Source organism: Coregonus clupeaformis, chromosome 18 (assembly GCF_020615455.1).
Source record: "Coregonus clupeaformis isolate EN_2021a chromosome 18, ASM2061545v1, whole genome shotgun sequence".
NCBI lineage: Eukaryota > Metazoa > Chordata > Actinopteri > Salmoniformes > Salmonidae > Coregonus > Coregonus clupeaformis.
The window spans coordinates 3,320,502-3,392,590 of NC_059209.1; the positions used below are offsets into that span (position 1 = coordinate 3,320,502).

The following is a 72,089-nucleotide window of genomic DNA, read 5'->3' on the forward strand; positions in this document are numbered from 1 at the left end:
CATCTCATGCCACGGCATGAGTCACGACTCATAACTATTTAAAACGACTTATGACAGGTTATGTCAAATGTTGTAATGTGTTATATAGTTAACATAAAGGCTTTATGAGTACATGTATAAGGACACCTACAGTAATGTGTTACCAAGTCCTCTAATAAATTACTGGGAGTAATATAGTGTATGAGACTTTTTGTGTTGTTATAAAAACAATGGTCCCTATTTAAATTGGAATCCATTGCGGTGAAATTGCCACGTCCGTTTGTGATATTACAACAACATAGACATTACTTCATTTAACAAACACTCTTTTATTACCTCGGACATCAATGCACATCATTGATCAACCTCGAGAACACGATGGTTTTGCAGGTTGTCTTCTTTGCAGTTGCACTATGCATCTCAGAAGATTGCTATCACATGAATGTAGTTCCTGGGATGTTTTACACTTTTCCAGACATTGTGAGATCTGATCATTTGCAAAACTGCAAAAAGGATGATCTGTAAGGCCACCTCTATCTTTGGAGCTGTCGCACAAGAGGCCATACTGTTTCATTTGAAATGACCTTACACAGAGGTGACATTCAACCGCCCCCCCACCCTCCTTTGTGGACTACACTCACCTACTCCGTCTTCCACATTTCAGGGATCTCTTTAACTGCACAGCACCGCTTCCTCCCTCTTTTCCCTTTCCTCCTTAGCCTACCAACTATTGGAGTTCAGCATCAATATAGCCTTTGTTGGGCCTCGGCGAGAGTATGGGAGAAATCCCTTATTGTCAGAGCACGACGCCAAGCCGGCCAGTGCTTGTTTATCCACGTGTCAGTGAGGCGGGCGTCAGAGTAACGGCCCACAGCCACAAGACATACCTGGTGGGACGAGGGAGAGGAGAGAGGGGTGAGAGACGCGGGGGAGAAGGGGAGAGGGGGCCGTGAGGTGAGACGAGCATAAGCAGCAGCCTTGTACTGTATGACCAGGGACTGTCTGGCGGGACAATCCATCATCTGAATGTGGAGAGTCAGCTGGTCTGACACGAGGAGAGGAAAATAAAAAATTAGGTGAGAGATGAGGGAGAGACGAGGGAGAGATGAGCGAGAGATGAGGGAGAGATGAGGGAGAGACTACGGAGAGACGAGAGAGAGATGAGGAAGAAACGAGGGTGAGATGAGAGAGAGACGAGAGAGAGACGAGGAAGAGACGAGGGAGAGACGAGAGAGAGAGCAGAGAGAGAGAGAAGAGAGAGAGCAGAGAGAGAGCAGAGATAGAGCAGAGAGAGAGCTGAGAGAGAGCTGAGAAGAGAGAGATGAGGGAAAATGAGACAGAGATGAGAGAGAGATGAGAGAGAGATGAGGGAGAGATGAGGGAGAGATGAGAGGAAGAAACGAGGGAGAGACGAGCGAGAGACGAGCGAGAGACGAGCGAGAGACGAGCGAGAGACGAGCGAGAGACGAGCGAGAGACGAGCGAGAGACGAGAGAGACGAGCGAGAGACGAGAGAGACGAGAGAGATGAGAGAGAGACGAGCGAGAGACAAACGAGAGACGAGAGACGAGAGAGACGAGAGAGAGACGAGAGAGATAGATGAGAGAGAGATTAGAGAGAGATGAGAAAGAGAGATGAGAGTGATGAGAGAGAGATGAGAGAGAGATGAGAGAGATATGAGGGAGAGATAAAACAGAGAGAGACGAGGGAGAGACGAGAGAAAGATGAAAAAGAGACGAGGGAGAGCTGAGAGAGAGATGAGGGAGAGATGAGGGAGAGATGAGGGAGAGATGAGGGAGAGATGAGAGATGAGAGAGATGAGAGAGAGATGAACGAGAGCTGAGGGAGAGATGAGCGAGAGATGAGCGAGAGACGAGCGATAGACGAGCGCGAGACGAGCGAGAGACGAGGGAGAAACGAGGGAGAGACGAGGGAAAGACGAGGGAGAGATGAGAGAGATGATAGAGAGATGAGGGTGAGATGAGCGAGAGATGAGCGAGAGATAAGGGAGAGATGAGGGAGAGATGAGAGAGATGAGAGAGAGATGAAGGAGAGCTGAGAGAGCTGAGAGAGAGCTGAGGGAGAGATGAGGGAGAGATCAGGGAGAGATGAGAGAGATGAGGGAGAGATAAGGGAGAGCTGAGGGAGAGATGAGGGTGAGACGAGAGAGACGAGGGAGAGATGAGAGAAAGATGAGGGAGAGATGAGGGAGAGATGAGAGAGAGATGAGAGAGAGATGAGAGAGAGATGAGAGAGAGATGAGGGAGAGATGAGGGAGACATGAGAGAGAGATGAGGGAGAGAGATGAGGGAGAGATGAGTGAGAGCTGAGAGAGACGAAGGAGAGACGAGGGAGAGATGAGCGAGAGACGAGCAAGAGCTGAGAGAGGACAAGGATACACATCTCAACTCTCTATATCCCTCAGGCCTTTCACTGCATAATGGTCTATCTCACTCTGTGTCAGGTTGCCAGCCACTCACCCTTGTCTGTAATAACAACTATTTTGTCTGTGCAGTATACTGCTTCTGCTTAGACATTCTCTTAGGACGTTTTTGTATTTACTGGCCCAAAATCAGCTTTTATTAAGTCAGCATTTCACGATATGGTATAGTATATTATTGTACACTCACTCTCTTTCTCTGTGTAAACATGAATTAAAGCATGGTCATGTGTTCGTTGGTCTTACCTGTAGGTCTAGAGGTGTGATCAATTACTGTATATTTATTTATTGTAATACCTTTAAAGGAAAATTCAGCCGAATATTTGTTCTCCTAATCGTCAAAAAAATAACAAGCTATTTCTGCAAATCATGAAGGGACAGATGAGAGATGAGAGAGATGAGAGAGAGATGAACGAGAGCTGAGGGAGAGATGAGCGAGAGATGAGCGAGAGACGAGCGAGAGACGAGCGAGAGACGAGCGAGAGACGAGCGAGAGACGAGCGAGAGACGAGCGAGAGACGAGGAAGAAACAAGGGAGAAACGAGGGAGAGACGAGGGAGAGATGAGAGAGATGAGAGAGAGATGAGGGTGAGATGAGCGAGAGATGAGCGAGAGATAAGGGAGAGATGAGGGAGAGATGAGGAAGAGATGAGGGAGAGATGAGAGAGATGAGAGAGAGATGATGGAGAGATGAGAGAGAGAGACGAGGGAGAGACGAGAAAGAGACGAGGGAGAAATGAGGGAGAGACAAGAGAGAGACAAGAGAGAGAAAAGGAGCGACGAGGGAGAGATGAGAGAGAGACGAGAGAGAGACGAGGGAGCGACGAGGGAGAGACGAGGGAGAGACGAGGGAGAGACGACGGAGAAACGAGGGAGAGACGAGGGAGAGAAGAGGGAGAAACGAGGGAGAGACGAGGGAGCGACAGGGAGAGACGAGGGAGAGACGAGAGAGAGACGAGGGAGAGACGAGGTAGAGACGAGGGAGAGATGAGAGAGATGAGAGAGAGATGAGGGTGAGATGAGCGAGAGATGAGCGAGAGATAAGGGAGAGCTGAGGGAGAGATGAGGAAGAGTTGAGGGAGAGATGAGAGAGATGAGATAGAGATGAATGAGAGATGAGAGAGAGAGACGAGGGAGAGAAGAGAGAGACGAGGGAGAAACGAGGGAGAGATGAGAAAGAGACAAGAGAGAATAAAGGGAACGACGAGGGAGAGATGAGAGAGAGACGTGAGAGAGACGAGGGAGCGACGAGGGAGAGACGAGGGAGAGACGAGAGAGAGACGAGGGAGAGATGAGGGAGAGACGAGGGAGAGATGAGGGAGAGATGAGGGAGACATGAGAGAGAGATGAGGGAGAGAGATGAGGGAGAGATGAGTGAGAGCTGAGAGAGACGAAGGAGAGACGAGGGAGAGATGAGCGAGAGACGAGCAAGAGCTGAGAGAGGACAAGGATACACATCTCAACTCTCTATATCCCTCAGGCCTTTCACTGCATAATGGTCTATCTCACTCTGTGTCAGGTTGCCAGCCACTCACCCTTGTCTGTAATAACAACTATTTTGTCTGTGCAGTATACTGCTTCTGCTTAGACATTCTCTTAGGACGTTTTGTATTTACTGGCCCAAAATCAGCTTTTATTAAGTCAGCATTTCACGATATGGTATAGTATATTATTGTACACTCACTCTCTTTCTCTGTGTAAACATGAATTAAAGCATGGTCATGTGTTCGTTGGTCTTACCTGTAGGTCTAGAGGTGTGATCAATTACTGTATATTTATTTATTGTAATACCTTTAAAGGAAAATTCAGCCGAATATTTGTTCTCCTAATCGTCAAAAAATAACAAGCTATTTCTGCAAATCATGAAGGGACAGATGAGAGATGAGAGAGATGAGAGAGAGATGAACGAGAGCTGAGGGAGAGATGAGCGAGAGATGAGCGAGAGACGAGCGAGAGACGAGCGAGAGACGAGCGAGAGACGAGCGAGAGACGAGCGAGAGACGAGCGAGAGACGAGGAAGAAACAAGGGAGAAACGAGGGAGAGACGAGGGAGAGATGAGAGAGATGAGAGAGAGATGAGGGTGAGATGAGCGAGAGATGAGCGAGAGATAAGGGAGAGATGAGGGAGAGATGAGGAAGAGATGAGGGAGAGATGAGAGAGATGAGAGAGAGATGATGGAGAGATGAGAGAGAGAGACGAGGGAGAGACGAGAAAGAGACGAGGGAGAAATGAGGGAGAGACAAGAGAGAGACAAGAGAGAGAAAAGGGAGCGACGAGGGAGAGATGAGAGAGAGACGAGAGAGAGACGAGGGAGCGACGAGGGAGAGACGAGGGAGAGACGAGGGAGAGACGACGGAGAAACGAGGGAGAGACGAGGGAGAGAAGAGGGAGAAACGAGGGAGAGACGAGGGAGCGACAGGGAGAGACGAGGGAGAGACGAGAGAGAGACGAGGGAGAGACGAGGTAGAGACGAGGGAGAGATGAGAGAGATGAGAGAGAGATGAGGGTGAGATGAGCGAGAGATGAGCGAGAGATGAGCGAGAGATAAGGGAGAGCTGAGGGAGAGATGAGGAAGAGTTGAGGGAGAGATGAGAGAGATGAGATAGAGATGAATGAGAGATGAGAGAGAGAGACGAGGGAGAGAAGAGAGAGACGAGGGAGAAACGAGGGAGAGATGAGAAAGAGACAAGAGAGAGAAAAGGGAACGACGAGGGAGAGATGAGAGAGAGACGTGAGAGAGACGAGGGAGCGACGAGGGAGAGACGAGGGAGAGACGAGAGAGAGACGAGGGGGAGATGAGGGAGAGACGAGGGAGAGATGAGGGAGAGACGAGGGAGAGACGAGGGAGCGACGAGGGAGAGACGAGGGAGGGATGAGAGAAAGATGAGGGAGAGATGAGGGAGAGATGAGAGAGAGATGAGAGAGAGATGAGAGAGAGATGAGGGAGAGATGAGGGAGAGATGAGAGAGAGATGAGGGAGAGAGATGAGGGAGAGATGAGTGAGAGCTGAGAGAGACGAAGGAGAGACGAGGGAGAGACGAGCGAGAGACGAGCAAGAGCTGAGAGAGCTGAGAGAGAGCTGAGGGAGAGATGAGGGAGAGATGAAGGAGAGATGAGGGAGCTGAGAGAGAGACGAGAGAGAGAGGAGAGAGACGAGAGAGAGACGAGAGAGAGACGAGGGAGAGACGAGGGGGAGACGAGAGAGACGAGGGAGAGATGAGAGAAAGATGAGGGAGAGATGATGGAGAGATGAGGGAGAGAGATGAGGGAGAGAGATGATGGAGAGACGAGGGAGAGACGAGGGAGAGACGAGGTTGACACGAGGGAGACACGAGGGAGAGACGAGGCAGAGAAGAGGGAGAGACGAGAGAGAGACGAGGGAGAGACGAGGGTGAGACGAGAGAGACGAGGGAGAGATGAGAGAAAGATGAGGGAGAGATGATGGAGAGATGAGGGAGAGAGATGAGGGAGAGAGATGATCGAGAGACGAGGGAGAGACGAGGGAGAGAAGAGGGAGAGACGAGGGAGAGATGAGAGAAAGATGAGTGAGAGATGAGAGAGATGATAGAGAGATGAGGCAGAGATGAGTGAGAGCTGAGAGAGTTGAGGCAGAGATGAGAGAGTTGAGGGAGAGATGAGAGAGATGAGAGAGATGTGAGGGAGAGATGAGAGAGACGAGGGATAGACAAGAGAGAGACGAGGGAGAGACGAGGGAGAGATGAGAGAGACGAGAGAGAGATGAGGGAGAGTTGATGGAGAGATGAGGGAGAGATGAGGGAGAGATGAGAGGGAGAGATGAGTTAGAGACGAGAGAGAGACGAGAGAGAGACGAGAGAGAGGTGAGGGAGAGATGAGGGAGAGATGAGAGAGAGATGAGAGAGAGACGAGGGAGAGACGAGGGAGAGACGAGGGAGACACGAGGGAGACACGAGGGAGAGACGAGTGAGAGACGAGGGAGACACGAGGGAGAGACGAGGGAGAGACGAGCGAGAGACGAGCAAGAGCTGAGAGAGAGCTGAGAGAGAGGTGAGTTAGAAATGAGGGAGAGAGATCAGGGAGAGATGAGGGAGAGACGAGGGAGAGACGAGGGAGAGACGAGAGAGAGACAAGAGAGAGAAAAGGGAGCGACGAGGGAGAGATGAGAGAGAGACGAGGAGAGACGAGGGAGCGACGAGGGAGAGACGAGGGAGAGACGAGAGAGAGACGAGGGAGAGATGACGGAGAGATGAGAGAGAGACGAGGAGAGAAGAGGGAGGGACGAGGGAGAGACGAGAGAGAGCTGAGGGAGAGCTGAGGAAGAGATGAGAGAGAGATGAGGGAGAAATGAGGGAGAGATGAGACAGTAATGAGAAAGAGATGAGAGAGTAATGAGAAAGAGATGAGAGAGATGATGAGAGATGAGGGAGAGATCAGAGAGATGGGAGAGACGAGAGAGAGACGAGGGAAAGACGAGAGAGAGAGAAGAGAGACGAGGGAGAGACAAGAGAGAGACGAGGGAGCGACGAGGGAGAGATGAGAGAGAGATGAGGGAGAGAGGAGAGAGAGATGAGGGAGAGATGAGAGAGATGAGGGAGAGATGAGAGAGACGAGAGAGAGATGAGAGAGAGACGAGAGAGAGACGAGGGAGAGAAAAAAGAGAGACGAGGGAGAGACGAGGGAGAGACGAGAGACAGACGAGAGAGAGATGAGAGAGAGACGAGGGAGAGATGAGAGAGAGATGAGGGAGAGATGAGAGAGACGAGAGAGAGAAGAGAGAGAGATGAGTTAGAGATGAGAGAGATGAGGGAGAGATAAGGGAGAGATGAGGGAGAGATGAGAGAGACGAGAGAGAGATGAGAGAGAGTTGAGAGAGAGATGAGGGAGAGATGAGGGAGAGATGAGAGAGAGCTGAGGGAGAGAAGAGGAAGAGATGAGAGAGATGAGGGAGAGATGAGGAAGAGATGAGAGAGATGAGAGAGATGAGGGAGAGATGAGAAAGAGATGAGAGAGATGAGAGAGAGATGAGAGAGATATGAGGGAGAGATGAGGGAGAGATGAGAGAGAGTTGAGAGAGGGATGAGGGAGAGTTGAGAGTGAGATGAGGGAGAGATGAGGGAGAGATGAGAGAGAGCTGACGGAGAGATGAGGAAGAGATGAGAGAGATGAGGGAGAGATGAGAAAGAGATGAGAGAGATGAGAGAGATGAGGGAGAGATGAGAGAGAGATGAGAGAGAGATGTGAGAGATATGAGGGAGAGATGAGGGAGAGATGAGAGAGATGGGAGAGACGAGGGAGAGACGAGGGAGAGACGAGGGAGAGACGAGGGAGAGATGAGCAAGAGCTGAGAGATGAGAGAGAGAGATGAGGGAGAGATGAGTGAGAGCTGAGAGAGATGAGGGAGGATGAGAGTGAGTTGAGAGAGAGTTGAGAGAGAGATGAAAGAGAGACGAGAGACGAGGTAGAGACAAGAGAGAGAGAAGAGAGACGAGGGAGAGACAAAAGAGAGACGAGGGAGCGACGAGGGAGCGACGAGGAAGAGACGAGGGAGAGACGAGGGAGAGACGAGAGAGAGACGAGGGAGAGACGAGAGAGTGACGAGGGAGAGATGAGAGAGAGACGAGGGAGAGATCAGGGAGAGATGAGAGAGAGATGAGCGAGAGATGATGGAGGGTTGACAGAGAGATGAGAGATATGAGAGAGAGATGAAGGAGAGAGAAGAGAGAGAGAAGAGGGCGAGATGAGGGAGAGACGAGAGAGAGACGAGGGAGAGACCAGGTGGAGACGAGGGAGAGACGAGAGAGTGACGAGGGAGAGATGAGAGAGAGACGAGGGAGAGATCAGGGAGAGATGAGAGAGATGAGGGAGAGATGAGGAAGAGATGAGAGAGATGAGAGAGATGAGGGAGAGATGAGAAAGAGATGAGAGAGATGAGAGAGAGATGAGAGAGATATGAGGGAGAGATGAGGGAGAGATGAGAGAGAGTTGAGAGAGAGATGAGGGAGAGTTGAGAGTGAGATGAGGGAGAGATGAGGGAGAGATGAGAGAGAGCTGACGGAGAGATGAGGAAGAGATGAGAGAGATGAGGGAGAGATGAGAAAGAGATGAGAGAGATGAGAGAGATGAGGGAGAGATGAGAGAGAGATGAGAGAGAGATTTGAGAGATATGAGGGAGAGATGAGGGAGAGATGAGAGAGATGGGAGAGACGAGGGAGAGACGAGGGAGAGACGAGGGAGAGACGAGGGAGAGATGAGCAAGAGCTGAGAGATGAGAGAGAGAGATGAGGGAGAGATGAGTGAGAGCTGAGAGAGATGAGGGAGGATGAGAGTGAGTTGAGAGAGAGTTGAGAGAGAGATGAAAGAGAGACGAGAGACGAGGTAGAGACAAGAGAGAGAGAAGAGAGACGAGGGAGAGACAAAAGAGAGACGAGGGAGCGACGAGGGAGAGACGAGGAAGAGACGAGGGAGAGACGAGGGAGAGACGAGAGAGAGACGAGGGAGAGACGAGAGAGTGACGAGGGAGAGATGAGAGAGAGACGAGGGAGAGATCAGGGAGAGATGAGAGAGAGATGAGCGAGAGATGATGGAGGGTTGACAGAGAGATGAGAGATATGAGAGAGAGATGAAGGAGAGAGAAGAGAGAGAGAAGAGGGCGAGATGAGGGAGAGACGAGAGAGAGACGAGGGAGAGACCAGGTGGAGACGAGGGAGAGACGAGAGAGTGACGAGGGAGAGATGAGAGAGAGACGAGGGAGAGATCAGGGAGAGATGAGAGAGAGATGAGCGAGAGATGAGATAGAGATGAGGGAGAGATGAGGGAGTGCTGAGAGTGAGATGAGGGAGAGATGAGGGAGAGATGAGGGAGAGATGAGGGAGAGATGAGAGAGAGATGAGGGAGAGGTGAGGGAGAGATGAGAGAGAGATCAGGGAGAGTTGAGGGAGAGATGAGGGAGAGATGAGAAAGAAATTAGGGAGAGATGATAGAGAGATGAGGGAGAGGTGAGGGAGAGATGAGGGAGAGGTGATGGAGTAGAGGCAGAATTAGAAGGGGAAACCCTCACTGATTTACCGGGAAAACTTCATCCCATGCAGACATGGGGAGAGCAGACATGAACTGACGTTTAGGTTTTTTTTGTGTGTTTAATTGGAGGGAGTGGGGGCATCTTACTTGGTAGGTTGTCCAGAAATACATAGGTACTCAGAAACCCTCCTTGCGGATAGAGATTTGAGTCCAAAATGAAACACTTTAAAGCAACCATACTGTGTACATAAAGCCCTGTGTAACCTGTGTAACATTTTTAAATGACATTGCGTCACTCATACACTGTAAGACTTTCCTGTAATTTCAACAATAAAACAGTGTAGATACCTTAAATGTGTTTTACAGAATTAATACTGCACGCTCTTAGAAAAAAAGGTGCTAAGTAGAACCATATAAGGTTCTTCAGTTTGTCCCCATAGGGGAACCCTTTTTGGTGCTAGATAGAACTGTTTGCAGAGGGTTCTACCTAGAACCCTTTATGAATGGTTCCACCAGCCTTATTAGCCTTTAAAATTAAACTCTTTATGACAATACATTACATATGTCATAAGTCCTTTCTTTGACGGCCTAGTTATACCCTAATGCATTGGTGTTAGGAAACTCCTGGTTTACAGGCCACATCAGGCCTTCAAGTCACATTATGCTAGCTTGCAAAGTGATGTGTAATTCCTATTAGAATCCAGCCAGAGTGAGAATATCCAACAATTGGAACTTTTAATCACCCACAACCTGCATTCAGAATGGCTGATAGGCTGAAAGGTTGATAAATGAGACTAGCTAAGCCATCTAAACTGGAACAGCCATCTCAGTAACGGGTGCATTAAGTCCAACTACTAACAGATTAGATTAGTTTAGAAAAATGTATGTTATTTATCTTTGTGTAGCATAAAACACAGATATTGAAACAACCAATTAAAAAAATCTACCTGCTATAGAACATGCTGGAAAATATGATAACGATGGGCTTGGTTTTTGAGTGGTTTAACTCTACAGAGAATTTTAATTAGGCCTAACCGGATGATAAGGAGGTTGAAGAGGTTGATTTAATTTAGAAAGACAATAGAGTAATGATGACTTTGTGTTCTGCCTATTTACAGTGTCAGCAGCAAATCATTTGACCATGCGATACAATTCTCTTTTATGTTTTACTTAATGAAAAGAAGCTGTTATGGGACTGTTTTACACTGCTCATAAAAATAAAGGGAACACTAAAATAACACATCCTAGATCTGAATGAATGAAATAATCTTATTAAATACTTTTTTCTTTACATAGTTGAATGTGCTGACAACAAAATCACACAAAAATTATCAATGGAAATCAAATTTATCAACCCATGGAGGTCTGGATTTGGAGTCACCCTCAAAATTAAAGTGGAAAACCACACTATAGGCTGATCCAACTTTGATGTAATGTCCTTAAAACAAGTCAAAATGAGGCTCAGTAGTGTGTGTGGCCTCCACGTGCCTGTATGACCTCCCTACAACGCCTGGGCATGCTCCTGATGAGGTGGTGGATGGTCTCCTGAGGGATCTCCTCCCAGACCTGGACTAAAGCATCCGCCAACTCCTGGACAGTCTGTGGTGCAACGTGGCGTTGGTGGATGGAGCGAGACATGATGTCCCAGAAGTGCTCAATTGGATTCAGGTCTGGGGAACGGGCGGGCCAGTCCATAGCATCAATGCCTTCCTCTTGCAGGAACTGCTGACACACTCCAGCCACATGAGGTCTAGCATTGTCTCGCATTAGGAGGAACCCAGGGCCAACCGCACCAGCATATGGTCTCACAAGGGGTCTGAGGATCTCATCTCGGTACCTAATGGCAGTCAGGCTACCTCTGGCGAGCACATGGAGGGCTGTGCGGCCCCCCAAAGAAATGCCATCCCACACCATGACTGACCCACCGCCAAACCGGTCATGCTGGAGGATGTTGCAGGCAGCAGAACGTTCTCCACGGCGTCTCCAGACTCTGTCACGTCTGTCACATGTGCTCAGTGTGAACCTGCTTTCATCTGTGAAGAGCACAGGGTGCCAGTGGCGAATTTGCCTATCTTGGTGTTCTCTGGCAAATGCCAAACGTCTTGTAAGCACAACCCCCACCTGTGGACGTCGGGCCCTCATACCACCCTCATGGAGTCTGTTTCTGACCGTTTGAGCAGACACATGCACATTTGTGGCCTACTGGAGGTCATTTTGCAGGGCTCTGGCAGTGCTCCTCCTGCTCATCCTTGCACAAAGGCGGAGGTAGCAGTCCTGCTGCTGGGTTGTTGCCCTCCTACGGCCTCCTCCACGTCTCCTGATGTACTGACCTGTCTCCTGGTAGTGCCTCCATGCTCTGGACACTACGCTGACAGACACAGCAAACCTTCTTGCCACAGCTCGCATTGATGTGCCATCCTGGATGAGCTGGACTACCTGAGCCACTTGTGTGGGTTGTAGACTCCGTCTCATGCTACGACTAGAGTGAAAGCACCACCAACATTCAAAAGTGACCAAAACATCAGCCAGGAAGCATAGGAACTGAGAAGTGGTCTGTGGTCACCACCTGCAAAACCAGTCCTTTATTGGGGGTGTCATGCTAATTGCCTATAATTTCCACCTGTTGTCTATTCCATATGCACAACAGCATGTGACATTTATTGTCAATCAGTGTTGCTTCCTAAGTGGACAGTTTGATTTCACAGAAGTGTGATTGACTTGGAGTTACATTGTGTTGTTTAAGTGTTCCCTTTATTTTTTTGAGCAGTGTATTTATTGTAACTCTTTTACAAATCACGTTTATTGTAACGGAAACGAACACAAGCTACGTGTTGCAGTAGGCCTTTAGAATAATGCAAAACATAATCCTTGACTCTATCAAGCGAAGCAAACGATGCAAGCCCACTGAATGAATGACAAATGGATGGAATGGGAAATAACTGTGCAAGTTACTTCACAATCTAATTTAAATTAGGCCTAACTGAATAATGAGGGTGAGGAGGTTGATTTAATTTAGAACAACAATAGTGTAATGATGAGTTTGTGTTATTCCTATTCATCAGCATTGTCACTCATGTTAATAATTTGACCGCGCACCTTGCGGGTTGATACCATTCTCTTTCATGTTTTACTTTGTAAAAATAAGTTGTTACAGGACTGTTTTATTTACTGTAACTCTATTACTAATCACATTTATTGTAAGGGAAACAAAAACATGCTACATGTTGCAGTAGGCCTTTAGAATATTGCAAAACATATCCAAGTTGATGAGCGGGAAACAAATGATGCCAGTCAGCCTGCACAGCCAGCCCATTGAAACTACACCTAAACTATACCAAAACTAATTTCACACAATAATCTGATGAGTGACAATATTATCAGTTATCAAATTGTACATGAAGAGATGGGTGCATCTTGTAATTTACAGATTCAGGTAAAGGAGCATCACTTTATCAAATCCTCCTTCAGAGTCACATGCCCTCAGAGTCACATGCAGGTAAAACATTTTGATTTCTATATAGTATCAGAAACAGCATATTCTGCAGTTTCTATGACACTTACCTTTGTCAAATAACTCTCAAAATTCAAAAGGTGCAGCTCAATTTCACTTTTTCCAAGAATATCCATGCTGTTCATGCATTCAGCACATGACCACTTGCACGGCAGCATTGCTCTGGCAACTAAAAACGAGTAACATAATACAATTAAAATTAAAATATGCTATTCTGTGTCAATGGATGAATGGGCGATAGATACCAGATATAAATTGATAATGGTGCATGTAACTTCAGTGAACTGAATGAAGAGGATGATGAGGGTGATTGAATTTGATTGATCTGAATGATGAGGGTGAAGAGGATGATTGAATTTAGAACAATGATGTCATGATGATGAAGGGCGGTCTAATTCTTTTATTGTGAAAGGCTGGAAATTGTATATAATTTCCTCTCAGAGAATCAAATCAGACACTGAGTACAACATACAAGCCCAACCAAACAAATGTATATGAGGTGGAGTCGGATGGAGGATTGGATATTGACCTTTAAATCGACGTTGCAGATTCTGATGTTGACTTCAAGCCTCTGCCTCCGATGCCTGAGCCTCGCCGCAGAAAAACCAGAACAGATCCAATTGAGATGGTGATCCCATCTACCACTGTGAGACAGGAGTCTGCCAGGGATGGCACGGTTTGGGTAGAAAAGAGTGACGAGAGCACAACACGAAGGCGGCCTTCCCAGAATATTCTCACAGATAGAGCAGGCCCTACACCTCAAAGAGACAAAAAGTTTGTGGGGCTTGCTCAGACAAAGCACCGAAGCTGTGTGCTGACCTGAAGCATAAAGATGAGGCGAGATTGATTCATGCGTAAAGGCAGGGGTACAAGGGCAAAATACAGTGTCCAATACAATCAAAAGATGACTGTTTTTATATATTTTCATGAATATATTTCCACAAATATCTCTTTATGCAATTCATCGGTTGCAATTGTTCATGCAATGGGGCTTCTGTTTAGGAATACGGCAAATCATTTCACCTTCGCACCTGGCTGATTATATTATTATTATCTTATCTTATTATCTATCCTAGCATAAAATAACTCACCAACAGTGAACCGTTCAAACTAGAGACACCAAACCAACTTTCACATGTTCAGACTATCCTAACTTGAAATTCTTAAAAACTTTAATCAACTATAACTGTAAAAATTTGCATACATTTGCATACAATGAATCGCCAATAACAACTCTTGAACCGTTCAAGCTAGAGACACCATGTAGTGTCTATGTTGTATTTTCTATGTTGTTGATCTAGATCGTGTAGATCTATGTTGGCCAGGGTGGTTCCCAATCAGAGGCAGCTGTTTCGCGTTGTCTCTGATTGGGGACCATACTTAGGCAGCATGTTTGGCACTAGTCATTGTGGTATCTTGTTCCGTATGGTTTGTTTTGGTGTTAACCTAGGACTTCACATATCGTTTGGTTTGTTGTTTTTGTTCGTGTGTGTTAAGTACGTTAATTAAATAAAATGTACGCTTACCACGCTGCGCCTTGGTCCGCTTCATCTTATAACGATCGTGACACACCAAAACAACTTTCAAATGTTCAAGCTATCCTAACTTCAAATTCTTAAAAACCTGTATAAACTATAACTGTTCACATTTGCATAAATTAGCATAAAATGACCCACCAACTGTAACTCTTGAACCGTTCAAGTTAGAGACACCAAACCAACTTTCATATGTTCAGGCTGTGCTAACTTCCAATTCTTCCAATTATTTTATCAACTATAACTATATACATCTGCATATATTAGCATAAAATAACCCACCAACAGTAACTCTTGAACCATTCAAGCTAGAGACACTTAACCAACTTTCACGTCTTCAGGCTATCCTATCCTATCAACTAATCAAACCTTCACAAGCTAGCATGCACACCACATTTTCTTAAGGAAATGTACTTTTCTAGTCATTGTGGGGCTTCTACTTATTATTTTTTATTATTCTTTAGTACGCTACTCATCTTATACTGTTTAAGCTGGAAACGCCATTCAAACTTTCAAACGTGCAGAATGGTCTCGCCTGAGTTGCTTGTATAATTAAAAAAAAATACCTTTTAAAATATTACACTTTTTGTCCTCCATCCCCTTGTATGGGATTTCCTCAACATTCTAAAGGCCCCATTGTGATATCACAACTTCCAATATTCCATTCACTGTAAATGAAACCATACAACTTTTGACACAAATCGGCTACTTTGACCACTTTGTTAACAACTTAGACAAAAAGTTAGAGTGTATGAAATCGTACACTACTTCTCTGCTTTCCAAGTCCGGTCGCAGAACAAAACTATCCGGTATGGGTCTAACGATACAGCTGTTTTAGTAACTACATAAACAACATTTTATGTAACTTTTTTGCACACAACTGCCATTTTGACCACTTCCCAACAAGTTAGACAAAATACCAGTCAAAAGTTTGGACACACCCACTCATTCAAGGGTTTTTCTTTATTCTTTTATGAAGACATCAAAACAATGAAATAACACATATGGAATCTTGTAGCAACCAAAAAAGTGTTAAACAAATCAAACAAAGATTCTTCAAATAGCCACCCTTGCCTTGATGACAGCTTTGCACACTCATGGCATTCTCTCAATGAGCTTCATGAGGTAGTCACCTGGAATGCATTTCAATTAACAGGTGTGCCTTCTTAAAAGTTAATTTGTGGAATTTATTTCCTTCTTAATGCGTTTGAGCCAATCAGTTGTGTTGTGACAAGTTAGGGGGGGTATACAGAAGATAGCCCTATTTGGTAAAAGACCAAGTCCATATTATGGCAAGAACAGCTCAAATAAGCAAAGAGAAACGACAGTCCATCATTACTTTAAGACATGAAGGTGTAGTGGGTGATTTTGGACGGAGTCAGGCACAGGAGGGTAAATCACAGAATATATGGTTTATTCAGGAACACAGCGGAACGCAGCTATGCGTAAAACACTCCAGTGTGGTAAATACGGCGCACTGGAGAAAAACAAGGCACACGGGTGAATATCCCGGCGATACAAAATACAAAGTAGCTCCACCGAGCTAGAGTCACCTCCACAATAACTAATCACACACAAAGACAGGGGGGCAGAGGGAACACTTATACAGGTACTAATGAGGGGATATGAACAAGGTGTGTGTAATAAACAAGACAAAACAAATGGAATGATGAGATGAGGAGCGGCAGTGGCTAAAAGGCCAGTGACGACGAACGCCGAAGCCTGCCCGAACAGGGAGATGAGGCAGCTTCGGAGGAAGTCGTGACAGTACCCCCCCTTGAGGTGCAGCTCCAGCAGCGCGCCGACATCGGCCTCGGGGACGACCAGGAGGATGCAGAGCAGGGCGAGCCGGGTGGCGATGGTGGAAATCCTGCAACAGGGAGGTATCGAGGATATCCCTCACCGGGACCCAGCACCGCTCCTCCGGACCGTACCCCTCCCACTCCACGAGGTACTGAAGGCCCCCCACCCGACGCCTCGAATCCAGGATGGAACGGACGGAGTACGCTGGGGCCCCCTCGATGTCCAGAGGGGGTGGAGGGACCTCCCGCACCTCATACTCCTGGAGCGGACCAGCCACCACTGGCCTGAGGAGAGACACATGAAACGAGGGGTTAATACGGTAATCAGGAGGGAGTAGTAACCTATTAGTAACCTTGTTTATTAATTTATTAATATTAGCCACTTTCACTGCAACATACGGAAACAAAACAAACTATGCAAGAGATTTTGTTATAGGCATCGAAGTATGATTCTATTGCATTGACACGCACGACTCAGCCCATACTCTACACAGACCAGTGCAGCATAACCAATAATATATAATAATAATAACCAATAAGAGCTGCAGTAGGCCTATATGCAAATAGACGATTGCCATGTATAGATCTGTGCCATTCACTTTGAACTGGACTGTGTTTACATCATGAGCGATCGTGAGTAGATGCACTTGTTTTGAGATCAAAGCGCGGGCTGCATGTAGCCAGTTATGCACATCGGTTCATATCCTTTACTAGTTAGTGAGTTATTAGCCCAGTTATAGATAATTTGTAGTCAGCAGGGGGTCAGAATTGCTTCCTAAAAGAGCACAAAACGTGTACATTTCTAGACATCTCTGAAAAGGGAGTCAGGTAAAGAGTTTTTTTTTGTCTTATATGGGCAATGTTGTATTTTGAGACGAGCTTGAAAAAGCTAAGTAGCCAATAGGCAGAGGGTAGCACAATTTCACTGATTCTTTGTAATTATGGCATTTTATTTTGTTAAGTGGTTTCTTGCATCAAACAACACAACAACATTTTCAGTCACCTCCTTGTCTGAAGAACAAGTCGATAAACAGGTTAATGTTAAGCCCTGCATGTTTTTTTGTTTGTTTTTTAAGTCTCATGGAATGTAGGCCTACGTTGAACACCACACATTGGCTGCTACTGTAGGTTGAACGATAGAACAGCTATTTCCATGTTAAAATGTTATGGGTTGTATTTTCTCCATTGGTTTTGATGGTAGGCTACTCTGGTAAGTCTACATTATGATCAAATAGCCACAGTAGCCTATTTGACCACTGACTGAAACTATAACTTAAAGCGAGCACAGCCTCAGTGTTCACAGTAAACGTGGAAGTTGCACAGAATATTCACAACGTTGAACTTCGCGCTCAGCAGACCTGAAATTTGCTCAGTGCCGAAAGAAATAAGAGGAAACATTGAATATAACCCACCAACAGTAACTCTTGAACCGCTCAAGCTACATACACCAAACAAACTTTCACATGTTCAGGCAATCCTAGCTTCAAATTATTTCAAACTTGTATCAACTTTATTGTCGTGACGTTACTTTCATTATTGTGATGACTATTATTTATAGAATAATTACCTGCTATGTTTAAATGTTACTAGATTCAATTAATCATGTAACAATTAAATCATTAGGAATTTGGGGCACCACGGGAAAAGTTGTTTGACGAGTTACCGTTTCCCGAAATAACTCTGAAGATATCTAGATATTTCTTATCATTTAACAGTAATTTATTAATCATTTACCTCATATCCGTCTCATTTTGAAAGTCGTAGACTCTTTCAAGTCTGCACGAACGAGGGTCTTACTGATCGTTCCGTACCACACAAATTGATGTAATTATTTATTTACTAATTAATAAAAATTGATAACACAATATACAAACACGTACATGGTATAGGTAGGGATTAGAAACTTAATACAATGAAAACGGGTCCCTAGCGGACTAACACAATATGCCACTACCTACCCTTACCACCTGGGGGCGGCCCGTCAGGAAGTCCAGGATCCAGTTGCTGAGGGAGGTGTTTAGTCCCAGGGTCCTTAGCTTAGTGATGAGCTTTGAGGGCACTATGGTGTTGAACGCTGAGCTGTAGTCAATGAATAGCATTCTCACATAGGTGTTCCTTTTGTCCAGCTGTGAAAGGGCAGTGTGGAGTGCAATAGAGATTGCATCATCTGTGGATCTGTTGGGGCGGTGTGCAAATTGGAATGGGTCTAGGGTTTCTGGGATAATGGTGTTGATGTGAGCCATGACCAGCCTTTCAAAGCACTTCATGGCTACATACGTGAGTGCTACAGGTCGGTAGTCATTTAGGCAGGTTACCTCTGTGTTCTTGGGCACAGGGACTATGATGATCTGCTTGAAACATCTTGGTATTACAGACTCAGACAGGGAGAGGTTGAAAATGTCAGTGAAGACACTTGCCAGTTGGTCAGCGTATGCTCGGAGTACACGTCCTGGTAATCCATCTGGCCCTGCAGCCTTGTGAATGTTGACCTGTTTATAGGTCTTTCTCACATCGGCCACGGAGTCTCCGTGTGTGGACTAAAGGTGGTCTAGAGTTTTTTGCCCTCTGGTTGCACATTTAACATGCTGGTAGAAATGAGGTAAAACGGATTTAAGTTTCACTCCTCTGGATGAGCATTTTCCTGTTTGCTTATGGCCTTATACAGTTCATTGAGTGTGGTCTTGGTGCCAGCATCAGTTTGTGATGGTACAGTGTGGGAAAAAAATATTTGATCCCCTGCTGATTTTGTACGTTTGCCCACTGACAAAACAATGATCAGTCTATAATTTTAATGGTAGGTTTATTTGAACAGTGAGAGACAGAATAACAACAAAAACATCCAGAAGAATGCATGTCAGAAATGTTATGAATTGATTTGCATTTTAATGAGGGAAATAAGAATTTGACCCCCTCTCAATCAGAAAGATTTCTGGCTCCCAGGTGTATTTTATACAGGTAACGAGCTGAGATTAGGAGCACACTTTTAAAGGGACTGATCCTAATCTCAATTTGTTACCTGTATAAAAGACACCTGTCCACAGAAGCAATCAATCAATCAGATTCCAAACTCTCCACCATGGCCAAGACCAAAGAGCTCTCCAAGGATGTCAGGGACAAGATTGTATACCTACACAAGCCTGGAATGGGCTACAAGACCATCGCCAAGCAGCTTGGTGAGAAGTTGGTGCAATTATTCGCAATGGAAGAAACACAAAATAACTGCCAATCTCCCTCGGCCTGGGGCTCCATGCAAGATCTCACCTCGTGGATTGCGACAAAATCCCTCCTGAGATGTGTGCAAACCTGGTGGCCAACTACAAGAAACGTCTGACCTCTGTGATTGCCAACAAGGGTTTTGCCACCAAGTATTAAGTCATGTTTTGCAGAGGGGTCAAATACTTATTTCCCTCATTAAAATACAAATCAATTCATAACATTTCTGACATGCGTTTTTCTGGATTTTGTTGTTGTTATTCTGTCTCTCACTGTTCAAATAAACCTACCATTAAAATTATAGACTGATCATGTCTTTGTCAGTGGGCAAACGTACAAAATCAGCAGGGGATCAAATACTTAATTCCCTTACTGTAAATAGACAGCTATGAAGAATATAGATGAAAACTCTCTTGGTAGATAGTGTGGTCTAAAGCTTATCATGAGATACTCTACCTCAGGCGAGCAAAAGCTTGAGACTTCCTTAGATATTGTGCACCAGCTGTTGTTTACAAATATAAACAGACCGCCACCCCTTGTCTTACCGGAGGCAGCTGTTCTATCCTGCCGATTCAGTGTATAACCCGCCAATTTATGTTATTCTTCTCTTCCTTCAGCCACGACTCTGTGAAACATAATATATTACAGTTTTTAATGTTCCGCTGGTAGGATATAGTAGTTTGCCTGTAGCCTGTAGTTTGTCCACTTTATTATCAAGCGATTGTAAATTGGCCAATAGTATCGATGGCAAAGGCAGATTAGCCACTCGTCGCCGGCTCCTTACCAAGCACCCTTATCTCCTTCCGCGATATCTCATTTTCTTTCTACTGCGAACGATGGGGATGAGGGCCCTGTCGGGTGTCTGGAGCAAATCCCTCTCGTCCGACTCATTAAAGAAAAATTATTTGTCCAGTTCAAGGTGAGTAATCGCTGTTCTGATGTCCAGAAGCTCTTTTCGGTCATAAGAGATGGTAGCAGCAACATTATTACATTTACATTTACATTTACGTCATTTAGCAGATGCTCTTATCCAGAGCGACTTACAAATTGGTGCATTCACCTTATAGCCAGTAGGATAACCACTTTACAATGTTTTTTTTTTTTTTTTTTTTTTTGGTGGGGTAAGGGGGGCGGTAGAAGGATTACTTTATCCTATCCCAGGTATTCCTTAAAGAGGTGGGGTTTCAAATGTCTCCGGAAGGTGGTGAGTGACTCCGCTGTCCTGGCGTCGTGAGGGAGCTCGTTCCACCATTGGGGTGCCAGAGCAGCGAACAGTTTTGACTGGGCTGAGCCGGAACTGTGCTTCCGCAGAGGTAGGGGAGCCAGCAGGCCAGAGGTGGATGAACGCAATGCCCTCGTTTGGGTGTAGGGACTGATCAGAGCCTGAAGGTACGGAGGTGCCGTTCCCCTCACAGCTCCGTAGGCAAGCACCATGGTCTTGTAGCAGATGCGAGCTTCAACTGGAAGCCAGTGGAGTGTGTGGAGGAGCGGGGTGACGTAAGAGAACTTGGGAAGGTTGAACACCAGACGGGCTGCGGCATTCTGGATGAGTTGTAGGGGTTTAATGGCACAGGCAGGGAGCCCAGCCAACAGCGAGTTGCAGTAATCCAGACGGGAGATGACAAGTGCCTGGATTAGGACCTGTGCCGCTTCCTGTGTAAGGCAGGGTCGTACTCTCCGAATGTTGTAGAGCGTGAACCTACAGGATCGGGTCACCGCCTTGATGTTAGCGGAGAATGACAGGGTGTTGTCCAGGGTCACGCCAAGGCTCTTCGCACTCTGGGAGGAGGACACAACGGAGTTGTCAACCGTGATGGCGAGATCATGGAATGGGCAGTCCTTCCCCGGGAGGAAGAGCAGCTCCATCTTGCCAAGGTTCAGCTTGAGGTGGTGATCCGTCATCCATACTGATATGTCTGCCAGACATGCAGAGATGCGATTTGCCACCTGGTTATCAGAAGGGGGAAAGGAGAAGATTAGTTGTGTGTCGTCTGCGTAGCAATGATAGGAGAGGCCATGTGAGGATATGACAGAGCCAAGTGACTTGGTGTATAGCGAGAATAGGAGAGGGCCTAGAACTGAGCCCTGGGGGACACCAGTAGTGAGAGCACGTGGTGCGGAGACAGCTTCTCGCCACGCCACTTGGTAGGAGCGACCGGTCAGGTAGGACGCAATCCAGAGTGAGCCGCGCCGGAGATGCCCAGCTCGGAGAGGGTGGAGAGGAGGATCTGATGGTTCACAGTATCAAAGGCAGCAGACAGGTCTAGAAGGACAAGAGCAGAGGAGAGAGAGTTAGCTTTAGCAGTGCGGAGAGCCTCCGTGACACAGAGAAGAGCAGTCTCAGTTGAATGACCAGTCTTGAAACCTGACTGGTTTGGATCAAGAAGGTCATTCTGAGAGAGATAGCAGGAGAGTTGGCTAGAGATGGCACGCTCAAGAGATTTGGAGAGAAAAGAAAGAAGGGATACTGGTCTGTAGTTGTTGACATCAGAGGGATCGAGTGTTGGTGTTTTGAGAAGGGGTGCAACTCTCGCTCTCTTGAAGACGGAAGGGACATAGCCAGCGGTCAAGGATGAGTTGATCAGCGAGGTGAGGTAAGGGAGAAGGTCACCGGAGATGGTCTGGAGAAGAGAGGAGGGGATAGGGTCAAGCGGGCAGGTTGTTGGGCGGCCGGCCGTCACAAGTCGCAAGATTTTATCTGGAGAGAGAGGGGAGAAAGAAGTCAAAGCATAGGGTAGGGCAGTGTGAGCAGGACCAGCAGTGTTCATTTGACTTAATAAACGAGGATCGGATGTCGTCAACCTTATTTTCAAAATGGTTGACGAAGTCATCCACAGAGAGGGAGGGGGGATTCAGCAGGGAGGAGAAGGTGGCTGTCACGATCGTTCATTAACGAGAAGGACCAAGGCGCAACGTGATATGCATTCATATTTATTGACGTACTGAACACACGACAAAAACAACAAACGAAACGTGAAGTCCAAGGTAGACTAATAACATACCTTTACGGAACAAGATCCCACACAGACTGGTGCCAAACGGCTGCCTAAGTATGGTCCCCAATCAGAGACAACGAGCTACAGCTGCCTCTGATTGGGAACCACCCTGGCCAACATAGATCTAAATGATCTAGAAACTAAACATAGAAATAAACACAACACGAAATATACACACCCTGACACAACAAATAACCGTCCCCTGAGTCAGGGCTTGACAGTGGCAAAGAGCTTCCTAGGGTTAGAGGCAGATGCTTGGAATTTAGAGTGGTAGAAAGTGGCCTTAGCAGCAGAAACAGATGAAGAAAATGTAGAGAGGAGGGAGTGAAAAGATGCCAGGTCCGCAGGGAGTCAAGTTTTCCTCCATTTCCGCTCTGCTGCCCGGAGCCCTGTTCTGTGAGCTCGCAATGAGTCATCAAGCCACAGAGCAGGAGGGGAGGACCGAGCCGGCCGGGAGGATAGGGGACATAGAGAGTCAAAGGATGCAGAAAGGGAGGAGAGGAGGGTTGAGGAGGCAGAATCAGGAGATTGGAGGGAGAAGGATTGAGCAGGGGGAAGAGATGATAGGATGGAAGAGGAGAGAGTAGCGGGAGAGAGAGCGAAGGTTGCGACGGCGCATTACCATCTGAGTAGGGGCAGAGTGAGTAGTGTTGGAGGAGAGCGAGAGAGAAAAGGATACAAAGTAGTGGTCGGAGACATGGAGGGGAGTTGCAGTGAGATTAGTAGAAGAACAGCATCTAGTAAAGATGAGGTCAAGCGTATTGCCTGCCTTGTGAGTAGGGGGGACGGTGAGAGGGTGAGGTGAAAAGAGGAGAGGAGTGGAAAGAAGGAGGCAGAGAGAAATGAGTCAAAGGTAGACGTAGGGAGGTTGAAGTCCCCCAGAACTGTGAGGGGTGAGCCATCCTCAGGAAAGGAATTTATCATGGCGTCAAGCTCATTGATGAACTCTCCAAGGGAACCTGGAGGGCAATAAATGACAAGGATATTAAGCTTAAATGGGCTAGTGACTGTGACAGCATGGAATTCAAATGAGGAGATAGACAGATGGGTCAGGGGAAAAATAGAGAATGTCCACTTGGGAGAGATGAGGATTCCTGTGCCACCACCCCGCTGACCAGATGCTCTCGGGGTATGCGAGAACACATGGTCAGACGAGGAGAGAGTAGTAGGAGTAGCAGTGTTTTCAGTGGTAATCCATGTTTCCGTCAGCGCCAAGAAGTCGAGGGACTGGAGGGTAGCATAGGCTGAGATGAACTCTGCGTTGTTGGCAGCAGAACGGCAGTTCCAGAGGTTGCCTGAGACCTGGAACTCCACGTGGGTGGTGCGTGCAGGTACCACCAGGTTAGAGAGGCAGCAGCCACGCGGTGTGAGGCGTTTGTATAGCCTGTGCGGAGAGGAGAGAACAGGGATAGACAGAGGCATAGTTGACAGGCTGCAGAAAATGGCTACAATAATGCAAAGGAGATCGGAATGAAAAAAACTAAACATCTGGGAAAGGAGAGAGCGGGGCCTCCCTCACCACAACACCCAAATATAACTCTCCCAACTTCCACCTCAGAAACTATAATTGTTGTAAACTACAGCGGTTCAATGCTTTCTAGGAATAGACTAACTTAGTTTATTCAGCTAGCTAACTAGGTACAGTATTCTTCTGTGAAAATCGTCCAGGGCACCTAGTCATAAGACGCCACAGCCAGCTAGCATGCCGGACTCCAACAACACGGTTTAGCACCAATACTCGGCCACAACAAACCACCAGTGTGTCAACACGCCAAGCAGATCGTTCATGTCCGTGTCTAACGTTGTGGGTTAGTCCCGACAGCTTGAGCGAGTCCGTCGTCAACTTATTCAGCCAGTTAGTTAGCTAGAATAGTTAGCATACTAGCTAGCCATTGCTTTCAGACAAAGAAGAAACCCCTCCTTTCACGGCACGAACACACAGAGAGAGCCAAGCTAACGTTAACTAGTCACCCATGTCCCGAATTCCTTGAACGACTCTGGCTACCAATATGTAAAAACAAAACACTAATGTAGGTTATGACTTACCCCTAGCAGCTACTGTTAGCTAGCCAAGTGCAAAGCTAGCCACTGAATTGACTCAGCCAGTTTGCGTCTGTTCGCTAGGTCGTTCCAGCTATTGTTTACTAGTAGCTATCCAGGTAGCAACAAGCTAGCTAAATTTCAAGCACAGTAGCCACTTACTACCTAACGTTAACGGTTCAGACAATGAGGTTAGAAAACAGCTGAATGGTAGGCAATTATTGTATGTAATTATTGTAGGCAGCCAGCTGGCGTAATTACAGGCACTCTCAGGCGTGAAACAACTATACCGTTGCTAATAGTTGCCAGTAGCTACCCGCCAGCTAGTCCAGGTAGTGGGTTAGCTAGCTAGCTTCGCGCTTCTCCGGGCTCAGCCGAATACAATACTAACCTAGAATAATTACATACAACAACCCACGATAACTACCTACAATACCTAACTACAATCTAAATACATAGTTTAAGCCTTACTCGACAAAGCCCAAACTATATATAAAGCCAAGCTTACCCGACGACCTCACCCGACAACCTCCTCCTGCTACGCTCTCTCAAGACTATGGCTACAATAGTCTTGAGAGAGCTACGATATAAGTTACAAACAATGCGAAAAACTCCACAAAATACCACGGTTGGTTAAGAGTCCATAAAACGGCAGCCATTCCCTCCGGTGCCATTACCCCTAGCACCTAGACTCATCCCCTATGGGGTGACGAGAGCAGTGTACTAGACTATGGCTTGAAGAGATTAACAGGATGGTCCCACTTAAATTCACCTTCTTAGATACAATACTTAGAACAGCTACTCAGCCGTAACATTGATTGTTAGTGGAGGCAACCTTGTCGTCTTCACCTCGTGTTGATTTTCAGGGTCGGGACCAATATGGACAAAAGCTGCAGCTTGAGGTCCATCTAGTCTGATCTGATCATTCTTAACACAATCTTTTACGCACTCTGGTAAAGAGGGGCGTTTCCGTCATACTGACACGCTCTCTGAGCTCCCTCGGGCGTGGCTAGTTACGAGGCAAAAGTATTATCATCACGATGATTTTGTTAGAAAGCTGAAATCACATTCCTATCTTCCTCCTTGATATTTTATACACAATGTAAAGGATGTAAATCTGACAGTGTAAAAGCTCTTCAAGTCACAATGTTTTTGTTATAACGCCTATAAACCATTTTTAATGACGTCACAAAATAGACAATAATTTTCCATATTCCATTTCTCATCATTCCCTACATTTGCAGGTTGAAATATATTGTCCCCAATATTCATTGTTGGATGTTGAAGTTTTTGTGCGGCAAAAGGTCTCTGAAACAAAGGTATTCCTTTCACCATACTAGAGTGACAGATATAGATTCTCCTCCTCTCTAATTTATGGCAGTATTAAGGTGTAAAGACCGGCACTATTCTATGCACGTCCATGGTCTTGGCTAAATGACTCTATCATGACATTTGTCTAATGTCATATCTAGGGCGATCCTACTTGAAGGTGTGTAGTTAAGGCACTCTCTAAAAATAATAATATGCCATTTAGCAGACGCTTTTATCCAAAGCGACTTACAGTCATGCGTGCATACATTTTTTTTTTGTGTATGGGTGGTCCCGGGGATCGAACCCACTACCTTAGCGTTACAAGCGCCGTGCTCTACCAGCTGAGCTACAGAGGACCACAAAAAGGCACCCTGAATGACAAAGATTCCATTGGTGGCACTACAGGGCTGACCTAGCGAACTCTGGGGAAGAAGCTGGGGATGCTGTGGATGGGTCACCTGATAGGGTTTTGGAATCTATTGCCAGTTTTCCGAAAATCGGGATTGCTTCCATCCCAGAGGTGATCCTAGCATAAGACCTCATTAGGTCTTCCATTGCGCCTGTGTACATAGTAGGTGCACACGCCAAGGGCAATAAGACCAAGGATCATGGTAACAGTCAGGATACTGCCCGGCACCGTCCAAGAGCGGGTGACAGACCAATCTTTTGGCTTATAGCCAATCGGGTCAACTAAAAGTGCCTCATTCAGTACGCTAAGATCAACAGTCATCGGTCCCTCGTATTGAATTTGGTTTTGAATAGCTGGTGGTAACTCAAGGGAACGTTTAGCAAAAGCATCAGGCATTTCAATATCTGTGTCTATCCTGTCGTCAGGAAGTTGGTATAGGGCTAGGTCGTCTATGGGGATAATCGCCCCCTCTGGTACCTTAACAAAAATTGTCTGATTGGGGAGGTTCATTTGGGTGGTTGAGTCATGGCGTTCGTAAGTCATAGTGGCGGACTTGAATGGAGTGTTAATCAGCCATTGATTCCCTACCACTTCCACTTGCGTGGTGGTGACTCCACCTCTTGCTGTTAGTTTGGCTCTACAGCATTCTTCGCAGGTGATAGGCTTAGGGCCACAAAGGCGCTCAGTGTTATCCCTGACGAAGGGTTTGCTAGGTCACAAGTAGGGGACGTCTTTGGTTAGAGTACACATTAACAGGTTAGGGGTGAGATAGAAATCTGGATTGTGTTCCTGATAAGCTATGACTGGAGGTGTGATGATTTTCACATGGGTGTTGTCGTGCCAAAATCCTACGTTTAGAACTGTTTTCAACCTATAGATATTCTCCAGTTCAACAACCGGCAACCCCAGACTATAGGCCAGGTGTGACTGTAATGGCTTTATCGTGGTTGTGGTAGCTGAGGTCAATATGTTTTGCACCATTGAGAGGGGCACTAGATATGATGAGATTCTATTCATGGCCAAGTGGTCCTTAGAAGAGCTAACTTCACGGAGAAAATCCTCCAACAACAATCGAACCAATTGGACATGGGCATAGTCATGGTTCATGACCTCTACTAGCTTGCCTACCGACAGGAGAATAGCGTGTGTGTTTACCACCAGAATAGTGTCCTGGAGAGTCCTTCCCACATGCTGCAACCTGAGTGCCTGTGATTGCATCTGTTGCTGCATAAGTGGCATCTCTTCAGTAATCTCCCTAACATTCATTTTGACCGTGGCTAGACTGACTGCATTGACGGCAGTGGTCCCTAGAGCAAATAGTGACCCTACGGCTGCACCTATTGAGAGTAGCACCCTGAGGAATCGTTTTTCTCACCTGGGCTCTGCTAGTTTTGACTGGGTGACTGTGAACTTTTGGAGTTGGGCCAACATGTGGGCAGTGTCTAGCTGAGCGTGCTTAACTGCCTGGGTGGTCCAGTCAGCCCCGGCCCAACTTATATGTGCCGCAGGGGAAATGTGTTGTCGGTACATGTTCTCTGCATCTAGGCAGACGTACACCCTCTGCGTGTGTACTCTGCAGTTGGTTATAAGGAGTCCTGGATCATCAAGGAGAACGATTCCCGTAGGGGGTCCACTCGTGAGTACATCTGCTGGATTGGTTTTGACCAGGGCGCAGAGTGTCAGGATCATCCAAAGGAACTTCATCCCACAAAATGCATAATTAGAGATATTGTTTAATTATTTCAGTTGTGTTTAGTTTTGTTTAGTTTTTTGAAAGAAAAACGTTTTGACAAATAATTTAGTTGATTTTCCTATTTTGAACAGCACAACGCAGGACAATATCAACAATGACAACGAAATGTGTGTCTTTTAGCTGGGAAGAGAAGAAAATAGGTTAGGTGCAATGACTGAACTCCCGGAAGGGATCAGCTGAGGACACTTAAGAATTGTGTTAGTACCTCTGATTGGCTAGGTTTCTATCTATTCGGGGCTGGCTTGCACCCCTTCTATTCCCATTGGGGGAGTGTACAACTTGATTTGGTTCCTGTGGACCCACTTGAGCGTGTAGCTCAGTTGGTAGAGCATGGCGTTTGCAATGCCAGGGTTGTGGGTTCGATTCCCACGGGGGGCCAGTATGAAAAAGTATGAAAATGCATGTACTCACTAACTGTAAGTCGCTCTGGAAAAGAGCGTCTGCTAAATGACTAAAATGTAAATGTATGTTCTGTCGACCTTTGCTGATTCTGATTTGATAAGCAACAGGTGACAGCTTTAACACAATCTCATGTGGGGCAGGACATTTTTCGCAACGCCCACGGGTTTGGTATATATGTAGTACCACACTGTATCCCCGACCTCAAAGTCCTGGTGTCAGGCCTTTTTGTTGTAATGGGTATTGGACCTTCCGCACTTCTTTCCAACTTTCCTTGAGCGTACGCAAAGGTAGTCTGGAGGTGGGTTCGCAAGTCCGTCACGTATTGATGGGCCGTGTACGCGGTGGCCGTGGCGACATCTCCCGGTTGGTACAGGAGATGCAGTGGAAGCGTCATTTGCCGGCCCGTCATCATCTCAAATGGTGATATTCCCGTAGACCTGTTGCGTGTGGCTCTGATCGCCATCAGTACGAGTGGGAGTTTGATGTCCCAATCTTTGTGGTTGTCTGCCACATATTTCCTCAAGATTGTGACGATTGTTTAGTTGCTTCTTTCTACCCTGCCGGAGCTCCTAGGGTGATCTGTGAAGTGGCTTGGAGGGTTGAAACTGGCAGCAAACTAGACACCCCCTCACATATTTTGCCACCTCTTGTTCCATGTGAGGCCAGTGGGCCACCTGTCGCATTGTTTCACATGTAGCCTTGAGCCCCCTATGGCCCTCACTTGGGTCGTCGTGGGCATTGGCTATCATTATCCCCCTCTGTGTTTTAGGAACCACCCACCTTTGTGTGGCGTCGGTTTCTGAAACACAAACCAGTTTAGTTGCGTACAGTGAACGCAAGTCGTGTGAGCCTGCCACAGCCAGCTCGGACACTTGGTGATTGATAGGATCAGACAAGAAAGCCATGAAAGTGGCGAGGGACTCATCTTGGTGTTGCATTGCTACCAAGTCACCATTCAAGAATGAATGAGTTAGCGACACATTATGTTTGTGCGAAGATGATTCACGCGGTGCTACATGGCTACGCGTTACTGCAGACACCATTGGCGCCTCTGTGATCGTTGCGTCCCGAGCATCGAACACCAAGTGGTGCCGATAATTGCACCAGATTTCGCAATGCTGTCAGCATGGTCTTTGCCAAGTTTGTCACGACCAGGTGATTTGTGACCAGATTTGGTTGGATTTCCAATCCATCAGTGGTACCAAACGGTCTATTAAATCCATCCCAATCAGCATCTGCTCGGTGTCAATGCTAGTCACGTACACAGGGTGGACAAGTGGCACGCTTTCGAAAATTCCGTTTTAGTAGATTACTCTTGGTAAGAGGCGAGGTAGCCTGAGTGAAACCTCAAAGTTTAGTGTCACATTGTTCTGTTTTTAACCAAGGGTCTACTGCCCTTTTGAGTTCATCCAGCAAAGTTTGAGATATGAGGGAAATAGTCGAACCCAACCTATCAGTGCATCACAGGTCAAACAGTCCTCTAAGACAGCTTTGAGGTATGGCCTGTTCGAGTCGGTTTTTCTTGTCATATCGCTAACAAAGTGGAGTGGGTTGGCAGAACGGATTGGTGAGTTATCTTTGTCAATTTTTAAGACAGATTGCTATACTTCGTGACTCAGTGGGTCCTCTATCGGAATGGGAGAGGAATCAGCTGTTGCAACGCTGCTTACCTTGTGCGTCTCAACATCTATATCATGGTCTCTAGACAAAGCCCATGGGCTTGTATCTAGATTGAGCGGGCCCTGGACTGGATTTGAGTGAGGGTGGGTTTAAGGTGAACGTTTACGACCTCGCAAATGGTGTTAATTTCGGGGGACCTATTCTCCAGCAATTTCACGCCTAGTCATGGTGACTTATCTTTACCCTCTTTCTAAAAAATGTTTTGCTTCAGTACATCTCTTATCAGAGCTTCTAGATACCTTTGGGTTACGTTTTGGTCATCATCAAACCCTTTGTCACTCTTGTTATGCTTGTTACCCTTGTTCCCTGACCATTTGTGAGGGTTAGATGCAGGAACGTAGCGGCCAGATCGACCTTCTGCGGGGCCTGTTTGGTTGGGGACGTTCTTTGTAGATATTGTTACTGCTGTGGTCATCGGTGTGGTATGTACGTGGTAGCCGCAAACCTGGTGCGTCATCTTTTTCCGGTCCTGTCCCTGATGCCACACCTTCCAACTGGAGTGATTGCATCCCCCCAATCTTGAAAACTGAGGTGTCCGGCATCAAAAGCTGTGCTCGCAAGCTCTCGGAGTGCCAAGATTGGAAAACCAATGTGGGCAGTAGGCCCCAAGTAGTTAATGAAGTTGGGATACATGTTTGACAGAAACATTTGTTTGAATGGTAATAGCTCTTCCATTCCTGTTTCAGTGAGCATGCCAAAGTAAGCTGAACGAAGCCTATGATAGTAGGCTTGTGGGTGTTCATTCCGAGCTTGTTTGACAGTGTTAGCCAGTGAGCTGTCGTGTTTGCGAGTCGCAGAACCACTGAATTCTATTTGCAAGTTAGCGTGGTCATTTTGCACGTGTTGCTGTTGTAGACGGATTAACCTTGTCACGTGTCTGTAGGACGTTCGCTTCAACAGGTAAAGCCTGTCAGTATTCGTAGAGTTCGGGTAGCCATCCAAGGCGTCCTCTATGTCTGCTAAGAACGTCTCAGTGTCGTTTGGCTTACCTGGAACGGGGTCAAATATGTCAATGTTTTTTCCGATTTTGTCAAGGCGTTCCGCGCCAAGTGCGCGGGGAGCGTCTGCTTCCTCCCATGGATAATTTTTGACCTAACGGCTTAGAGGAAAAGACAAATTACTCTGGGCCGAATGATTAAGATGAAAAGACTGAGGGACCCCTAAGTGAGGTGAAGTCTGAAACCTCCTGTCACCCACACACCTTCGTTCCCCAGGCTCCGGTTGCGAGCTTGGTTGCCTGGTTGGGTAGTCACGCGGTAGCACGTGGCTGTTCTGGAGTTCCTCCAGATGGTACCTAAGGGTGGTGTTCTGCTGCATCGCAGAGTCCACTTGGGAGCTGAGGGTATTTATTTTAGACGGGTGAGTGTCGCAGTTGCTCCGTTCGGCCTCATACTTATCTGTCATGGTTTGCAGGGAGAGGTCTCGAGTGCGCAGCGAGAGATTCAGTGATGAGATATCCTCCGCTTGCTTAGAGGTCAAGTTTTCCCAACTTCCTCACTTGGGATCTCTCATCGTTTATTCGGTCAGCGTCTTCAATGAGTTCCGCTGTTTTGTTATCCAACTTGGTCAAGGTGTTCATTAACTGATCATCTTTGGTCTGCAGCTTTTGTAAAAGAACATTATTGCTTTGAGTGGTGTCATTTGAAACTGCTTGCAGGGCATCAAGTTGGGTCGCCCATGTTTTTAGCTAGCTCGTCAGATTCATCCAATTTTGTGTGGACTTCGTCGTATTTACTGTTGGCTAAATCGAGTTGTTCTTGTAGAAAACTGATTTGTTTGAGAGTTTGTGCTCGTTCTTCGTCATAAGTGTTTGCTAGATCTTTTAATTGATCCGTTCTCAAATGCAGCTGCTCGGCTAGCAGCATCTTGTCTTTGTTGGCTTTTGTCATTTGCTTCCTGGTTCTCTCCACCTGTCCCTTCATCTCAACAGTTTATTGCTCGTGCTTCTGCTGAGCACAGTGGTATTGGACCAATGCCCATCTCTGCTGGTGGGCAGGGTTCAGGGCTAAACTGGAGAGAACCTTTACAAGGCCTGTGCCTGCCGGCCTATTTTGGAGGGCGTCAATTGCAATTTCTGCTGGGTTTTTTCACTTATGGCATCGTGACCTAACATTCTCAACCTTTCGGCATAGTTTGGATTTGTATCGCTGCTGAGGTCAGCGATCAATCTTTCTGTGGGTGAGGGTTCACTTATTAGCGGGGGAATGGATGGCACCCTCTCTGATAGATTTCTCATTTTGTTGATTATTAGTTGTTTAAACTTATGTACAATTTTGGGTTTTGAGTCGTTGGAAGCTGCAAAAACAATTTTTATTCGGTTTACAGATGCCAATGAATCTTCAATACTGGATCAGAGTTGGCTTTTAACAAACTTGCAAAAGCAATTTTAATTATTAAAATTAATCATACCTGTATAGGCTATCTGGGAATTTAACTTTAATTAACCTGATAGCATTGTTGTATCTAGGTTAATATGGAAAAGTTTAAATTATCTCCTTTGTTGAATCAAATCAATCTGAATCTTATCCAAATGATCAACCTGTAAGGTATGTTCGGCAATTTAACTTATTAAATTGAATGAGACAATGATATCCAATCACTTGAGATATCCTAAGTGTAACCAGTAGTTGAAATGTGAGTTCACCACCAGGGTACTTTTCACTAAGGGCTGGAACCACATGGGATTCCCGTTAAGGCAATACTTCTGTGAATACTGGACCAGTACTGTTGGAGTTGGCCCAATTAGCTTTGCAAAAGCAAATTGAATTGATTAATCAATGATAATGATCAATCATACCTGTATAGGCTATCTGGGAATTAAACTTTAATTAACCTGAAAAGCATTGCTGTATCTAGGTTAATGTGGAGAAAGTTTCAAATTTCTCATTGGTTTGAACAAATAAATGTGGACCTTATCCAAATGACCAACCTTGAAAAAGGTTTGTTTGGCAATTCGGTTAAATCGAATGAGACAATGATATCCAACCAGTTGAGATTGGATGGATATCATACAGTGTAACCCGTTATAACAGTGGGTTAAGAGTGTGCCCTCACATTGATTGTTTAAAAAACAATTACTGGTGATTCTTCACCACCAGAGGACACTGATTGCAGAAGGCTGAAATCAAATGGGAGTCCCAAGGGGCGGAACTTCCGTTGGATCAAAGGGAAAAACAAAAATGTCTGCTCTCCCTTCGTTAGCTTATGCAAAGCTACCCTACTTGTAAAGGGAATCTAATTTCCATGCACACACAGGGTCCCCTTTAACAAGGGAAGGGGTTTATTAATGACGTCTCACGTTAACCCTTTTTGGCGATTATTTTGCTAGCAATGTTTTACCGGAACACGCGGAAACATAAAATAAATGTTTTTGCCGTTGGTGATACTCACGCTACTGAAGCGCGATAGACAGAGAGATAATACTTTGCTTCGGCCAACAACTATATCTTCTCAAATTTCTTTAATTGACTGGCCCATATGTCCTAGCTCAATAAATTAATACTGACCGAGTCTACTCGCTTCTGAAACGCGAGAGACAGAAATAGTACCACGGTGGGCTCAACTTTGTCTATTTCTCTTGATAACTGCATTGACTGGCTCATATTTCCTAGCTCGTAGCATTCAGTAAATCCCCTGCACACTGACCTTTCGTCAGATATACAACACCGGAGTCAATCTCTCCCTACTAGTATCTGGATGAAAAGGGACCACACACACGCGGCTCTCAACAACAACCCTGCCTACAGCGCTATTGGTGTACAATGTATCTTGCTACACAATTCCTATAGACTGAATTCAACAGTAAGGCCTAGTTCTATCTTAGACTCCTCGCACGGGGCTCCAATATATTGTGACTTTACTTTTATTATTGTGATGACTATAATTTATCAAATAATGACCTAGATTAAATTAATCATGTAACAGTTAACGTTTCCCGAATTAACTCTAAAGATATCTAGATATCTCTCATTGTTTAACAGTCATTTATTTAATCATTTACCTCATATCAATCTCATTCTGAAAGTCATAGACTCTTTAAGTCTGTACGAACCCGGATCTTTCTGATCATTCCATACCACACAAATGTATTTAATTATTGATTTACTAACTATTTAAAATTGATAACACAAGATACAAACACGTACACAGTATAGGTAGGGATTAGAAACGTAATAGAATGAAAACGGGTCCCTAGTGGACTAACACAATATGACACTTGTTACAAAAGATGGTGAGTTAAAAAGAGAGGGAGAGAAAACACTTGGATACACATGGACCTACGCTCACAGTAATCCTAATACTTTGCCCCGAACTGCCGGCCGTTTGGGAAGAAATGTAATGTGTGTATTTACGTGTTGGAGGTCTTCGTCTTGTATCTCTGTTGGACCCAGGCCTTTGTGGGAAGGTGTCGATTGGGCATTCTCTTTCGGATGGCCTTTTAGATGTAAGTCCCATGTAGCGCAGTTGGTAAAGCATGGCGCTTGCAACACCAGGGTTGTGGGTTCGTTTCCCACGGGGGGCCAGTATGAAAATGTATGCACTCTGGATAAGAGCGTCTGCTAAAATGTAAATGTAAGGCTCAGATTGTCCACAAGAGGTCACAATGTCCTTCTTCTTAGTTTGTTTACTTTCACTCGTTCTGGAGGTGGTCTTCTGAGGACGGCTAATCAGCCGTGTTGATGATCCCCTGTGGGGTGATGAGAGCAGTGTAGTAGATGGTCCCACTTAAACTCACCTTCTTAGATACAGTACTTAGAACAGCTACTCAGCCGTAACATTGATTGTTAGTGGAGGCAACTTTGTCATCTTCACCTCGTGTTGATTTTCAGTGTCGGGACCAATATGGACAAAAGCTGCAGCTTGAGGTCTGTCTAGTCTGATCTAATCATTCTTAACTCAATATTTTATGCACTCTGGTAAAGAGGGGTGTTTCCGTCATACTGACACGCTCACTGAGCTCCCTCGGGCATGGCTAGTTATGAGGCAAAAGTATTATCATCACTATGATCTTGTTAGAAAGCTGAAATCACATTCCTATCTTCCTCCTTGATATTTTCTACACAATGTAAAGGATGTAAATCTGACAGTGTAAAAGCTCTTAAAGTCACAATGTTTTCGTTATAACGCCTTTATACCATTTTTAATGACATCACAAAATAGACATTAATTTTCCATATTCCATTTCTCAATATTCCCAACATTTGGATGTTGAAATATATTGTCCCAATGTTCATTGTTGGATGTTGAAGTTTTTGGGCGGCAAAAAGTCTCTGAAACAGAGGCATTCCTTTCACCATACTAGAGTGCCAGAGATAGATTCTCCTCCTCTCTAATTTATGGCAGTATTAAGGTGTCAAGACCAGCAAAACCTTATTCTTCTTATTGTGGGGCTTGTGCAGCAAAAGCCCCAGCTTCAATCTTCAACATACTTCTTCTTCTTCTTCTTCTTCTTCTTCTTCTTCTTCTTCTTCTTCTTCTTCTTCTTCTTCTTCTTCTTCTTCTTCTTCTTCTTCTTCTTCTTCTTCTTCTTCTTATTTTTCTTCTTCTTCTTCTTTAGGACGCTACTCATCCTACACCATTTAAACTGGAAACGCTGTTCAAACTTTAAAAACTGTAGAATGGTCTCACTCGAGTTGCTTGTACACATGTTTTTGATATCTTTTATACTTTTTATGTTATACATTCTTTGGTCCTTTTTTTTGACAATCTGCATTCACTTTCATTGCATTTTCCTCAACATTCTAAAGCTCCTCATTGTCACATCACTTCCAACTGCCATTCACTGTCAATGCAAAAATACAACATTTGACACAAATCATTTACTTTGAACACTCTTCTGACAACTTAGACAAAAAGTTAGAGGGTATGACATACTTACTTCTCTGCTATTCAAATCTGAAATAATAACAGAAATATCTGGAAAGGATCTAACAATATAGCTGTTTTAGTTTCCACATCAACAACATTTTCTGTAACTTTTTTGCAATAACTACCAATACCCCAACAAGTTAGACAAAAAGGTAGGGGTATGATATCTTCCTCTACTTCTCTGCTATGCATATCTGTTCACAGAACTAAAATGTTCACTACGGCTCTTACGGTACAGCTATTTTAGTAACTGCATTACCACATTTTCCCCAAACTTTTTCCAAACTGCCGTTTTGACCCTTTAACCCAACAAGTCAGACAAAAATAGAAGGTATGAAATCTTCCCCTACTTCTCTGCTTGTCAAATCCGAAAACGGATTAAGAATAGCGTCTACCGCCTCCCGAGTAGTGGCGCAGCGGTCTAAGGCACTGCATCGCAGTGCTTGAGGCATCACTACAGACCTGGGTTCGATCCCAGGATGTGTCACAACCGGCTGTGACCGGGAGTCCCATAGAGCGGCGCACAATTGTCTGGGTTTGGCAAGGGGGCTTTATTTGACTCATTGCGCTCTATCAACTCCTTGTGGTGGACTGGGTGCCTACAGGCTGACTTCGGTCGTTAGTTGAACGGTGTTTCGGCTGGCTTCCGGGTTAAGCAGGCAGTTGTTAAGAGAAGTGGTTTGGCGGGTCATGTTTCGATGGATGCATGACTTGATCTTAGCCTCTCCCGAGCCCATTGGGGAGTTGCAGCGATGAGACAAGATCGCAATTGGATATCATGAAATTGCGTAAAAATATATAAAAAGGAATAGCGTCTACCAATCTGTAGATAGAGCTGTTTTAGTAAACCATCAACTACAAAAAGTCATGTCAGAAGCTAGCAGATTAATTATTTACCAACAACAGCTGCAAATTTCAATAAAATTACATCACAGTTTGAAGTTCACTTTCCTTGCTTTATCTAACAAAACTATCAGGAATCTAGCACAAACATACAGTATGTTAGCATGTTTCTCACACTTGCTTGAACCACAAGGGAGCAGTGTTGCCAAGGCTACTGTTGACTAGCAACGCTTGACTCGTGAGAAGTAATGTCTTCATAGCTCTCCAAATTCCCATGAATTGTCAATCTGTTTCAGACCGAACAGCTAGCGCTAAGATTTTGAATACTCCCCCAACCAGACAACTTCTGACCACAACTACTGACCACGAAATACCACAATTACTGACCACAACTACTGACTACAACCACACAACCACTGACTACAACCACACATCTTAAGACCACACAACTACTGACCATAATCATAATCACCATAACTACTGACCACCATCATTACTGACCACAACAACTGACCTCAACACAACTACTGACCACAACCACACAAATAGGCCATACACACACAACTACTGAAAACAACTACTGACCACAACATCTGATGACAAACACACAACTTATGACAACACAACTACTGACCACTCAACTGCTGACCACAACTACTGACCACCACCACACAACTTTTGACCACAACCACATACCATCTTTCCACATCTAGTGACCACAACCACACAACTACTGACAACAACCACACAACTTCTGACCACAACCACACAACTGCTTACCACCACAACCACACATCTACTGAGCACAACCACATAACTACACACCACACAACAACTGACCACAACACAACAACTGACCACAACCACACAACTACTGACAACAACCACACAACTTCTGACCACAACCACATAATTACACACCACACAACAACTGACCACAACAACTGACCACAACACAACTACTGACCGCAACCACACGACTAGACCATAACCACACAACTACTGAACACAACTACTGACCACAACAAATGACCACAGCCACACACCAATTGACCACAACGACACAACTTCTGACCACATATCTACTGACCACCACCACAAAACATTTGACCACAACCACACAACTACTGACTACAACCACATAACATCTTACCACATCTAGTTACCACAACCACAGAACTGCTGACAACAACCACACAACTTCTGACCACAACCACACAACTGCTTACCACATCTAGTGATCACAACCACACAACTACTGAGCACAACCACATAACTACAGACCACACAACAACTGACCACAACACAACTACTGACCGCAACCACACAACTAGACCACAACCACACAACTACTGACCACAACTACTGACCACAATTACTGACCACAACCACACAACTACTGACCACAACCATATAACTACTGACCACATAACAACTGACCACAACATAACTACTGACCGCAACCACACAACTAGACCATAACCACACAACTACTGACCACAACTACTGACCACAATTACTGACCACAACCACACAACTACTGACCACAACCATATAAGTACTGACCACACAACAACTGACCACAACACAACTACTGACCGCAACCACACAACTAGACCATAACCACACAACTTCTGACCACATCTAGTGACCACAACCACACAACTATTGACCACAACCACACAATGTCTGACTACAACAACACAACTACTAACCACAATCACACAACTTCTACCACACAAATACTGACCCCTCAACTGTTGACCACAACTACTGACCACAACAACTGACAACAACACAACAACTAACCGCAACTACCCTGCTAGACAATAACCACACAACTGATAGCCACATCTAGTTACCACAACCACCCAACTATTGACCACAACCACACAACAACTGACCACAACCACACAACATCTGACCACACAACTTCTGACCACACAACTACTGACCATTCATCTGCTGACCACAACTTCTGATCACAACCATACAACTGCTGACCACATCTAGTGACCACAACGAAACAAATACTGACCACAACCACACAGATCCTGCCCACACAACTACTGCCTACACATCTAAATCACCACAATTACTGACTACAACCACCTAGCCACAACTACTGACCACAATTACTGTCCACAACCACACAACTTCTGACCTTAACCACAAAACTACTGACCACAACCACACAACTTTTGACCACATAACAACTAACCACACAACTGCTGAATACACATCTTAGGACCACAACCACACAACTGCTGAAAACATTTGGGGACCACAGACAAGCAACTGCTGACCACAACCACACAACTTCTGACCCCAAGCACACAAATACTGAACACACCCACACAACTTCTGACCACACAACTACTGAACACTCAACTACTGACCACAACAACTGACCACAACCACACTTCTTAAGACAACACAATTATTGACCACACTTCTAATCACCATAACTACATACCACCATAATTACTGACCACAACACAACTACTGACCACAACCATACAAATTGAACATACAAACACAACCACTGACCACAACATTTGACCACAACCACACAACAACTGACCACAACCACCAAATGTCTGACCACAACCACACAACTACTGACCACAAGCACAAAACATCTGACCACACAACTACTAACCACTCAACTGCTGACCACAACTACTGACCTCCCCCACAACTTTTGACCACAACCACACAATTACCGACCACAGCTACACAACTTCTCACCACATATAGTGACCACAACCACACAACTACTGACCACAACCACATAACTACTGACCAAAACTACTGAGCAGTGTTGGCAAGGCTACTGTTGACTAGCAACGCTTGACTCGCAATAATTAATGTCTTCATAGCTCTCCAAATTCCCATGATTTGTCAATCTGTTTCAGACCGAACAGCAAGCGTTAAGATTTTGAATAATTCCCCGGTCTGTAGTTATGGTCAATAGTTTTGGTCATAGTGTTCAGTAGTTTTTGTAAGTAAGTGTTTTGTTCAGTAGTTGTATGGTTGTGTTCAGTAATTGTGGTCAGCAGTTGTGGTTGGTAGTTGTGTGGTTGTGGTCATTAGTTATTTGGTTCAGTTGTTGTTTGGTCAGTAGTTGTTTTCAGTAGTTGTGCTTTGATCAGTTGTTGCTGTCAGCAGTTATTATTCAGTAGTTGTGGTCAGTAGTTTTGTGGTTGTGGTCAGGAGTTGTCTTCAGTAGTTATGGTCTCTAATTGTGTTGTTGTGGTCAGTAATTTTGGTTAGTAATTGTGTGGTCAGCAGTTGGTTGGTTGTGGTCAGTAGTTGTGTGGTTGTGGTGAGTAATTGTGGTCAGTAGTTGGTGTCAGTAGTTGTGTAGATGAGGTCATTTGTTTTGTGGTTCAGTATATGTCTTTTGATCAGTAGTTGTGGTCAGCAGTTTTGTCATAGTGTTCAGTAGTTTTGATAAGTAGGTGTGTGGTTCACTAGTTGTGTGGTTGTGGACAGTAGTTGTGGTCAGCAGTTGGTTTCAGTAGTTGACAAGTTGCGGTCATTTGTTTTGTGGTTCAGTAGTTGTGGTCAGTAGTTGTGTTTTGATCAGTAGTTGCTGTCAGTAGTTTTGGTCATAGATTTAAGTAGTTTGGTAAATAGATTTGTGGTTCAGTAGTTGTGGTAAGTAGTTGTGTGGTTCTGGTCAATAGTTGTGTGGTTCAGTAGTTGTGTGGTCAGTAGTTGTGTGGTTGTGGTCAGTAGTTTTGGCCAGTAGTTGTAGTCAGTAATTTTGTGGTTGTGGTCATTTGTTTTGTGGTTCAGTAGTTGTGTGGTCAATAGTTGTTTTCAGTAGTTGTGTTTTGCTCAGCAGTTGCTGTCAGCAGTTATTTTTCAGTAGTTGTGGTCAGTGGTTTTGAGGTTTTGGTCAGGAGTTTTGTTCAGCAGTTGGGGTTAGTAGTTGAGCTTGACGCCTTGATAAGTTCCTTTCCTGAGGATGGCTCACCCCTCACAGTTTTGGGGGATTTCAACCTCCCTATGTCCACATTTGACTCATTTCTCTCTGCCTCCTTCTTTCCACTCCTCTCCTCTTTTGACCTCACCCTCTCACCGTCCCCCCCTACTCACAAGGCAGGCAATACGCTTGACCTCATCTTTACTAGATGCTGCTCTTCTACTAATCTCACTGCAACTCCCCTCCATGTCTCCGACCACTACTTTGTTTCCTTTTCTCTCTCGCTCTCCTCCAACACTACTCACTCTGCCCCTACACAGATGGTAATGCGCCGCCACAACCTTCGCTCTCTCTCTCCCACTACTCTCTCCTCTTCCATCCTATCATCTCTTCCCTCTGCTCAATCCTTCTCCCTCCAATCTCCTGATTCTGCCTCCTCAACCCTCCTCTCCTCCCTTTCTGCATCCTTTGACTCTCTGTGTCCCCTATCCTCCCGGCCGGCTTGGTCCTCCCCTCCAGCTCCGTGGCTTGATGACTCATTGCGAGCTCACAGAACAGAACACCGGGCAGCGGAGCGGAAATGGAAGAAAACTAAACTCCCTGCCGACCTGGCATCTTTTCACTCCCTCCTCTCTACATTCTCTTCATCTGTTTCTGCTGCTAAGGCCACTTTCTACCACTCTAAATTCCAAGCATCTGCCTCTAACCCTAGGGAAGCTATTTGCCACATTTTCCTCCCTGCTGAATCCTCCACCCCCCCCCTCTCTCTCTGTGGATGACTTCGTCAACCACTTTGAAAAAGAAGGTTGACGACATCCGATCCTCGTTTGTTAAGTCTAATGACACTGCTGGTCCTACTCACACTGCCCTACCCTATGCTTTGACTTCTTTCTCCCCTCTCTCTCCAGATAAAATCCTGCGACTTGTGACTGCAGGCCGCCCAACAACCTGCCCGCTTGACCCCATCCCCTCCTCTCTTCTCCAGACCATCTCCGGTGACCTTCTCCCCTACCTCACCTCGCTGATCAACTCATCCTTGACCGCTGGCCATGTCCCTTCCGTCTTCAAGAGAGCGAGAGTTGCTCCCCTTCTCAAAAAACCAACACTCGATCCCACTGATGTCAACAACTACAGACCAGTATCCCTTCTTTCTTTTCTTTCCAAAACTATTGAGCGTGCCGTCTTTAGCCAACTCTCTTGCTATCTCTCTCAGAATGACCTTCTTGATCCAAACCAGTCAGGTTTCAGGACTGGTCATTCAACTGAGACTGCTCTTCTCTGTGTCACGGAGGCTCTCCGCACTGCTAAAGCTAACTCTCTCTCCTCTGCTCTTGTCCTTCTAGACCTGTCTGCTGCCTTTGATACTGTGAACCATCAGATCCTCCTCTCCACCCTCTCCGAGCTGGGCATCTCCGGCGCGGCTCACTCCTGGATTGCGTCCTACCTGACCGGTCGCTCCTACCAAGTGGCGTGGCGAGAAGCTGTCTCCGCACCACGTGCTCTCACCACTGGTGTCCCCCAGGGCTCAGTTCTAGGCCCCCTCCTTTTCTCCCTATACACCAAGTCACTTGGCTCTGTCATATCCTCACATGGCCTCTCCTATCATTGCTACGCTGACGATACACAACTAATCTTCTCCTTTCCCCCCTTCTGATAACCAGGTGGCGAATCGCATCTCTGCATGTCTGGCAGACATATCAGTATGGATGACGGATCACCACCTCAAGCTGAACCCCTGGCAAGACGGAGCTGCTCTTCCTCCCGGGGAAGGACTGCCCGTTCCATGATCTCGCCATCACGGTTGACAACTCCGTTGTATCCTCCTCCCAGAGTGCGAAGAGCCTTGGCGTGACCCTGGACAACACCCTGTCGTTCTCCGCTAACATCAAGGCGGTGACCCGCTCCTGCAGGTTCATGCTCTACAACATTCGAGAGTACGACCCTGCCTTACACAGGAAGCGGCACAGGTCCTAATCCAGGCACTTGTCATCTCCCGTCTGGATTACTGCAACTCGCTGTTGGCTGGCCTCCCTGCCTGTGCCATTAAACCCCTACAACTCATCCAGAATGCCGCAGCCCGTCTGGTGTTCAACCTTCCCAAGTTCTCTCACGTCACCCCCCTCCTCCGCACACTCCACTGGCTTCCAGTTGAAGCTCGCATCCGTTACAAGACCATGGTGCTTGCCTATGGAGCAGTGAGGGGGAACGGCACCTCTGTACCTTCGGGCTCTGATCAGTCCCTACACCCAAACGAGGGCATTGCGTTCATCCACCTCTGGCCTGCTGGCTCCCCTTCCTCTGCGGAAGCATAGTTCCCGCTCAGCCCAGTCAAAACTGTTCGCTGCTCTGGCACCCCAATGGTGGAACAAGCTCCCTCACGACGCCAGGACAGCGGAGTCACTCACCACCTTCCGGAGACATTTGAAACCCCACCTCTTTAAGGAATACCTGGGATAGGATAAAGTAATCCTTCTACCCCCCCCCCAAAAATTTTTTTTTAAAGTGGTTATCCCACTGGCTATAGAGTGAATGCACCAATTTGTGAGTCGCTCTGGATTAGAGCGTCTGCTAAATGACGTAAATGTGCCCTTGAGCAAGGCACTTAACCCTAATTGCTTCTGTAAGTCGCTCTGGATAAGAGCGTCTGCTAAATGACTAAAATGTAAATGTAAATGTAGTTGTCGTCAGTAGTTATGGTCTCTAATTGTGTTGTTGTGGTCTGTAATTTTAGTTAATAATTGTGTGGTCAATTGTTGGTTGGTTGTGGTCAGTAGTTGTGTGGTTGTGGTCAGTAACTGTGGTCAGTAGTTGGTGTAGTTGTGTAGTTGTGTTCATTTGTTTTGTTGTTCAGTAGTTGTGTGGTGAGTATTTGTGGTCATTAGTTCTGTTTTAATCAGTAGTTTTGGTCATTAGTTTTGGTCATAGTGTTCAGTAGTTTTGTAAGTAGGTGTGTGGTTCACTAGTTGTGTGGTTGTGGACAGTAATTGTGGTCAGCAGTTGGTTTCAGTAGTTGACAAGTTGCGGTCATTTGTTTTGTGGTTCAATAGTTGTGTGGTCAGTAGTTGTGGTCAGTAGTTGTGTTTTGATCAGTAGTTGTGGTCAGTAGTTTTGGTCATATTGTTCAGCAGTTTTGGTAAGTAGGTGTGTGGTTCAGTAGTTGTATGGTTGTGTTCAGTAATTGTGGTCAGCAGTTGTGGTCGGTAGTTGTGTGGTTGTGGTCATTAGTGGTTTGATTCAGTTGTTGTGTGGTCAGTAGTTGGTTTCAGTAGTCGTGTTTAGATCAGAAGTTGTTGTCAGTAGTTTTGGCCATATATTTATGTAGTTTGGTAAATATATTTGTGGTTCAGTAGTTGTGGTAAGTAGTTGTGTGGTTCTGGTCAATAGTTGTGTGGTTCAGTAGCTGTGTGGTCAGTAGTTGTGTGGTTGTGGTCAGTAGTATTGGCCAGTAGTTGTGGTCAATAATTTTGTGGTTGTGGTCGTTTGTTTTGTGGTTCAGTAGTTGTATGGTCAGTAGTTGTGGTCAGTAGTTGTGTTTTGATCAGTAGTTGTGGTCAATAGTTTTGGTAATAATGTTCAGTAGTTTTTGTAAGTATGTGTGTGGTTCAGTAGTTGTATGGTTGTGTTCAGTAATTGTGGTAAGCAGTTGTGGTTGGTAGTTGTGTGGTTGTGGTCACTAGTTCTTTGGTTCAGTTGTTGTTTGGTCAATAGTTGTTTTCAGTAGTTGTGTTTTTTGATCAGCAGTTGCTGTCAGCAGTTATTTTTCAGTAGGTGTGGTCAGTGGTTTTGAGGTTTTGGTCAGGAGTTTTGTTCAGCAGTTGGGGTTAGTAGTTGTCGTCAGTAGTTATGTTCTCTAACTGTGTTGTTGTGGTCGGTAATTTTCGTTAATAATTGTGTGGTCAGCAGTTGGTTGGTTGTGGTCAGTAGTTGTGTGGTTGTGGTGAGTAATTGTGGTCAGTAGTTGGTGTCAGTAGTTGTGTAGATGAGGTCATTTGTTTTGTGGTTCAGTATATGTCTTTTGATCAGTAGTTGTGGTCAGCAGTTTTGTCATAGTGTTCAGTAGTTTTGGTAAGTAGGTGTGTGGTTCACTAGTTGTGTGGTTGTGGACAGTAGTTGTGGTCAGCAGTTGGTTTCAGTAGTTGACAAGTTGCGGTCATTTTTTTTGTGGTTCAGTAGTTGTGGTCAGTAGTTGTGTTTTGATCAGTAGTTGCTGCCAGTAGTTTTGGTCATAGATTTAAGTAGTTTGGTAAATAGATTTGTGGTTCAGTAGTTGTGGTAAGTAGTTGTTTGGTTCTGGTCAATAGTTGTGTGGTTCAGTAGTTGTGTGGTCAGTAGTTGTGTGGTTGTGGTCAGTAGTTTTGGCCAGTAGTTGTAGTCAGTAATTTTGTGGTTGTGGTCATTTGTTTTGTGGTTCAGTAGTTGTGTGGTCAATAGTTGTTTTCAGTAGTTGTGTTTTGCTCAGCAGTTGCTGTCAGCAGTTATTTTTCAGTAGTTGTGGTCAGTGGTTTTGAGGTTTTGGTCAGGAGTTTTGTTCAGCAGTTGGGGTTAGTAGTTGTCGTCAGTAGTTATGTTCTCTAATTGTGTTGTTGTGGTCTGTAATTTTAGTTAATAATTGTGTGGTCAATTGTTGGTTGGTTGTGGTCAGTAGTTGTGTGGTTGTGGTCAGTAACTGTGGTCAGTAGTTGGTGTAGTTGTGTAGTTGTGTTCATTTGTTTTGTTGTTCAGTAGTTGTGTGGTGAGTATTTGTGGTCATTAGTTCTGTTTTAATCAGTAGTTTTGGTCAGTAGTTTTGGTCATAGTGTTCAGTAGTTTTGTAAGTAGGTGTGTGGTTCACTAGTTGTGTGGTTGTGGACAGTAATTGTGGTCAGCAGTTGGTTTCAGTAGTTGACAAGTTGCGGTCATTTGTTTTGTGGTTCAAAAGTTGTGTGGTCAGTAGTTGTGGTCAGTAGTTGTGTTTTGATCAGTAGTTGTGGTCAGTAGTTTTGGTCATATTGTTCAGCAGTTTTGGTAAGTAGGTGTGTGGTTCAGTAGTTGTATGGTTGTGTTCAGTAATTGTGGTCAGCAGTTGTGGTCGGTAGTTGTGTGGTTGTGGTCATTAGTGGTTTGATTCAGTTGTTGTGTGGTCAGTAGTTGGTTTCAGTAGTCGTGTTTAGATCAGAAGTTGTTGTCAGTAGTTTTGGCCATATATTTATGTAGTTTTGGTAAATATATTTGTGGTTCAGTAGTTGTGGTAAGTAGTTGTGTGGTTCTGGTCAATAGTTGTGTGGTTCAGTAGCTGTGTGGTCAGTAGTTGTGTGGTTGTGGTCAGTAGTATTGGCCAGTAGTTGTGGTCAATAATTTTGTGGTTGTGGTCATTTGTTTTGTGGTTCAGTAGTTGTATGGTCAGTAGTTGTGGTCAGTAGTTGTGTTTTGATCAGTAGTTGTGGTCAATAGTTTTGGTAATAATGTTCAGTAGTTTTTGTAAGTATGTGTGTGGTTCAGTAGTTGTATGGTTGTGTTCAGTAATTGTGGTAAGCAGTTGTGGTTGGTAGTTGTGTGGTTGTGGTCACTAGTTCTTTGGTTCAGTTGTTGTTTGGTCAATAGTTGTTTTCAGTAGTTGTGTTTTTTGATCAGCAGTTGCTGTCAGCAGTTATTTTTCAGTAGGTGTGGTCAGTGGTTTTGAGGTTTTGGTCAGGAGTTTTGTTCAGCAGTTGGGGTTAGTAGTTGTCGTCAGTAGTTATGTTCTCTAACTGTGTTGTTGTGGTCGGTAATTTTCGTGAATAATTGTGTGGTCAATTGTTGGTTGGTTGTGGTCAGTAGTTTTGGTCATAGTGTTCAGTAGTTTTGGTAAGTAGGTGTGTGGTTCACTAGTTGACTGGTTGTGTTCAGTAATTGTGGTCAGGAGTTGGTGTCAGTAGTTGTCTAGTTGCGGTCTTTTGTTTTGTGGTTCAGTAGTTGTGTGGTCAGTATTTGTGGTCATTAGTTGTGTTTTGATCAGTAGTTGTGGTCAGTAGTTTTGGTCATAGTGTTCAGTAGTTTTGGTAAGTAGGTGTGTAGTTCACTAGTTGACTGGTTGTGGACAGTAATTGTGGTCAGCAGTTGGTGTCAGTAGTTGTCTAGTTGCGGTCTTTTGTTTTGTGGTTCAGTAGTTGTTTGGTCAATAGTTGTTTTCAGTAGTTGTGTTTTTTGATCAGCAGTTGCTGTCAGCAGTTATTTTTCAGTAGTTGTGGTCAGTGGTTTTGAGGTTTTGGTCAGGAGTTTTGTTCAGCAGTTGGGGTTAGTAGTTGTTGTCAGTAGTTATGTTCTCTAATTGTGTTGTTGTGGTCGGTAATTTTCGTGAATAATTGTGTGGTCAATTGTTGGTTGGTTGTGGTCAGTAGTTTTGGTCATAGTGTTCAGTAGTTTTGTAAGTAGGTGTGTGTTTCACTAGATGAGTGGTTGTGGACAGTAATTGTGGTCAGGAGTTGGTGTCAGTAGTTGTCTAGTTGCGGTCTTTTGTTTTGTGGTTCAGTAGTTGTGGTCAGTAGTTGTTGTTTGGTCAGTAGTTGTTTTCCGTAGTTGTGTTTTGATCAGCAGTTGCTGTCAGCAGTTATATTTCAGTAGTTGTGGTCAGTGGTTTTGTGGTTGTGGTCAGGAGTTTTGTTCAGCAGTTGGGGTTAGTAGTTGTCGTCAGTAGTTATGTTCTCTAATTGTGTTGTTGTGGTCAGTCATTTTCGTTAATAATTGTGTGGTCAGTTGTTGGTTGGTTGTGGTCAGTAGTTGTGTGGTTGAGGTCAGTAATTGTGGTCAGTAGTTGGTGTCAGTAGTTGTGTAGTTGTGTTCATTTATTTTATTGTTCAGTAGTTGTGTGGTCAGTATTTGTGGTCATTAGTTGTGTTTTGATCAGTAGTTGTGGTCAGTAGTTTTGGTCATAGTGTTCAGTAGTTTTGGTAAGTAGGTGTGTTGTTGACTAGTTGAGTGGTTGTGGACAGTAATTGTGGTCAGCAGTTGGTGTCAGTAGTTGTCTAGTTGCAGTCTTTTGTTTTGTGGTTCAGTAGTTGTGTGGTCAGTAGTTGTGGTCAGTAGTTGTGTTTTGATCAGTAGTTGTGGTCAGTAGTTTTGGTCATAGTTTTGGTAAATAGGTTTGTGGTTCCGTAGTTGTGGTCAGTAGTTGTGTTTTGATCATTAGTTGTGGGCAGTATTTTTGGTCATAATGTTCATAGGTGTGTGGTTCAGTAGTTGTATGGTTGTGTTCAGTAATTGTGGTCAGCAGTTGTGGCCGGTAGTTGTGTGGTTGTGGTCATTCGTTGTTTGTTTCAGTTGTTGTGTGGTCAGTAGTTGTTTTCAGTAGTCGTGTTTTGATCAGTAGTTGCCGTCAGTTGTTTTGCTTATATGTTTAAGTTTTGGTAAATAGGTTTGTGGTCAATAGTTGTGTTCAGTAGTTATGTGGTTCTGGTCAGTCATTGTGTGGTTCAGTAGTTGTGTGGTCAGTAGTTGTGTGGTTGTTGTCAGTGGTTTTGGCCAATATTTGTGGTCAGTAATGGTCAGCAGTTTTGGTAAGTAGGTGTGTGGTTCATTAATTGTGGTCAATAGTTGTGTTGTTGTGTTCAGTAGTTGTGTGGTTCAGTAGCTGTGTGGTTCTGGTCAGTAGTTGTGTGGTTTGGTAGTTGTGTGGTCAGTAGTTGTGTGGTTGTTGTCAGTAGTTTTGTCCAATAGTTCTGGTCAGTAATGATCAGTTATTGTGTTGTTTTGGTCAGTAGTTGTGATTCAGTAGTTGTAGTCAGTAGTTTTGTGGTTGTGGTAAGGAGTTTTGTTCAGCAGTTGTGGTCAGTAGTTGTGGTCAGTAGTTCTGGTCTCTAATTGTCTAATTGAGGTCAGTAGTTGTTTTCAGTAATTGTGTGGGCAGCAGTTACTTGGTTGTCGTCAGTAGTTGTGTGTTTGTGGTCAGTAATTGTGGTCATTAGTTATGTGGTTCAGTAGTTGTGTGGTGAATAGTTTTGGTCAGTAGTTGTGTGGTCAGTAATTGTTCTGTCACTAGGTGGTTGGTTGTGGTCAGTAGTTGGTTGGTTTTGGTCAGTAATTGTGGTCAGTAGTTGTGTATTTCTGGTCAGTAGTTCTGTGGTTCAGTAGTGTTGTGGTCTGTAGTTTTGTGGTTTTGGTCAGCAGTTGTGGCCAGTAGCAGTGGTCAGTACAGATCAGTAGGTTTTGTAAGTAGGTGTGTGTGGTTACCTAATAGTGGTCATAGTTGTACTCAGTAGTGTTCAGTGGTTGTGAGTCAGTAGCTGTGGACAGTGTTTCTGTGCTCGTGGTTAGGAGTTTTGTTCAGTAGTTGTGGTCAGAAGTTATGTTCTCTAATTGTGTTGCTGTGGTCAGACAGTTTTGTTCAGTCATTGTGTGGTCAGTAGTTGGTTGGTTGGGGTCAGTTGTTGTGTGGTTGTGGTAATTTGTTTTGTGGTTCAGTAGTTTTGTGGACAGAAGTTGTGATCAGTAGTTGTGTTTTGATCAGTAGTTGTGGTCTGTAGATTTGGTCATAGTGTTCAGTGTTTTGGTAAGTATGTGTCTGGTTCAGTAGTTGTGTGGTTGTGGTCAGTAATTGTGGTCAGTAGTTGATGTCAGTAGTTGTTTGGTTGTGGTCATTTGTTTTGTGGTTCAGTAGTTGTGTGGTCAGTAGTTTATTTTCAGTAGTTGTGTTTTGATCAGTAGTTGCTGTCAGCAGTTGTGATTCAGTAGTTGTGGTTTTGTGGTTGTGGTCTTTAGTTGTCGTTCAAGTTTTGTTCAGCAGTTGTGGTCAGTAGTTGTCGTCAGTAGTTATGGTCTCTAATTGTGTTGTTGTGGTCAGTATTATTGGTTAATAATTGTGTGGTCAGTAGTTGGTTGGTTGTGGTCAGTAGTTGTGTGGTCAGTAGTTGTGTTTTAATCAGTAATGCCTGTCAGTAGTTGTGGTCAGTTATGGTGAGTAGTTTTTTATAAGTAGGTGTGTGGTTCACTTATTGTGGTGAGTAGTTTTGTGGTTGTGGTCAGTAATTGTGTGGTTGTGGTCAGTAGTTGTGTGGTCAATAGTTGTGTCGTTTTGGTCAATAGTTTCAGTCAGTAGTTTTGTGGTTGTAGTCAGGAGTTATGTTCAGTAGTTTGGTATGTAGTTGTCGTCAGTAGTTGTGTGGTTGTGGTTCACCAATTGTGGTCAGTAGTTGTGTGGTTGTGGTCAGTAGTTTTGTGGTCAGTTTTCAGTAGTCATGTTTTGATAAAGAGTTGCTGTCATTAGTTTTGGTAAAGTTTTCAGTAGTTTTGGTAAATAGGTTTGTGGTTCAGTAGTTGTGGTCAGTAGTTTAGTGGTTCTGGTCAGTAGTTGTGTGGTTCAGTAGTTGTGTGGTCAGTAGTTGTGTGGTTGTTGTCAGTAGTTGTGTGGTCAGTAGTTCTGTTGTTTTGGTCAGAAGTTCTGATTCAGTAGTTGTAGTCAGTAGTTTTGTGATTGTGGTAAGGAGTTTGGTTCAGTAGTTGTGGTCAGTAGTTTTGGTCAGTAGTTATGGTCTCTAATTGTGTTATTGAGGTCAGAAGTTTTTTTCAGTAATTCTGTGGTCAGCAGTTAGTTGGTTGTCGTCAGTGGTTTTGTGGTTATGGTCAGTAATTGTGGTCAGTGGTTGGTGTCAGTAGTTGTGTGTTTGTGGTCATTAGTTATATGGTTCAGTAGTTGTGTTGTCAATAGTTGTGGTCAGTAGTTATGTTGTCAGTAATTGTTCTTTCAGTAGGTGGTTGGTTGTGTTCAGTAGTTGTGTGGTTCTGGTCAGTAGTTGTGTGGTTCAGTAGTTGTGTGGTCAGTAGTTTTGGTCATGGTGTTCAGTAGTTTTGGTAAGTAGGTGTGTGGTTCAGTACTTGTATGGTTGTTTCCAGTAATTGTGGTCAGCAGTTGTTGTCGGTAGTTGTGTTTTGATTAGTAGTTGTATTCAGTAATTGTGGTAAGTAATTGTGGTCAGTAGTTGTGGTCAGTAGTTGTGGTCAGTAATGATCAGTAGTTTTGGTAAGTAGGTGTGCAGTTCTCTAATTGTGGTCAGTAGTTGTGATTGTGGTCAGTAGTTGTGTGGTCAGTAGTTGTAGTCAGTGGTTTTGTGGTTGTGGTCAGGAGTTGTCATCAGTAATTATGTTCACTAATTGTGTTATTGAGGTCAGTAGTTATTTTCAGTAGTTAGTTGGTTTTCGTCAATAGTTGAGTGGTTGTTGTCAATGATTGTTGTCAGTTGTTGGTGTCAGTAGTTGTGTGGTTGTGGTCATTAGTTATGTGGTTCAGTAGTTGTTTGGTCAGTAATTGCTATGTCAGTAGTTTTGGTAAGTGGTTCACTATATGTGGTCAGTGGTTGTGTTCAGTAGTTGTGTGGTCAGTAGTTGTGGCCAGTTGTTGTGGTCAGTAATGGTCAGTAGTTTTGGTAAGTAGGTGTGTGGTTCACTAATAGTGGTCAGTCGTTGTGGTCAGTAGTTGTAATTCAGTAGTTGTGGTCAGGGGTTTTGTGGTTGTGTTCAGGAGTTTTGTTCAGTAGTTGTGGTCAGTAGTTGTCATCAGTAGTTATGGTCACTAATTGTGTTGTTTTTGGTCAGTAATTGTGTGGTCAGTAGTTGGTTGGTTGTGGTCAGTAGTTGGTTGGTTGTGGTCATTTGTTTTGTGGTTCAGTAGTTGTGTGGTCAGTAGTTATGTTTTGATCAGCAGTTGTGGTCAGTAGTTGTGGTTAGTAGGTGTGTGGTTCAGTAGTTGTATGGTTGCTGTCAGTAATTGTGGTCGGTAGTTGTGTGGTTGTGGTCATTAGTAGTTTGGTTCAATAGTTGTGTTTTGATCAGTAGTTGCTGTCAGTAATTTCGGTAATAGTTTTCTGTAGTTCTGGTAAATAGGTGTGTGGTTCAGTAGTTGTGGTCAGTAGTTGTGTGGTCAGTAGTTGTGTGGTTGTGGTCAGTAGTTTTGGCCAGTAGTTGTGGTCATTAATGGTCAGTAGATCAGACTGTTAAAAAGTAGGTAATAATAATATAATATATATATAATATAATATATAATAAAATAATAATAATATAATATGCCATTTAGCAGACGCTTTTATCCAAAGCGACTTACAGTCATGCGTGCATACATTTTTTTTTGTGTATGGGTGGTCCCGGGGATCGAACCCACTACCTTGGCGTTACAAGCGCCGTGCTCTACCAGCTGAGCTACAGAGGTGTGTTGTTCACTAATTTTGGTCAGTAGTTGTGTGGTTGTGGTCAGTAGTTTTGTGGTTGTGGTCAGTAGTTGGTTGGTTGCGGTCAGTAGTTGTTGTTCAGTAGATGTCTGGTTTCGCTCAGTAGTTTTGCTCAGTAGTTGTGCTCTGTAGTTTTGCTCTGTAGTTCTGGACAGTAGTTCTTGAATCCCAAATCACCCCCTTCCCCAAATCACCCCTTCCCCAAATCACCCCTTCCCCTCGGCCCTCCATTTGCGCCTTCACGCACACCTTCGCCAAATGCACAAGTGTCCCAAAGCTGAAGGAGTGAAAATTATGGAGGGTGTAGGGGCTAATTAGACCCTCTGGTTTATATCTTGTAAAACGACCGGTGGGTTTTGTTCATTTGAATTTCATGCTCGTTTTATTATTTAAAAGTGGAACATGAATTGCATAATTTAAGTCACAAGTCTGTCCCGAAGTTGAAAGGTTTATTGAACCCCCCGCCACTATCTGGAAGTCACCCTCTGAGTTTCGTCAGCAACACGTGACAACAGCGAGCCCTCCGAGGGAGTTGGTTGGGGCGAGTGGGTGGTTTTGGGATTCACTGCCTGTCTCTGGTTACTTTTAATGGAGTTAAAAGTACTCCATCCCAATGAACTCCTGTTATCAACTCTAACTCCAGGGAGTGAATCACTCTCTTGAAGATTAAGATAACTCCCTCTAGAGTCAATTTAACTGTAATATTTTTAACACTGTGATTTCAACTATCCTTGATTTACTGTGTATGGTGTTGCCAGGAATAATACAAAGATATGCTAATAGTTCACCCTACTTTTACTCTGTTCAGTTGCTACTTAAACAGAATTATTTGAAATGAAATGTACGTCATTCTATTTTTTTTTTTTTTTTTTTAACATGCTCTTTCAACAGCACAGGATAGCAAGTTGTTTTGGTCATTTCTCCAAGGAAGGGGGGGAAAACCTCACAATGTCAGAGTTGTGTGTGAGAAAAGACCCCCAGAGGTAATCACCTCTTATACTTTCAAATCAAATCAAATTTTATTGGTCACATACACATATTTAGCAGATGTTATTGGGGGTGAAGCGAAATGCCTGTGTTCCTAGTGTAATGAATACTCGGACAGAGTGGTAAGATCCAATCGCAGAATAGCGATGCTTTATTAGAGTACAGACAAGGGAATAGCTTAATCGTGGTCGGGCGGGCTGTGGTCAAAACCGGGCCAGGCATAGACAGGCAGAGGTACCAATGGAGCGGGCTTAGTCGTAGTCGAGGGCACAGGCACAGGATCAGAGGACGGTAATCACTGGGGTAGACAAGCAGAGGATTAAGCAATTCGGGGAGTCAAACAACAAGGCACAGGTCGGATACACGGGTAATCAAAAACAACAAACTCTCTCTCTCTCTCTCGGAACAAAACGCTTAGCAAGTCACAATGGAACAATACCTCGCGCCGACTGAGCTTCTGAGCACACCTTAAATCCTACACTAATTACTGACAGGTGTGCTCAGAACTCAGGTGAACCAGATCGAGTCTGATGACTCCCCCTCTCTGTAGATCGGGGAAGTGTCAGACTCTGTCTAGACCCTGCCAACCCCCGATCCCTTACACCTAGCTCCAACAGTCCAGTAATATCTGTAAATTCACAACACTACACACAATACACACAAATCTAAAAGTAAAAGAATGGAATTAAGAAATATATAAATATTAGATTGAGCAATGTCGGAGTGGCATTGACTAAAATACAGTAGAATAGAATACAGTATACACATATGAGATGAGTAAAGCAGTATGTAAACATTATTAAAGTGACCAGTGTTCCATTATTAAAGTGACCAGTGATTCCAAGTCTATGTACAGTATATAGGGCAGCAGCCTCTAAGGTGCAGGGTTGCGTAACCGGGTGGAAGCTGGCTAGTGATGGCTATTTAACAGTCTGATGTCTTGAGATAGAAGCTGTTTTTCAGTCTCTCGGTCCCAGCTTTGATGGACCTGTACTGACCTCGCCTTCTGGATGATAGTGAACAGGCCATGGCTCGGCTGGTTGATGTCCTTGATGATCTTGTTGGCTTTCCTGTGACATCGGGTCCTGTAGGTGTCCTGGAGGGCAGGTAGTTTGCCCCCGGTGATGCATTGGGCAAACCGCACCACCCTCTGGAGAGCCCTGCGGTTGCGGGCGGTGCAGTTGCCGTACCAGGTGGTGATACAGCCCGACAGGATGCTCTCAATTGTGCATCTGTAAAAGTTTGTGAAGGTTTTAGGGGTCAAGCCAAATTTCTTCAGCCTCCTGAGGTTGAAGAGGCTGTTGCGCCATTCTTCACCACACTGTCTGTGTGGGTGGACCATTTCCACTGCGGTCCCGTCGATGTGGATAGGGGCGTGCTTCCTCTGCTGTTTCCTGAAGTCCACGATCAGCTCCTTTGTATTTTCTTATGTTGAGTGAGAGGTTATTTTCCTGGCACCACTCTCCCAGGGCCCTCACCTCCTCCCTGTAGGCTGTCTCGTCATTGTTGGTAATTAGGCCTACTACTGTTGTGTCGTCTGCAAACTTGATGATTGAGTTGGAGGCGTGCTTGGCCACACAGTCATGGGTGAACAGGGAGTACAGGAGGGCGCCGAGCACGCACCCTTGTGGGGCCCCTGTGTTGAGAATCAGCGAAGTGGAGGTGTTGTTTCCCACCTTCACCTCCTGGGGGCGGCCCATCAGGAAGTCCAGGACCCAGTTGCATAGGGCGGGGTTCAGACCCAGGGCCCACAAGCTTAATGATGAGCTTGGAGGATACTATGGTTTTGAATGCTGAGCTATAGTCAATGAACAGCATTCTTACATAGGTATTCCTCTTGTCCAGATGGAATAGGGTAGTGTGCAGTGCGATGGCGATTGCATCGTCTGTGGATCTATTGGGGCGTAAGCAAATTGAAGTGGGTCTAGGGTGTCAGGTAAGGTAGAGGTGATATGAGATCCTTAACTTACCTCTCAAGGCACTTCATGATGACAGAAGTGAGTGCTACGGGGCGATAGTCATTTATTTCAGTTACCTTTGCTTTCTTGGGTGCAGGAACAATGGTGGACATCTTCAAGCAAGTCGGGACAGCAGATTGGGATAGGGAGAGATTGAATCTGTCTGTAAACACACCAGCCAGCTGGTCTGCGCATGCTCTGAGGACGCGGCTAGGGATGCCGTCTGGGCCGGCAGCCTTGCAAGGGTTAACACACTTAAATGTCTTACTCACGTCAGCCAAGGAGAAGGAGAGCCCACAGTCCTTGGTAGAGGGCCGCATCGGTGGCACTTTATTATCCTCAAAGTGGCGAAGAAGGTGTTTAGCTTGTCCGGAAGAAATACATTGGTGTCTGCGACGTGGCTGTTTTTCCCTTTGAAATCCGTAATTATCTGCCACATACATCTCGTGTCTGAGCCGTTGAATTGTGACTCCACTTTGTCTCTCTTCTGACGTTTTGCCTGTTTGATTGCCTTACGGAGGGAATAACTACACCGTTTGTATTCTACCATATTCCCAGTCACCTTGCCATGTTTAAATGCGGTAGTTAGCGCTTTCAGTTTTGCACGAATGCTGCCGTCTATCCACAGTTTCTGGTTTGGGTAGGTTTTAATAGTCACAGTGGGTACAACATCTCCTATACACTTCCTGATGAACTCAGTCACTGTGTCCGTGTTTTCATCTATGTTATTCTCAGAAGCTACCCAGAACATATCCTAGTCTGCGTGATCAAAATAATCTTGAAGCATGTTGGTAGAACTTCGGTAGCGTTTTCCTCAAATTTGCTTTGTTAAAATCCAAACAACAAAAAGATCCAGAAAAACGCATGTCAAAAATGTTATAAATTGATTTACTTTTTAATAAGGGGAATAAGTATTTGACCCCCTCTCAATCAGAAAGATTTCTGGCTCTTAAAGGGAGTGCTCCTAATCTCAGCTTCTTACCTGTATAAAAGACACCTGTCCACAGAAGCAATCAATCAATCAGATTCCAAACTCTCCACCAAGGCCAAGACCAAAGAGCTCTCCAAGGATGTCATGGACAAGATTGTAGACCTATACAAGGCTGGAATGGGCTACAAGACCATCGCCAAGCAGCTTGGTGCGATTATTCGCAAATGGAAGAAACACAAAATAACTGTCAATCTCCCTCGGCCTGGGGCTCCATGCTAGATCTTACCTTGTGGAGTTGCAATGATCATGAGAACGGTGAGGAATCAGCCCAGAACTACACGGGAGGATCTTGTCAATGATCTCAAGGCAGCAGCTGGGACCATAGTCACCAAGAAAACAATTGGTAACACACTATGCCGTGAAGGACTGAAATCCTGCAGCACCCGCAGGGTCCCCCTGCTCAAGAAAGCACATATACAGGGCCGTCTGAAGTTTGCCAATGAACATCTGAATGATTCAGAGGAGAACTGGGTGAAAGTGTTGTGGTCAGATGAGACCAAAATGGAGCTCTTTGGCATCAACTCAACTCGCCGTGTTTGGAGGAGGAGGAATGCTGCCTATGACCCCAAGAACACCATCCCCACTGTCAAACATGGAGGTGGAAACATTATGCTTTGGGGGTGTTCTGCTAAGGGGACAGGACAACTTCACCGCATCAAAGGGACGATGGACGGGGCCATGTACCGTCAAATCTTGGGTGAGAACCTCCTTCCCTCAGCCAGGGCATTGAAAATGGGTCGTGGATGGGTATTCCAGCATGACAATGACCCAAAACACACAGCCAAGGCAACAAAGGAGTGGCTCAAGAAGAAGCACATTAAGGTCCTGGAGTGGTCTAGCCAGTCTCCAGACCTTAATCCCATAGAAAATCTGTGGAGGGAGCTGAAGGTTCGAGTTGCCAAAAGTCAGGCTCGAAACCTTAATGACTTGGAGAAGATCTGCAAAGAGGAGTGGGACAAAATCCCTCCTGAGATGTGTGCAAACCTGGTGGCCAACTACAAGAAACGTCTGACCTCTGTGATTGCCAACAAGGGTTTTGCCACCGAGTACTAAGTCATGTTTTGCAGAGGGGTCAAATACTTATTTCCCTCATTAAAATGCAAATCAATTCATAACATTTTTGACATGCGTTTTTCTGGATTTTTTTTTTGTTGTTATTCTGTCTTTCACTGTTCAAATAAACCTACCATTAAAATGATAGACTAATCATGTATTTGTCAGTGGGCAAACTTACATAATCAGCAGGGGATCAAATACTTTTTTCCCTCACTGTACATATATACACATACATATACATTTCCTTTTTAAAAATATATTTCCCTTTATTACTTTCCAACCCCACCACCCCTTCCCTAACTGGAGTAAACTAGTGAACAACAATGCTTAGGCCTCTACTTCCAGCTTATACATACTATATACATTTTATGGACACAGTCAATTCTACAATAATTATATTTTGTTTGTTTTTACTCCTGAACTTCCTCTACCCTCAACCTCTCCGATCATTTTCATGTTGTCCATCCGGTTTGCTTCTATATGCCATATCTTTCTAACTTTGCTCTTTTACAAAAGCTCTCAACCTATAACCTATATACTTATTATGGACACAGTATGCTTACATTATTAGTTATCTTGTTGTTATTAGTTGTTGTTAGTTGTTATTAGTCCCATCCTTCAACTCCATTCAACACCACCCATCTATCTCTTAACACCATCCATATTGGATTTCTATTTGCCATATATTTTTCAACTGTACTGTGATGTTTTACAAAAGTTCTGAACCTTTCTATTCTCATTGTTTCCACAGATTGTAAATTGAAAATTAAAATTTTTGCTAAAAGTATTATAATATTATTGATCGATTGACTATGACTTTTCAGATCACCCAGTAATGCTATCTGCAGGGTTAGCTCCAGGTAAATATTGCAATCCTTTAGCCATTCCTGGACCTGTGTCCAAAAACAAGCTACAAATGGACAGTACAAAAACAAATGATCTAATGATTCTGTCTCTTCGCAGCAAAATCTGCAGAGCTGGGAAGATTGTATCCCCCATATAAATAACATTCTATTGGTAGAAAGAATTTTATATAATAATTTAAATGGAAGAATTCTAAGTTTTGAATCCGGCGTCATTTTGCGTATCAGTCCATAAACACTATGCCATGGGATCGGTAAGTCAAAAATCTCTTCCCAACTATTTAGCAATTTATATGGGATGGCTGTCAATCCTTTGGTCCTTAAATGAAACTGGTATACTTTTTTATTTATCACAGTTTTCTTTAACCAATTATGTTCTTTAATGCAAGGCCGACAGACAAGTTCCTTACATTTTCCCCCTTCCACTTTCCTCTTCAATTTTTGCGGTAATGCTGCAATTATTTGGTTGTAATTTTGGGTAGAGCAGACATTTCCATATGTTTTTGTTAGCTGCATGTGCGACATAACTCCACCAGTCCTACTGATGATATCATTTACAAAGATTATACCTTTTTTAAACATTTGGTCAAAAAGAAACGTTTTTTTATCAATTAGTATATTTGAGTTTAACCACAATATTTGTTGCATTATTTGTTATGTAGTTTCTGGAGGATTAAATTGAAATCGCAACCAACTTTCTATGGCTTGTTTTAGAAATAGTGATATTTGGGAGATTATTTCCTTTTCAAATAACTGAAATGTGAGGTTGTAATCTGAATAAAGGGAAAAAGGCCATTCTTGAACATTGGGTGAGACAATCTTACTAATTTGAGAACCAGTTCGGATTTAAGTATAACTTTTGTATGACTGAATCTTTTAGTGATAGGTCTAATGCTTTAATATTTAATAATTTCTGTCCTCCGAATTCATATTCATTATATAAATATGCCCGTTTAATTTTGTCTGGCTTGCCGTTCCAAATAAAATGGAATATTGTTTTCTCATATAATTTAAAAAACTGTTCGCTAGGCGTAGGCAAGACCATAAGCAAAACTATTCCATCCCAGGCTTACAGTTTGTCTCACCTCACTGCCCCTATCCCAGGGCCCCTGACGTTACCGTAACAGACCCTCAACTTTACCCTGTTCCCTCTATGAACCCCTGTTTCACTGAAGAACCCTATAAGCAATCAGAAAAGGCAAAGCAGGCAAAGCTGTCTATCTGCCCTCAACACAAAGTGCCGCCCAGCACCGTGTCAAAACTCCTACGGAGCAATCAGAGTTTGCATTGTCATTGCAGAAAAAAAAGGTTTCCAGAATCTGCTCCTCTATTTGTCGATCGAAAAAGACGTTTGAGATGTGTGCTTTGTTGTACAATTTTCTGAGTAGTTGACAGGTATAGGACATCAGTCCTTAGAGGTGGGAGCAAAGTGAAGTGATTTCACTGAAAATAACAGAGCTCCAATTCACACATGGTCTTGAAACAGAAAGCGATAGCGTTTAAGAATGATGGGATACATTATTATCTTAATAATAATAATATTAGAATAAGAAAAACATTCATAATAATAATAATGGATTAGATTTTTTGAAGCACCCTTCGTAAATCAAAGCCCCCTATGACAATCCCTGACATAAAGCCTGACATAAAGGCTTTACAGTACGGCAGGGCCTTTGTGTGAATTTGTATAAAACTCCCCTAAATTCACTTGCAAAATGCCTCTAGGTTTCTGTGGCTTGCAGGCGCACCTGCTACATGAAGTGAATATCAGAACAGTTAGTGAGAGATGGAAAATGAGGTATTACTAATAATGGCTATTGTCTTATCTTACCTTCAACCCAACGATAACAAACATTTTGGTCTTGTTTTTCAGTCGATTTGTTTGTGGTCTCACTCAAAGAATGAGAAGCATTGTAAATGCATGGGAATGTAAAGATGTAGACAAATGTTGACGTATTTTGGACGTAGATGTTTTCATTTAGCTTTGTATGAGTGGCATTTATCCCAATTCCACAATGAGACCACACACAAGTAAGATGGTCAATTATAGGAACCATCTGCTTGGTGCCGACGGTGGCTGTTTCACCAATTTAACAGAAAAGGTACTGGGAATCATTGGAGTATTTGAGCTCAAATAGCAATGATTGGTGTAGGCGCAATAACTGCATGGAACGTGCACTGAGTATACAAAACATTAAGAACACCTGCACTATCCATGACATGGACTGACTATGATCCCCTGTTGATGTCAATTGTTAAATTCACTTCAATCAGTGTAGATGAAGGGGAGGAGACAGGTAAAAGAAGAATTGTTAAGCCTTGCGACAACTGAGACATGGACTGTTTATGTGCGCCATTCAGAGGCTGAATGGGCAAGAACAAATATTTAAGTGCCTTTGAACGGGGTATGGTAGTAGGTGCCAGGCACACCGGTTTATGTCAAGAACTGCAATGCTGCTGGGTTTTTCACGCTCAACAGTTTCCTGTGGAATGCTTTCGAACACCTTGTAGAGTCCATTCCCCGATGAATTGTGGCTGTTCTGAGGGCAAAAGGGGGGTTGCAACTCAATATTAGGATCCAGGTCCTCCGTTTTGTGAACTGTTTATCACAGTATTTAGACAGAAAATATTCTGACCTACTCTGGCTCAGAAAAAGCAGCTGTTGTAGAAAAAGTTAGGAAATAATTTGAACATTTGATATTTGTGTGTGAAAAGGGTATAACTCAGTTTGTCAGTCAAAGCCTGAAAGCCGACATACTTAGAAACGTCTCTCGTTCCCCCCCCCCAGACCCTCTCTAGTCTACACTGTGCTAAGGGCTAACCTGTCTTAACAGAGATACACTAAGTTTTATCCTCAACCACATTAATTTCCCCCTAGGCGAGGTGTTAAAGCAAGCTTGATGTCACAGACTGAGCAGAAGGCGGGGTTAGGAGCCCTCAGCAATAAGCTAGTTTCATCTTATTTTCACTGGGGTCGGATGGCGGCTGCTCCGAGCAGTAATCAATGTTCATATATGACATGAATATGACCATTCATGCACTTCATTCACTGACATATTCATACACACACTTTCTCTTACCCTCTCAAACAAGGGTGAATGTGAGGTCAGTTCATTATGCTTCCAAGCCAACTGCCATACATTACCGTAACTTTTGCCCTGTATACAGTATGTACCTTTTGCAATATAAAACATTTTAAATCAATTTGAAGCGGATACGTTTCGGAGCAAGCTTCTTCGGCAGAGCACTATTGCAACACAAGGCAAGTGTAATCAATAAAAACAGAAAAACAGACTGAATGGGTTAGAGCAAAAAGAAGGCGCCTACTTTCACCTGTCCTGTTCTTCTAGATTCAGTATGGATGAAGAAAATGAGACAATGAAAGGAAGCCCCTTCTAGAGTATCATGAAGTAACCCCTGTCTGTGTGCCCTCAGGCTGGCTGTTTGCTACAGCTGCTTGGCTCATATCTCTGACCCAGATTCTGGTTTCCTCCGGGCAGGCAGACTGGCATAACCCTCCTGGCCAGCTTTTCTGAAAACACAGGAAACCAGCAGGGATTGTGCCTATGGAGCCAATGGGGAACCGAAAGGGTCTTAGGCTCTGGTTTAAAAGTTGTGCACTATATATGGAATAGGGGGTCATTTGGGACCCAGCCTGGATTACAGAGTGGGGATGATGAGGAGAGCTTTTATTCAATTCAAAAAATTATATTGATATATTTAATTTGTTATTTGATTTCAGAAAAATTGAATATAATTGATTTTACAAACCAAAGCGTAATTTTTAAACATTCCAATCAGTAAAAGCACTTCAGATGAACAACAGCATCATCACACTTTTTACAGTGATGGGTGTAAACTCCCTCCTGCCCCCTCCACTTGCTCCAATCTCCCCCAGATATCACATATCGGGTCAAATCAAGCCTGGTAATGGATGACATACTATCAAGAAAAACATCTGAATAACTGACTGCAAATTTACGCACACGCACTCACTAATGTGCACTCGCACACACACACTGTACACCGCACCACATTAAAAGGGTTACACAATAACCATACACAGTATAAAGACAATAACTGCCCATACAAGGCACTTCCTTCCTCCTCGACAACTGTTGTCCCAGTGCCAGTCCCTGCATAGACCAATGCCAGGAGAGGGCAGGAAATCACTAATCTATCTTGGCGATAAGGTACGACTGGCAACTTGGGTAAACAAAGAACAAAGCCCAGGTGCCAACTTTGTTTCCTGTTTCTAAACTTATCTCTGCCGTTCACCCCTCACATAGCCCTTATCACCTACAGAGTGGTGGATTGCACACTTTTATCAGCATACGCAATGCAGGTGGAGAGAAAACAAGCTAAAGTTTGCTAAGTGAAACTCAAACAGTATGCAGGTGTATAAACCAGGGGCGTAGGAGCGACTGACATTAGGGGATAAACTTTTTTTTTTTTTTTATGGTTGTAAGCTGCAACATTCATAAGCTTGTTCAGTACATGACGGCAAATTTTATCATGATATCCACAGGGTTTTTTTTTTATACACAGGACTTTCCAGGTTTTTGTTCCAGCCCTTCACTAACACCTCATTCAACTAATTGTAGTCTAAATTGAAGACTTGCCCACAGTGCAATCCCCTGGGACAGAAATCACATCTGTATTTTGGAATGAGCTTCATAAGTTACAATGTCCTGACAAATCTGCATGATAAACAATAACATGGATTAATCTATTTCTATCTAACACACTCCTGAATAATATCCTGGGATATGGTGATTATCCTGGTGGCTGGGAGGTTCACAACAAGATCTTTACATCTGCAGGGTGTCAGGGTGGGATGTCCTTCAACCTGGAAGAAGCAGAGACAAGGGGGGAGAAATTAACCTCACTGCTCAAATTTCAGTGCTGGTTCAAGTTGCTGAAGCCACAACTACCTTTAATAATGTGCAATGGTTTTATTAACAGTTTTGCATATCTTTAGGCTTGGTCTAATTTTAACTAGTAACACCAACCCCAATGGTGCAACACAGTAGGGGAAGGGAAAGTGGCAAGAGAAAGTTAGCTAACGTTAGCTAGGTAAACAAACACTGCATGCAGCTGGCTAGAAAAACAGACTCAACAGAATGCACAAATAACTTAGCTGTCTAGCTAGCCTAGATTGAACATAACACAGCATGGCTGCATTTCCTAAATTTTTCATTAGATGTTATTAAAATGAATGACCTCCAAACGAGTTGGGTAGTACTGTTTCTCCTGCCAAGCCAATGCAATGGAGTGAAACGCGATCAGGTGCCCACTTTAGTCCCTGAAAACAAATGGGGAAAAACCATTTGCTGCATGTCTTCAACTATCAAGTTCACCAATTGATGATTCACCAATTCATTGCTGAATCTACAATGAGTTAGTTCAGTTGTTCATCTCTAAACAGCCAATAAGCAGGATGAGATCGCTTGCTAGCTAGCTATCGTGGCCGACATGTTAAACACCAGTTACTCAACATCTTAATTCACAATTCATATGAAAGTACTTTGTAGAACATTTTAACATAATTCGGTAAATAAATAAACGTTATACATTTCGCAACGTTATTGCTTATTCTTCTGGAATACGTTATCCCAAGCGGGGACTTCTGTCAGCTATTAATTGTAATAATTTTGTACCTTTTCCCTTCGGCACAAGGTGTTATGGGATAGCCTCCCCAGCGAAGGATACATGGAATTGGGAAATGCCAATTTTGACATCCTGCCTGGAAATGCTGCCTCAAAAGGCCTCATCCTTATTATCGCCAGCTGATGTCTCGTTAAACCATCAATACACGCTAAATTCACCCGCACAGCTGATCTCAATTGAAGCATTATTGGTCACCTCATTAACGCTCCCTAAAAGATGCTTACAACCAAAGTCTTTCAAGATAGGCAGGCAGGTATCTTAGTGGTTAAGAGCGTTGGGCCAGTAATCGAAAGGTCGCTGGTTCGAATCCCTGAGCCGACTAGGTGAAAAATCTGTCGAAGTGCCCTTGAGCAAGGCACTTAACCCTAATTGCTCCTGTAAGTCGCTCTGGATTAGCGCAAATGTAAAAAAAGATATGTTCCCCTTCTGGTTGGTATTGTCATCTCAACAACGTAGTCCTTTTTGAACAGACTAAGGGTGATTTATCTATTTGACAAGCATTCCGTACAATATAAATAAAGCATTTCCTTGTTTACCACGACAAATCTACTGTGACAATTTACATGACACTTTGTATGAATGGAAACTAATGTTGGTGTAGCCTATTGTTTTAATTTTATTTGTTTCCTATTTATGTTATCCAAAAGTAATTTCTTATCAAGATTGGGGGGGAAATAACCCTGGACTGTCCATATGTAAGTACATCAAGTCAATCGGGGGATTTAGTTATTTATGCCAGAAGGGCGTGGGCCGGAATCGAACCCACACTGACACGGTAGGCCTATTTGTGCATGTTGACGGTAGCTGCCCTAACTTGAGTTCATTCGTAACCTTAGGATACACTAGACACTTGTATACTTGTACGTCGTAGCCTAGTGGAGAGCAATATCTCTCTTGTGTTATTAAGCTATATAAAACAATGGTTGTTGATGTGTATGGCTTCATTTCAGATACATTTTTGTACATTTGAATTTTGCAGTAATAGGACGTAGGCCTAGTGTTTGAGCGAGCGAGAGAGAACATAATGTTGATAGCAAGCACTGATCCAAATGACATGATTGCCCCCGCATGGAGAGACAGAGAACATTTTGTCCACTCACAAAGCTCATCATCCTCAACAAAAGAGTGATCAAGTTAAGATTCGACATCTGTAGAAAAGATTGTAGTCAAGTCCTCTACTTTTGTTAGTTAGCTAGATAGGTCCATTAATTGGCATTGTGTTTTAGGTTATTGTCCTGCTGAAAGGTGAATTTGTCTCCCAGTGTCTGTTGGAAAGCAGACTGAAGCAGGTTTTCCTCTAGGATTATGACTGTGCTTAACTCTATTACATGTATTTTTATTTTAAAAAACTCCCTTGTCCTTGCCGATGACAAGCATATGTGACCGACCGGCTCAATTTGGTCTTATGTAGCAACATCTGAAATTGTGTTTTTTAGATTGGATAAAAGTAGAGACTCAGCGATACAAAATGGTATACAGTATCATACACTACAGTTGAGGAATAAATGGAGAGTAATTCTGCTTTGGAAGTTGATAAACTTGTAACCCCACTTTTGAGAAAATGGCCCTTGAATGTTTTGGTACACGTACTGGAGAGCTCTTCTTTGTCTACACCCATTCAGCATCGTTCACACCCTCTTAAGCCTTAGCCCCACCCATCTCTTTAAGGATTCACATGCATGACATCAGCAGCCTGGTGGTCCAAAATAGCATAACTGGTCTATTTTAACACCAATAAACACATCTGTTTGAAAATGAATTTAGTACACAGTACCAGTCAAAAGTTTGGACACACTTATTCATTCAAGGATTTTTTATTTTTTATTTTTGTTTCTACATTGTAGAATAATAGTGAAGACATCAAAACTATGAAATAACACATATGGAATCATGTATTAAACAAAAAAGTGTTAAACAAATCAAAATATATTTTATTTTATATTTGAGATTCTTCAAATAGCCACCCTTTGCCTTGATGACAGCTTTGCACACTCTTGGCATTCTCTCAACCAGCTTCACCTGGAATGCTTTCCCAACAGTCTTGAAGGAGTTCCCACATATGCTGAGCACTTGTTGGCTGCTTTTCCTTCACTCTGCGGTCCGACTCATCCCAAACCATCTCAACTGAGTTGAGGTTGGGGGATTGTGCAGGCCAGGTCATCTGATGCAGCACTCCATCACTCGCCTTCTTGGTAAAATAGCCCTTACACAGCCTGGAGGTGTGTTGGGTCATTGTCCTGTCGAAAAACAAATGATAGTCCCACTAAGCCCAAACCAGATGGGATGGCGTATCGCTGCAGAATGATGTGGTAGCCATGCTGGTTAAGTGTGCCTTGAATTCAAAATAAATCAGAGACAGTGTCACCAGCAAAGCACCCCCACACCATAATACCTCCTCCTCCATGCTTTACGGTGGGAAATACACATGTGGAGATCATCCGTTCACACAAACCGCGTCTCACAAACACACGGCGGTTGGAACCAAAAATCTTACATTTGAACTCCAGACTAAAGGACACATTTCCACCGGTCTAATGTCCATTGCTCGTGTTTCTTGGCCCAAGCAGGTTTCTTCTTATTATTGTTGTTCTTTAGTAGTGGTTTCTTTGCAGCAATTCGACCATGAAGGTCTGATTCACACAGTCACCTCTGAACAGTTGATGTTAAAATGTGTCTGCAATTTCTGAGGCTGGTAACTCTAATGAACTTTTCCTCTGCAGCAGAGGTAACTCTGGGTCTTCCATTCCGGTGGCGGTCCTCATGAGAGCCAGTTTTATCATAGCACTTGATGGTTTTTGCGACTGCACTTGAAGAAACTTTCAAAGTTCTTGAAATGTTCCGTATTGACTGACCTTCATCGCTTAAATTAATGATGGACTGTCGTTCCTCTTTGCTTATTTGAGCTGTTCTGGCCATAATATGGACTTGGTCTTTTACCAAATAGGGCTATCTTCTGTATACCCCCCCTACCTTGTCACAACACAACTGATTGGCTCAAACGCATTAAGAAGGAAAGAAATTCCACAAATTAACTTTTAACAAGGCACACCTGTTAATTGAAATGCATTCCAGGTGACTACCTCATGAAGCTGGTTGAGAGAATGCCAAGACTGTGCAAAGCTCTCATCCAGGCAAATGCTTGAAGCATCTGAAATATAAAATATACTTTGATTTGTTTAACACTTTTTGGTTACTACATGATTCCAAATGTGTTACATCATAGTTTTGATGTCTTCACTATTATTCTACAATGTAGAAAATAGTACAAATAAAGAAAAACCCTGGAAAGAGTAGGTGAGTCCAAACTTTTGACTGGTACTGTACATCTAGTTTCCTGAAACGAGCCACATATGCTTAACATGATGCAGCTGCCTCCATGCTTGAAAATGTGATGTGTTGTGTTGGATTTGCCCCAAACACAACTCTTTGTATTCAAGACATAAAGTTAATTTCTTTGCCACATTTTTTGCAGTTTTACTTTAGTGCCATATTGCAAACAGGATGTATGTTTTGGATAAAAAAAATTCTGTACAGGCTTCCTTATTTTCACTCTGTCATTTAGGTTAATAGAGTAACTACAATGTTGTTGATCCATCCTCCGTTTCCTCCTATCACAGCCATTAAACTCTGTAACTGTTTTAAAGTCCCATTGGCCTCATCGTGAAATCCCTGAGCGGTTTCATTCCTCCCTTGGAACTTAGTTAAGAAGGACGCCTGTATCTTCGTAGTGACTGGGTGTATTGATACATCATCCAAAGTGTAATTAATAACTATCCTCAAAGGTATAATTCAATGTCTGCTTTTTTTATTTCCCCCCATCTACCAATAGGTGCCCTTCTTTGTGAGGTATTGGAAAACTCTCCCTGTTCTTTGTGGTTGAATCTGTGTTTGAAATTCATTGCTCGACTCAGGGACCTTACAGATAATTGTATGTGTGGGGTACAGAGATGAGATAGTCATTCAAAAATCATGTTAAACACTATTATTGCATACAGAGTGAGTCCATGCAACTTATTATGCGACTTGTTAAACACATTTTTACTCTTGAACTTTTTACTCCTGAGGTTGAATACTTATTGACTGAAGACATTTCAGCTTTTCATTTGTAATGAATTTCAAAAAATGTAATTCCACTTTGACATTATGGGGTGGGTATTGTGTGTTGGCCAGTGACACAAAATGTAAATGTAATCCATTTTGTGGAAAAAGTCAAGGGGTGTGAATACTTTCTGAAGGCATTGTAGCTCACTCTAATATACAGTATCTACTGCTGTACATATCATTCTTAGTATACATTGTGTAAATTCATCCGGTGCACATGTGAAACTTACTCCTCAGCCTGAAGTGTCCCAACTTGCACCAGTGAACAGCTAGATTTCCACATGGCGCCGACTGGTAAGACCCTTCAGGAGGGTGGTCACGTGTGCTAGCAAGGCAGAGGTCCTTAGTTCGTGCCAGTGTGACGTCCTTTACACGGAAATGTATAGATATATTTGGATTGCTGTTGCAGATTGGATTTGTTTCGACATTACAAGATACATTTTTTTATGTATTTTTATTTGTGTACTTGTTTTACATTTTACTGCATTGTTAGGAGCTAGTAACATAACCATTCTGCTGTACCCGCTACAATATCTGCTAAACTGTGTACGCAACCAATACACTTTGATTTTATTTGTGTATATTTGTTGTGTAGTTGGTTGGCTTTGCTAGTTAGCAAGCTGAGATCTCTTTGCTCAAGTTGACAAGCTAGCTAGCTTGCAGTGGAGGCTTCTCAGAGGAGGACCATCCTCCTCAGTGAATTTCATAAAAATGAAAATAGTGCAACATTAAATAAGGTATTATTTTTTAGATAAAACTATACAAAATAGATTCACATCACCAAATAATTGATTAAAACACATTGTTTTGCAATGAAGGTCTACAGTAGCCTCAACAGCACTTGTAGGGTAGCACCATAGTGTAAACTGAGGACAGCTAATCCTCTTTTGGGTACATTGACTTCAACACAAAACCTAGGAGGCTCATGGTTCTCACCCCTTTCCATAGACTTACACAGTAATTATGACAACTTCCAGAGGACGTCCTCCAACCTATCAGAGCTCTTGGAGCATGAACTGACATGTTGTCCACCCAATCAAAGAACGATAAATCTAGTACTGAAAGCATAAGCTCCAGCAAGCTATAGTAGCACTGCAGTGCATAAAATGTGGTGAGTAGTTGACTCAAAGAGAGAGAAAGACAATAGTTGAACAGTTTTGAACAAATTAATGTCTTCAAAAATGAAGGAGAAGGAAGAGAGAGAGCTATATTTAGTATATTTTCACTTTCACTTTCACTTACTTAGATAGGGAATGCAGCTAGCTAGTTTAGCCTACTCAAACACCCGGCTCAAACAGAGCGGGATGCCATGTTAGCTAGCTGGCTATGGCAATCCAACACTGGAACTTTACCAAGTCAAGGTAAGCTTTGTGTTTTATTAATTTATTGCGACTGAGGCCCGCCGGTGTAACTGCTAAACTGCTTGCTGACTGTACACTTGGTGATTATTTACTAACGCATTAGTTTTAGTAGCTATGTTGACTATGACGTTAACTAATATGGTGACAATGATGTAGGCTGTGTGTAGCGGTTAGCGGTTATGATATGAAGATTTGGCTTGGGAATAATTTTTTGCCTGGTCACAGACAGCTGAGGTGTTGTGCACTGAAGTACCCAAGCGAAGGGAAAAGGTTAGAGGAGGAGAGCGCGTTCATGTCAGAAGGAATTAATGAGCAAGGTGATCATGTGGTTTGTATGTGGCTGCTATGAAAGTGAACTGTGTTTGCGTGTGATCAGGGGTGTATATATTAATTCCGCCGATTTTGTTGAAAAACTTTGTTAAACTCAAGCAAACTGAAGCAAACGAGGAAAAACATAGCTGAATTTGTCCAATATAAACTCTAGTTTGCAGCTGTTGGACTAATGATTACAACATAGTGTGCATGGCGGTATTGAATGTGTCACTGTCTGTCACCTTCATTACATAAATGTTTCTCTTGACCTGTGCACCTACGTTGTAAACTTTCATTCATAGGCTAGGTTGTACCAACCTCATGATGGGTATGGGGAACATTCGAGTGTCATGTAGTAACCCAAACCTATCGATGTTACATTGAGCTGAGTGAATGGAATATGAATGACAGTCCAATATCCTGTACTAGAAATTGTATGTGCAGTTGCTTCATCTGGCTAATGCAGTGCCCAGACGAGATGAGAGCTAACTGCTACAGAGATAAAAAGGTGAGATCTCTCAGATTCTATCTTGATTAGCTACATTTTAATGTTGAACTAATGCAATGATAGACATTTTTATGGCTTGCTAAATGAGCAGCTTTTTCTGAAAATGTCTATCTAATAAAGCTAGTTAGTTGTTGTTTTTCTAATGCAATGTCCATGAAATGTTACAGCCACAACATCATGATCAAGCAATCAAGCATCTGCAGGACAGCGACGAGGGGGAAAACCTATAGAACAATAACAACTAGCTAGCTATATCATATAGAGATATATTCAGGAAAAGCAGGGATAGAGCAAGCTAGTAGTCGTAACATTATTATTAGAAACCCCCACATGCACATTATCTGTATCTGTATTATATTCCATATGATGTTTTAATCTATTTGTACTGTATTGCTATCTTTCTCATGTTGCACAGATCATCAGCATAAATATTGAATTCTGTTGAATTGTCATGTGGACTAAACTCTCATTAAAATAATATTGTGCCTCTCTTTCAGATCTGCCAAGCACACTGCTGCCTCTGACAGCGTCTCCCTGTGCTGACCACCGATGGGACAGTGCCCATGAGAGCTGCCATTGATGGGCTCCTCGCCAAGCACCACAGGGAGAAAGACATCCTGAAGCGGGTGGATGGAACATCCAGCTCTGCCATCAGCTCTACCACCAGTATCATGACTGTAGAATGGGAGATGGCGAAGCAGTGGATAGCAGCCGTGTTTCGGGCTCCTGATCAATTCTGCTATGTTGTATGTTTTTTTACGCAGATCTTTTACGCAGATATTTTACGCTGATCTGTCTCTGCCATCATTTCCTATGACCAAAAACAGCTTCTGGACATCAGAACAATGATCGCTAACCTCTATTTGGATTAGCATTTCAACGTCAACGAGTTGGCAGCTCTGGACGTTCTGCTTACTCCAGACCAGGCCATAAACCCCAGGACTTGAAAGAGGAAGCGGCGGCGAAAGAGAGGCAGGCGAGGCAGCATCCTGACGAGACTATGTTGGCGAGCAAATAGACCGCCATTGCCCTCTGTTCTATTGGTGAACGTGTTGTCACTGGAGAACAAACTATTTGAGCTCCGTTCGAGACTATCCTGATTGTTGATAACGGCACCTGAAAAACTGTAATATCTCATGTTTCTCAGAGTCGTGGCTGAACAAGGACATGTATAATACACATCTTGCTGCATCGTCAAGATCCGACAGCAGACTCGGTTAAAACGAAGGGAGGGGTGTGTCTGTTTGTTAACAACAGCTGCTGTGCAATCTGTAATGTTAAGAAAGTCTCAAGTTTTTGTTCGCCTGAGTTAGAATACCTCATGATAAAGCTGCAGACCATACTATATTTTTCATAGCTGTCTATTTACCACCACAAACCGATGTTGGCACTAAGACCGCACTCAACGAGCTGTATAGGGCCATTAGCAAACAAGAAAATGCACATTCTGAGGCAACATTTCTCGTGGCTGGTGATTTTAAAGCAGGGAAACTGAAATCCATTTTACCTCATTTTTACCAGCAACTAGAGGCGGCAAAACTCTAGATCACCTTAACTTCAAACAGTTAAGGTGATCAACGGATGTGGCAGGGCTCGCAATCTATCCAGGATTACATTTTTTTAAAAAAATTTAGGATTACAAAGGAAAACCCAGCCGCGTGCTGCCCAGCAACGCGAGCCTACCAGACAAGCTAAATACCTTCTATGCTCTCTTTGAGGCAAGCAACACTGAACCATGCATGAGAGCACCAGCTGTTCTGGACGACTGTGTGATCTCGCTCTCCGTAGTCAATGTGAGTAAGACCTTTAAACAGGGCAACATTCGCAAGGCCACGTGGGCCAGATGGAATTCCAGGATGTGTATTCAGAGCATGTGCTGACCAGCTGGCAAGTGTTTTCACTGACATTTTCAACCTATGCCTGACCCGATCTGTAATACCAACTTGTTTCAAGGAGACTACCATAGTCCCCGTGCCCAAGAACGACAAAGTAACCTGCCTAAATGACTATCGGCCCATAGCACTCACATCTATAGCCATGAAATGCTTTGAAAGGCTGGTCATGGCTCACATCAACACCAACATTCCAGACACCCTGGACCCACTCCAATTCACTTACCACAACAACAGATCCACAGATGACACAATGTATTTTGCACTTCACACTGCCCTCACCCACTTGGACAAGAGGAACACCTGTGTGAGAATGCTGTTCATTGACTACAGCATTCAACACCATAGTCCCGTCCAAGCTCATGACCAAACTCAGGACCCTGGGACTGAACACCTCCCTCTGCAACCCCCAGGCGGTGAGGGTAGGCAACAACATCCTTCATGCTGACCCTCAAAACACGGGGGTCCCTCAGGGATGTGTGCTTAGTCCCCTCCTGTACTCCCTGT

The 72,089-nt window shown here is 44.0% G+C and overlaps 1 protein-coding gene and 1 long non-coding RNA gene across 2 annotated transcripts; one reads left to right on the forward strand and one right to left on the reverse strand.

Annotated features, from left to right (window-relative positions):
• Positions 1 to 1,161: 1,161 nt before the first annotated feature.
• Positions 1,162 to 8,881, forward strand: LOC123493112 (luc7-like protein 3; the record flags this gene model as incomplete). Its single annotated transcript, XM_045227038.1, has 2 exons — positions 1,162 to 1,239; positions 8,792 to 8,881. Coding segments are annotated over exons 1-2 (168 nt in total), but the record flags the coding sequence as incomplete, so codon positions are not given.
• Positions 8,882 to 62,014: 53,133 nt separating this feature from the next.
• LOC121534538 lies at positions 62,015 to 63,484 on the reverse strand. Its single transcript, XR_005994627.1, has 3 exons — positions 63,399 to 63,484; positions 62,962 to 63,043; positions 62,015 to 62,587 (listed from the first exon to the last, which is right to left on the reverse strand). It is a non-coding gene; the product is annotated as an uncharacterized LOC121534538 (long non-coding RNA).
• Positions 63,485 to 72,089: the final 8,605 nt, after the last annotated feature.